Source organism: Talpa occidentalis, unplaced genomic scaffold, assembly GCF_014898055.3.
Source record: "Talpa occidentalis isolate TD23 unplaced genomic scaffold, MPIMG_talOcc4v2.1 talOcc4.16, whole genome shotgun sequence".
Taxonomy (NCBI): domain Eukaryota; kingdom Metazoa; phylum Chordata; class Mammalia; order Eulipotyphla; family Talpidae; genus Talpa; species Talpa occidentalis.
Window position 1 is genome coordinate 47,118,506 of NW_023601653.1, and position 71,644 is coordinate 47,190,149.

General features: G+C 47.4%; 3 long non-coding RNA genes across 12 annotated transcripts; 1 reads left to right on the forward strand and 2 right to left on the reverse strand.

The window, feature by feature from the left end:
* Positions 1-5,025: 5,025 nt before the first annotated feature.
* Positions 5,026-29,419, reverse strand: LOC129145968 (uncharacterized). Of its 10 annotated transcripts, none has more exons than XR_008552222.1 (8): positions 29,342-29,419; positions 28,890-28,977; positions 22,773-22,869; positions 18,807-19,087; positions 15,058-15,180; positions 11,929-12,734; positions 10,280-10,350; positions 5,026-9,732 (listed from the first exon to the last, which is right to left on the reverse strand). It is a non-coding gene; the product is annotated as an uncharacterized LOC129145968 (long non-coding RNA). The 10 variants fall into 10 exon arrangements; XR_008552225.1 differs by lacking the exons at positions 5,026-9,732; positions 10,280-10,350 and adding an exon at positions 10,357-11,747 and having other exon boundaries at positions 11,929-12,030; positions 12,653-12,734; XR_008552219.1 differs by lacking the exons at positions 5,026-9,732; positions 10,280-10,350 and adding exons at positions 10,357-11,747; positions 28,253-28,309.
* A 16,988-nt stretch (positions 29,420-46,407) lies between these two features.
* LOC119247587 (uncharacterized) lies at positions 46,408-62,500 on the reverse strand. Its single transcript, XR_008552228.1, has 6 exons — positions 62,482-62,500; positions 49,472-49,604; positions 48,558-48,728; positions 47,636-47,718; positions 47,373-47,547; positions 46,408-46,869 (listed from the first exon to the last, which is right to left on the reverse strand). It is a non-coding gene; the product is annotated as an uncharacterized LOC119247587 (long non-coding RNA).
* A 5,891-nt stretch (positions 62,501-68,391) lies between these two features.
* LOC129145970 (uncharacterized) lies at positions 68,392-69,831 on the forward strand. The gene is made up of 3 exons (XR_008552230.1): positions 68,392-68,645; positions 68,944-69,097; positions 69,345-69,831. It is a non-coding gene; the product is annotated as an uncharacterized LOC129145970 (long non-coding RNA).
* Positions 69,832-71,644: the final 1,813 nt, after the last annotated feature.

A 71,644-nucleotide genomic window follows, 5' to 3' on the forward strand; every position in this document is an offset into this window, starting at 1 on the left:
GTCTTCATCCTCAGTACAACTCAGTAAAAGACTGAAAATAGTGTTGTGCCCAATGTCGACCAGTGCAGCCCCCAAGGACACACAGACAGCCGATGCAAGAACACAAAGGAGTTTATTATGGGCTTGAGGCTGGGCTCTTGACATGCACCGATGTAACGGCAGAGGTCGGGAGCCCTGAACAAAGGGAATGGGGATCTTATATAGGGGTACAAATAGATTTCTAAAAAATTAAATCATGTTGGCAATCATTTATTAGTTACACAGGTGCATCATTCATTGGTTACACAGGTGCATTTCCTAACAACGATGGGTACACAGTTATTTTATGGCTAGTTTGACCCCATTAGTGGCCCACATTGCTCGGTCCTATTTTATGGCCAGTTAGACCCATTACTCGGCTCCGCTGTGGCTGGCCATCTGAGATAAGACCAGAGTGGGGTGGGGGTCACAAACCCTCTTTGGAATGCAGGCTATTTAGTCTTGAGTAAGCAAAACTTGAAATACTAAGATGGTGGTTATACACAAGATGGAGGAATAGTGGCTAAGTCTCACATTCCCCCCCCCTTTTTTTTTTTGCATAATAGCAAAAGCATAAAGCCTACACTAACAGCATTAGCATGACTACAACTAAACTTAACTAAAGTAACATTAGTCGTTATAAACATATCTGGTACACACATTCCTGCACTTTATTGTCTCTTTCTTTTTTCTTTCTTTTCCCTCCCTCCCTCCCTCCCTCCCTCCCTCCTCCCTCCCTCCTCCTTCCTTTTCCTTCCTTCCTTTCCTTCCTTTCTCTCTCTCTCTCCCTTCCTTCCTTCCTTCCTTCCTTCCTTCCTTCCTTCCTTCCTTCCTTCCTTCCTTCCTCCCTTCCTCCCTCCCTCCCTCCCTCCCTCCCTCCCCTCTCTTCCTTCCCTCTCTTCCTTCCCTCTCTCTCTCTCTCTCTCTCTCTCTCTCTCTCTCTCTCTCTTTCTCTCTTTCTTTCTTTCTTTCCCCCTCCTGTAAATGGAGCCTTTACCTGTACTTAGGGAAAAAGGGGCATCACTCTGATCAGTAACAGCTTCCTGCTGAAAGTGGCCGCATAGGGAGACATATGGGGCTCCATAGCAGAGGGTGTTTACTACAGGGATTGGGGGGGTGAATTATCGTGGTCTAGGGGGACGAATTGGGAGCGAAGGACCATTAGCTGGATGGCTTGTAAATGCTGCTTTATAAAGCGGACTAACTGATTTAAAATGCAAGGGCCAAAAGTTAAAGCTAAGAGAAGCAATATTAACGGTCCAGCTATTGCTGTAAGTAGGATAGTCAGCCAAGGGGTGTTGCTGAACCAGTACTCAAACCAGTTTTGACGTGATTCACATTCACGTCTTCACTTTTCCAGTCCCTCCTGGACCACAGCCATGGACTCTCTAACTACTCCAGTATGGTCAGCATAAAAACAACACTCTTCCCCCAGGGTTGCACACAGTCCACCCTGCTGTAAAAATAGGAGGTCCAGGCCGCAGCGGTTCTGGAGGACTACTACTGACAAAGAGGTTAAGGATTTTTCTAAGTGAGATATGGACTCCTCCAGTCGCCCAATATCTTCATCTATGACTGCCCTAAAATCCGCTAATCCCTTATGCTGGTAGTTTAGGGCCGTAGAACCGGTAGCCACTCCTGCCACTCCCAGGCCAAAAAGGGTGGCGACTGTAAGGGCAGTAACGGGCTCCCTCTTTGCTCGGTGCGCAGGATTCCTTTCAAAAAAATCAAATATCTCTGAGCCAGAGTGATAGTAGATCTTAGGGAAGATTCTAACTTGCACACAAAATTCTCCATTTCGTTTTACGACCTCACCATGTACACACGGGGTGAGGCCGGACTGCGAGCAAACCCAACATCCCACTGAGTAGAACCATCTAGTGGAATTAGTGGCATCAAGGGTTAAAGTTCTGTTGCAGAGCCCCACGGCCGCAGTTGCTGTCTGCCCCAAACAAGTGCCCATGCCTCGAATCCCCTGAATGGTGAGCCTTTGCTTAGGACCAACCAGATTTAATTTCTAAGGACAAGAGGAGTATCTGATAGTGGAATTAATAGGCACTATTAAAGCGGTAGCTTCATAAAAGGGGGAGGCTCCCGCATAACACAGCCAACAATGTTGGGTAGCATTGGGATTAGTAATATTAAGTACTCTAAAGGAAGTCAGTAGCAGGTCCCATAACACATCCCAAGCTGGTTGCGGGTATCTCGGGTCAGAGAGTGATTGCTTGGGGGATGTTAGATTCGCCTGGCGTTGAACCATGGGGGTGGCGGTGGCAGCTGGGTTGGCTGTGGACTGTGGGGCCGAGGCCGGGGCATGTTGGATGGCCATGTTCGGTCCCAGCAAGACCACCTGTAAGGATTAGACCTGTAAGATCACCTGCATTAACGTGCGGCACCAAGGCTTTTGATAGTACATCAAACCCCATGTCAACCCGCTAGTCCACTGGGAGTCCTGGCGACCCTTTTCAGTGAAGGTTAGTTTTAATACATTGGCCTGTGGGTGCAAACTAAGTCGGCTATAAGGATGAACAAATTGAAGAGTTATTAAGTCTGGGGAGGTTTTCCATTTCCATTCCCCATCGTTGGTGTCCACACAGCTCTAAGAGGCACAATAATAATCTAGCGCAGTACCACAAGTACGTCTCCACTTGCCAGTTCTATAACCGGGACAAGTAAAGAACCCATGAGACCACATTGTCTGTCTTTCCTGCACCTGTGAGTCAATTAAATCAAGATAGCCACGCCACATCCGGTGTAAGCCCAGATGTTCAGACCATTCCTTTGTGTATTTTAAATTAAAATATAGGTCAGGAAACCAGGTACCCGGAGGTTTGCTAGTCTCAGTCTGATTCCAGACCTCATAGCTTTCGCCACTTTGAATAACCCAGATGAGTCTTTTAGGCTCATGGGGATTGGGGCAGCTCACCATTAGAAGAACAGATAGGCACAATAGGTTGCGGATCATTATCACCTGGTGCCTGACACGCTCCAATGGTCAGTTTTAATGAGTTAATTGGGTGTTTCCGAATTTGCCACTTCTGTGAAGATTCAGGCACCGGAGCAGCCTTCACGTGGGAATGGTGTACCCAAGCAGCGATTCCCTCCACCTTGAGTGCAGTGGGAGTGGTCAGGATAACAATGTATGGGCCTTTCCAATGGGGTTGAAGGCCGCGACTGTCAGGTTTATGTCTGCAAACAAGGACGCTATATCCAGGCTGGAACTTGTGTGCCGACTGGGAGGGTCCTCCCTTTTCGTAGAGTGCCCTGAGGCTGGGCCAAACTTCCTGGTGAGCCTGCTGTGCAGCCCAAATAGAAAGGAAAAGTTCACAATCAGTAGGTAAAACACTAGGCAATGGAGAGCCATGGGGGGTGGTCAGTGGGGCAGTTCCATAGATAATTTCAAATGGGGACAACCCCAACCTGTAAGGGGCGTTATGAGCTCGAAAAAGGGCATAGGGAAGGAGAGTCACCCAGTCCCCGCCAGACTCCAAAGTTAATTTAGTTAAAATTTCCTTTAAAGTCCTGTTTATCCTCTCCACCTGTCCTGAACTCTGGGGCTGATAGGCACAATGGAGCTTCCATTCTGCTCCCAGGGCAGAAGCCACAGATTTTGATACCTGAGAGACAAAGGCTGGTCCATTGTCTGACCCTATAGTCACTGGAAACCCAAACCTAGGAAAAATGTCTTCCAATAAAATTTTGGCTACTACTCGAGCCGACTCACCTCTTGTTGGGAACGCCTCCAGCCATCCGGAAAACGTGTCTACCAGGACCAGTAGGTATCAATAGCCAAATTTACCTGGTCTTACCTCAGTGAAGTCTATTTCCCAGTGGACCCCCGGGCATCCCTGATTCACCGGTTGCTTTGGTGGCGTGTACCATGGCACACGGCTTGCAGGATGCCACTATTTGTCACACAGTGCAGGTTGCGTCCCGAACATGGAGGTTCCATTGCCTGATTAAATCCAGAATTTTTCTCTCTCCCAAATGTGTGGTTCGGTGTAAGCACTGAATGAGGTCAGTGGCCAAGTGTGCTGGCAAGATAGCCTTAGTTTCTTTGGTGTACCACCAGTCTCCCAAGGGAAATGCACCCTGTAGAGACTGTATGTAGTCAAAGTCCATAGTGCTATACTCCGGGTCTATTGGCAGCTGCGGGTCCCCTGGGTCTGGGAGTTTTACCGGCAGGGCATCTGTTGGCATCAGGGCAGCTTGTCGAGCTGCCTCATCCGCCCGCTTATTACCTTGAATTGGAATCGAGGAGTCCTTTTGGTGACCAGAATGATGCACTATAGCCAGCTTACGCTGTAGCCACAACGCTGCCAAGAGATCCAGAATTTCCTGAGTGGTGGTTAAGAGCCCACACTCTCGATATATGGCCCTGTGTACGTGGGCTGTGGCAAATGCGTATCTACTGTCGGTATACACAGTTAAATCTTTGCCTGAAGCCAAGGTGAGAGCTTTAGTTAGGGCGATTAGCTCAGCCTTTTGAGCACATGTCCCAGATGGTAAAGGCTCAGCCCATATGACTTCCTGCATAGACACTACTGCCGCTCCTGCCACTCTCTGCCCTTCGTGAATAAAACTGCTCCCATCTGTGAACCAAACTAGTCCTCCGGCAGAGGATCATCTCGCAGGTTAGGGAGTAGCTATTGGGCCAAGATATCAACACAGTCTAGGTGGGCCTCCAGGTTGGGGGCAGGCAGGAGGGTGGCTGGGTTCAACCCCATAGGTGGCAAAAAATTAACCCTCTCTGGGTTGAGCTCTGGTAATGCGTAATTTGGGCATTACTCATCCACCTCTCCGGCGGCTGCCTGAGGACCCCTTCCACCACATGGGAGGTGGTTATGGAAGTAACTTGTCCCAGAGCTAGCTTTTGGGAGTCCTTGAAAAGTAGGGCAGCCGCTGCCACCATGCGTAAGCACGGTGGCCAACTGGATGCCACCAGGTCTAACTTCTTAGACAGATAAGCCACAGGGCGCCTCCAGGGGCCCAAAGACTGGGTGAGCACCCCTTTAGCTATGCCCTTTGCCTCGTCTATGAACAGATGGAAAGGTTTTGTAATGTCTGGAAGATCCAAGGCTGGTGCGGACAGTAAAGCCCTTTTTAAGGACTCAAAGGACTGCTGCATCTGGGGAGTTCACTGAAAAGTCACTTTTTCCCAAGTAGCCTCTTATAAGGGTTGAGCTAAGTCTGCGAACCCAGGTATCCATAGCTGGCAAAACCAGGCGGATCCCAGGAACTCACGTACCGCTCTTTTGGTGGCGGGTGTCGGCAACTGTAACACAGTAGCTTTTCTGGCTTCTGTCAGCCACCCGTGGCCTTCTTTGAGGCGATAGCCCAGGTATGTTACCTCAGACAAGCAGATTTACGCCTTTTTTGCAGAAACGCGGTATCCCATCCAGCCCAATTCCGTCAGTAGTTTGGCTGTTCCTGTCCGGCAGGCATGCTCACTCTCTGCCGTAACAGATCATCAACATACTGTAGCAAAATTAATTCAGGAAACCAGCTGCGAAATCCTTGCAAATCCTCATGAAGGGCCTCATCAAAAAGGGTGGGAGAGTTTTTAAACCCTTGAGGTAATCGTGTCCAAGTTAATTGTCCACTGATAGATACCACGTTCTGCATCCTGCCATTCAAAGGCAAACATTTCCTGGCTTTGGGGTGCAAGTGGTAGGCATCTTTTAAGTCCAACACCGTGTACCACACATGAGTAGGTGGCAGGGCACACAGCAATGTATAAGGGTTTGGGACTGTGGGGTGGATGTCTACGACCCTTTTATTTACTTCGCTGAGGTCTTGTACTGGCCAGAAGTCTTGCGAATGTGGTTTTCGCACCGGCAGTAAAGGGGTGTTCCATTGAGAATGACATGTTTTAAGGATACCACTGTCCAGAAGCCTCCGAATATGAGGCGTTATTCCTACCTGGCTTCTGCAGACATAGGGTATTGCTTTACCCGAATGGGTTCAGCCCCTGCCTTTAGCTGGACTATAATGGGTGGTCGGTGGGATGCCAGGCCAATCCCTGCGGTTTCTGCCCAAACATTTGAGAAGGACTTTATCCACCACTCGGAAAGGGGTGGGTGGTCTGGTGTCAGCAACAGGCGGTATTCATCTTGAAGAGAAACGGTGAGGACATGCAGGGGAGAACCTTTAGAGTCTCTAATTTCAACTCTTTCCTGTCCAAATGAGATTTGTGCTCCTACTTTGGTTGAAAGATCCCTTCCAATTAACGGGTACGGGCATTCAGGGATCACAACGAAGGTGTGCAAAACCTGACCTTTATCCAAGTCCACGGACCTTTTAGTGGTCCAAGGATACTGCTTGCATCCTGTAGCCCCTTGTGCCCATGCTGTTGTCGGACAGCTTGCCCAAAGGTTCGGTGAGAACTGAATGCTGTGCTCCTGTGTCCACAAGGAAATTAACGGGTCTTCCCTCCACTTTTAAGGTTAACCTGGGCTCGGGGAGGGTCGAGTCCTGACGGCCCTAGTCACTGTCATCCCTCATGCCCCCGAGCACCAGGAGTGTCAGAAACAGCAGTGTTGTTTGAGGTCATCCCCTGCTTCTTTGGGCATTCTCTGGCCCAGTGTCCTTTCTGAGTACAGTATGCACACTGATCACGCTGTAGAGTCCTGCGTGTGGAGCTGGGGTGGTGGAATGGGGGTAGCTTACCCGGGTCATTCTTTCAAGTGACGGCAAATGGTATTCTGGCCATATCCCGAGCATGGCGTGCATTTTCAGCCTCCCTTACCTTCCGTTCTTCCTGGCGGATAAGCTCAGGAGTTTCGCGTAGATTGTACACCTTTTCCGCCACCTCAATAAGATCTCAAATAGATTTTTCTCCTAGCCTATCTATTCTCTGTAATTTCTGTTTAATGTCAGGAGCTGCCTTGTTAACAAAGGCCATTACCCACGGCCTTGTTTTCCTCTGCCTCCGGATCCATAGGAGTATATTGCCGAAAAGCTTCCATGAGGTGCTCAAGAAAAGCCACAGGGGTCTCCTCCCTTCCCTGCCGCACATCCCCTACCTTGGCCAAATTGGTGGGTTTGCAGGCTGCCGCGCGCAACCCTGCCATTAGAGTCTGGTGGTACACCTGGAGTCTCTCCTGTTAGGAGTTGGCGCCTCAACTCCGTCCGGGGTTCCCAAAGACCACATGGAGCCAGAGATGCAAAAGCAAAAAGGCTTTATTGCTAGCTTAAGCTAGGGTCTGACTCTGCCTGGTGTACTGACACAGCAGTCTCATCAGGTTAAGAGAGGGACCCCCTCCCAGAGCAACCCAGCTGTTTTTGTACTTTGTTCACAGGATGCGGGGACTTTTCACACCAGGGACCAAGTTCGGCCTGATTGGTTATCTCTCCTTGGCACTAGCTAAGTTTCATTTACACTTGTCTTGTGGTTTTTACCCGTCTGGTGGTTTTTGCCCTGAAATGAAACTAGGGCATAGCTGTGCCCTTTAAAATGTCTGTTTTCCTTAAAATGGCTGCTGTCTTGCTATGCCTAATTCTTTAATATCTTACAATCCCCCCTTTTTCTTGTAACTGTGAGAGGAGGCTAATCCTAGCCTCACAGTTGGACTTCTTCTACTTGCAGGTATTGGCTGCATAAGACCAGCATCTGTACTGTGTTAACTCGTTCGCAGATGAAAGCAAGCAAGTGATTGAGTATACAAGGGCCAAATGTTAGCATTAGCATGAGCAAAATTAAAGGTCCCGCAATGGCTGACAATAGGGTCGTTAGCCATGGGGAGGCATTAAACCAAGATTCAAACCACCTCTGCTGAGCCTCTTGCTCTTTTTTTCATTTAGCTAAACCTTCCCTTACTTTAGCAAGGGATTCCTTAACAATCCCTGAATGGTTAACATAAAAGCAGCATTCTTCCCCTAGAGCTGCACATAGCCCACCTTGCTGTAAGAGAATAAGGTCCAGTCCTCGGTGGTTTTGTAACACCACCTCAGCTAAAGAGGATAGGGAATCCTGCAAGTGGGAAATGGAGACTTCCAGTCTTTCAATGTCTATGTCAACAGCCACCCGTAGGCGGGAATACTGGTGATTTTGGGAGATCAAGGAAGCAGTTCCAGTACCGGCCCCTACTAGACTGGCACCCAAAATTACACTGAGAGTGAGGGCAGTAATTGGTTTCCTCTTAGCCCGCTTGGATGTGGGCCCAGTGGTTTTCTCCAGAGAATCAAGGAGGCTATCATATGGATGGTAAACCATTTTGGGAACTAATTGCACAAGGATGCAAAAGTCACGGGTCTGATTTAGGACTGTCCCATGAATACAAGGGGTCAGGCCCGTGGAACACGCCCACCAAGCGTCTAAGGGAGGGAGTATATATGAGTGGAACATGTTAGGGCTAAGGGTCACATACTGAGTGCATAGTTGTTCATGGGACTGGGGCACAGCTCCAACGCATAGACCTTGCCTGGATACTTGTTGCCGGGTTAATTTGGCCTTTTGCTGCCATCGACAGCCACTGTCCTTTATAGAGGTGGAGAGATTTCCAAAGACAGCGATTCCTTCATAGAAGGGAGGGGCTGAGTCATAACACAGCCAGCACGAAGAAGTCAAGACAGGCCGAGAAGCATTAAACACCTGAAACACATGCCCAAGCATTCCAAGGAAAGGGTCAGTCTCAGGCGATTAAGCAGCCTGTACTATTTGTGTGACTGGGCGTTGGAAGTTGCTCGGGGTAGGTGCTGACCTCAAGGAGGGAGAGAAGGCAGTGGTTGCCAGAGTGACGAGCTCTGGGGGATGGGATGGACCTAGGGTCTTACCTGGTCCTAAGATTTTACCTAGGACTTTATTAGGTCCCACTGGCAGGATGGGTGGCAAGGGTTCTTGACGTGAATGAACATAAACCCTCAGAGTAAACAAGACACCCGGATCTATGCCAGGTGCATAGAGTCTTGAGTCCTCAGGTCATTCCTTTAGTCCATTGTGGGAGCAGCTTGGGGTATCTACCTAACTGGGTAAATTTAAGGACAGAGGTGCAATCCCTCGTCAAACAAGGCCCACCTGCCCCCCACTCCCCCCAATGAAAGCCATAACCCAGTGTTTCTGATCCTGGGGTCTTGCCAACCTGAATAAAATCCCCTGTTTTTGGCGCTGTCCAGGAAATATAACCGGTGGAGACACAGCTCCAAGATGCACAGTAGTAATCTCTTGGGTCTCCACAGATGCGGGTGGCCCGCCCCTTGTGTCCCGGGCAAAGGTAAAAGTAACTTTTTCTAATCTGGCTCCGCCCATTGGCACTGTTGCAGGCCCAGACTAGTCAGGATGGGTCCTGAACAGACTTACCCCATTTTCCATCTCCTAGGCCGCAGAGGTCAAAAATTATATCCAGATACCAAGACCCCAGGGAGCTAGGTGCGTGATTCGGACAGCTGTTTTTCCAGTATTTGTATTGCTAAGAGTCCATGTGACGTTCCACGGGGTATGTGGGTTCACCTGAGAGGGTGAGTGGGGAGAGGCACATACAATTTGAAGGGTCAGCAGGAGCAGGAACAGTCTGGTCATTGTGCCGGCTTACTCGGTGGAAGGCTTGTTCGGATCAGTCACTGGGAATTGGTCCGGGTGCTGGCGGAGTTTGAGTCTGACGCGTAGCAGGTTGGAAGGGTCTGCCTTAACCTCCCACTGTTCCAGCTGGTGTTGACTTCTGCTCCCGTTACAGCCCGCGCATGGGTGTAATGAATCCAAGCCGAGATCCCGTCAACCTTTAACGCAAGAGGGGTGATAAAGATAAGTAGGGTCCTTTCCACCGTGCCTCCAGGGTCTTGGGTGCATGTCTGCACACCCACACCCAATCTCCTGGCTGGAACTGGTGGCCCGGAGGCTTATTGGGGTCAGATTCAGTGGAGCCATATAGGCCCCGCAGTTTGGGCCAGGTGTCTGTCCAGACGTGCTGTAGAGCCAGCAGCTGTAATGTGAATGACCCTCCCACATGGAATCCTGAACTCATGCCTAGCCCATGTGGTACCACAGTGGGTAGGTGGCCATACATAATTTCAAATGGCATTAGTCCTAGGGACTATGGGGAGTTCCAGACACGGAACGACGAGTAGGGAAGGAGAAGCACCCAATCCCCGCCAGTCTTTAGGCATAATTTGGTTAAAGTCTCCTTAAGAGTTTGATTCATTCTTTCTACCTGTCCAGAGTTCTGGGGATGGTAAGCACAATGTAATTTCCAATCTGTCCTTAGTGCCTGGGCTAGACCCTGGACTACCCTGGCTACAAAGGAAGGACCACTGTCAGAGCCTATACCTTGTGGAACTCCATACTGGGGTATTATGTCTTCTAGTAGAGCCTTACAGACGACTTTGGCAGTTTTCTTCCTGAAAAGGTATTTATAAAAACTAGTAGATATTTACACCCATATTTATCCGGCTTTACGTCTGTGAAGTCCACTTCCCAAATTTCTGCAGGAAAAGATCCCTGTTTTCTACTACCTGAGATCTTTGCTCTGGGCTGGGGCTTCATGGTCTGACAAGCTGTGCAGTCTGCCAGCAACTCCTGGCACAGTTTATTTTTATGCTGAAAGGCAACTCTGGCTGTTCTAAGAAGTTGCTGCACCTTGTGGCTTCTGAGGTGTGTGGTGGAGTTCAGTCAGTTTAGGAGCAGGCAGCCCATCTGTGTGGGGAGTAGCAAAACTTCCCCAGCCATCCGCCACCCCTTTACTTCTTTAGCCGAGGGAAAGTTTTTGTGGATACAATTACGATCCTCAGTGGAATAGGTTGGGTTCCCTTTTGGCAGAGGGCCCATTCATGGTGGTGGTAGGTTGAGGACCTGGAGGAGCACTGGCTCATCTCCTTCTTGGGCCACTCGCCGTGCCTCTGCATCTGCCCTTTGGTTTCCCTGGGCTTCAGGGGTTTGGCTGGTCTGGTGTCCTCAGCAGTGCACTATGGCCAGCCTCTTGGGCAGCAGGACAGCCTGGAGAAGATCCTGAATATGCTCACCATGTTTGATGGGTTTACCCTCAGAAGTAAGGAGCCCCCTTTTGGCATATATAGCCCCGTGTATGTGAGCAGTAGCAAAGGCGTATCTACTGTCTGTGTACACAGTTAAACTTTGTTCCTCTGCCAGCTGTAGGGCCTTAGTCAGAGTCACCAATTATGCTTTTTGTGCCGAGGTGTCATTTGGAAGGCGCTGGGACCAGATTACTGAGTCCAAACTAACCACTGCTGCCCCAGCCCGCTGGCGCCTCTCCAGAATAAAGCTGCTGCCATCAGTGAACAAAACAAGGTCAGCTGCAGACAGGGGTGTGTCTCGCAGGTCAGGGCGGACCCCTGCCGCCTGGGCCAGAACTTTCTGAAAAGGGTGGATCTCCGTCTCCATATCCAGGTCTGGCAGTAGGGTGGCAGGGTTGAGACCTGAGGAAGCCTTGAGCAGAACCCGGGGAGCATCTAAGTGCAAGCTGTGGCAATGAAGTAACCGGGCATTACTAATCCACTTACCCGGAGGATTACGCAACACCCCTTCCAAGGCATGGGAGATAGCCACCATCACCTGTTGTCCCAGGGTAAGTTTATCGGCGTCCTTCAAGTTGACTGCTGCTGCAGTGATGATACGCAGGCACGGTGGCCAGCCAGCTGCGACTGGGTCCAACTTTTTTGAAAGGTAAGCTACTGGCCTCACCAAGGTCCTAAGGTTTGGGTCAATACTGCCTTAGCGATGCCATTTTTTTCATGCACAAAGAGATTGAAGGCCTTCTCCGGGTCCGGCAAGGCCAGGGCTGGTGTGGTCAGAAAGGTGAATTTAAAAGAGTTAAAGGCCTGTTGATGAGCCTCTCCCCAGGAGAAGGAGTCCTTTGGGGAACTGCCTTCTTTGGTGAGTTCATATAATGGTCCCGCAGTTTCTGCAAACCCAGGGATCCAGAGTCTGCAATAACCCCCAGAGCCAAGGAATTCCCGTACCTTATGCCTGCTCATGGGCGGAGGAGTGTCCAAAATGGTGCATATCATGGCTTCAGTGAGCCACCGTTTTCCTTCCTTGAGTCGGTACCCCAAATAGGTGACCTGTTGACAGCAGATTTGAGCCTTTTTTGCACTGGCCTGATAACCTAGCGTCTACAAGGTGGTGAGAAGTTTTTCTGTGCCACTGACGCATAGCTCCTGGCTGGAGGCAGCTAGAAAGACATCATCTACATATTGAAGAAGTGTTAGGTGGGGGTGACTGCTCTGAAAAGGCATCAAGTCTTGAGCCAAAGCTTCATTAAACAAGGTGGGTGAATTTTTGGGGCCTCACTGGTGGCAAAGCGATTGAGCGCTGGGTTGTGAAGCTGCCCGCAGCCTTTGCAGCGCCAGTTCGATCCCCGGCTGCTCCCCGGCCACCAGAGGAGGGTCCCACATCGTGCACAGACCTCTCCTGCCACCCACTGCTCCCCTCAGCAGTCTATATCACCAGTCTGCCTGTTCCGTTCCCTGCTCTGTCTCTGGTGGATCCTCTCACCCTCCCGTGCATCTGGCCTGTACCCCGGTTCTTGTAAATGAATAAATCTTAAAAAAAAAAAAAACCACATCTGGGGGCCTCCCTGGTGGCGCAAGGGTTAAAGACAGCACTATCAAGCTATGGCTAGCCACTGCAGTAAGAGTTCGATACCTGACCCCCACAGAAGACATCAGACCTCTCCTGCCTCACCATCTGCTCCCCTCAGTAGTGTATTTCAGCACATCTGCCTGTTCTGCTCTCCACTCTGTCTCTGGTGAATCTTCTCACACCCCTGTGTGCATAAATAAATCTTTAAAAAAAATCATCTTACTGTATAAATGGTTACCTTAAAAAGCAGTAGATTAACTGTTATCCTGTATGACACCTACATTATACACTGTGTCACAGAAGTTAGGGAAAATGAAATATCAGTAAAGTGATGAGGAAAATAGGCTGACAGCACTGTGTTCTATTTATCAACCCCATAAACCTACATGGGCTCTTTACCAGCTGAACCATAAGTTAGAACCACATTAATCATTCTCTCATGTGGACAAAACATTGCATTTAGCAGGAAGTGCAAGGGTTTTTGAACATCCTGTCATAGTAACAGTCACAGCTTCACAATATTTTTCTTTACCTTAGTCTTTAAGCAAGAATCCTTTAGAGCAAAGAATATGTAAAGGAATAAGGACAGTCTCTCCAGTAAATGGTGCTGGGAAAACTGGACAGCTACATGCAAAAGAATGAAACTAGAATACTACCTCACACCATACACAAAAACCAACTCAAAATGGATAACTGAAACCATAAAACACAGAGGAAAAAACAGGCAAAAAACGCAAAAAACTCAGAACGGTCACCTCAGAAACATCTGTGAGGACTCATATCACATCCAAAGAAAGTGAAGGAGAAGATAAACAGCTGGGACTACATCAAACTAAAAATCATCTGTAGAGCAAGAGAGACAATAACAAAAACAAAGTGACACCCTATGGGTTGGGAGTGGATATCTGCACTCCCTAGAACTGATGAGGGACTCATTTCAAAGATATACAAACAGCTCACCAGACTCCACAAACACAAAGCTAAGAACCCAGTCAAAAAATGGAAGAACAAAAAAGCCATTTCTCAAAGGGAAATGCAAATGGCCAGCAGGTATTCATAAAATGCTGAACTTCACTTACAAACAGGAAAATGCAAATCAAAACCACAATGAGACACCACCTCACACCAGTGAGAATGGTTCCTATTTAAAAAACAGGCTACAAATGCTATGGATGATGTGGAGAAAAAGGAGACTCTTACACTGCTGGAGGGAATGCAAACTGGTCCAAGCACTAAGGAAAGCTGCATGGAAGATCCTCAAATTACTAAAAATGGAGCGACCACCTGACTCAGCAATTCCACTCCTCAGAATCTACTTAAACACAAAAACATGAATTCAAAAGGAAACCTGCATTCTTATGTTTATTGCAGTACTATTTACAATAGCTAAGATATGGAAACAAACACAAATACCCAAAAATAAATGACTGGATGAAAAAGATTTGCTATATATACAAATGGACTATTACTCAGCAGTCAAAAAAGAAAAAAATCATGACATTTGCAGAAACATGGATGGTTGGATGGGATTATGTTCTGAAAGAAGATAGAAGGAAAAAGATAAATATAGGATTGCTCACTTCTAGGAGGAATATAGGGAAACTGAAAAAAGGGTCAGAGGGGAAAAAAAGACAAAACTAGTAGGCAAATTACAGATCTGAGACACCCAGCAGGGGAATGGGAGGGAGAGGAACAAACAAGGGGAGGGAAGAGCACAAGGGACCGTGGTGATGGATCACAGGTGAGGTGATGATGAAAAATTTAGACAGAATTTACACGAGGGCAACAATCAAATATTGTACAAAGATGAACAACAATGTAATAAAAAAAATTTCAGGGGCCTCCCTGGTGACACAGTGGTTAAGTCTCAGCACTATGAAGCTATTCTCTGCCACTGCAGCAAGAGTTCAATTCCTGGCCAGGGAGCTGACCCACATGGCACAGCAGACCTGTCCTGTCTCCCTGCTGCTCCCCTCAGCAGTGGATTTCAGTAGAGCCACCTGTTCTGCTCTCCACTGGTGAATCCTCTCACTCCCAAACCTTTGGCTTGCACCCGAGTTTTTATATACATAATCTTCAAAAAATTCCTTTCTTTTGTAGAACTGGGTGTAGGCCAGAGGTGCAGGGGATGAGGGGATTCACCACATACAGAGTGTGGAGAGGAATAGACAGAGCCACTCAAATACACTAGCGGGAGCAGTAGGTGAGACAGGAGAGGCCTATGTGGGTTGGCTCCCTAGTCGGGGATCAAACTCTGGCCATAGTGGCGATAGTGCTGAGACTTAACCCCTAGGTCACCAGGGAGGCCCCAAGATTTTCATCTTGAAAGGTGGGTAAGGACAGTTGCAGACCCCAATCTATAGTAGATATCACACAGTTCCACTTTTCCTTCTAATGGAATGGCATTCCGGTGTTGAGCAATTCCAGCATTAGGGTGGCTCCATGGAGGCTTAGAGTACTGGACAGAATGTGATGACACAGTTAGAAAACCCAGAGAGATCACTTACCAATGCAAAATGCCATGTACCATGTAGACAGACAGCTACCTTGGATACGAACAGCATCACCCAGGAACCAAGAGGACACGAGAACCAACAGCAACAGGAACAGCTACATAATCACTACATGAACTTGGAGAATAGAGTGAACAAGAAAACTTCATGCAATTATAATTTAAACTGAATGTTTGCTCACATAGCGCTCAACTGAATGACGTGGTTTGTGTTCATATATTCGAATATTTTAAATATTTCATAATATAAAAAATATTCAAAGAAAAATGTTCCTCATCTGTGCTGACATACTCCTGGACTGAGTTCAGGTATAGGATAATTAGGCAGGGAAATGCATGGTGTCTGCCCAACAAAATAAAAATGCAGTGTAGATATGTGCATAGTTTCTACCAGACAGTGTTGCACTGCTCTGTAACTTTTCTAGGATTGCTGAAGGTTGAATTCCATAATTTCCCTACACACATTACCCCTGTAGGATTTCTCTCCTGACCTATACCCCCATGCAGTGAGAGTTCCTTCTGGCAGAAAGCCACCCCACAGCACTGACAGTCACAGGGTTTCTCTCCTTCAAGTTCTCCACTAACCAGTGGTATCTGATTTGTAGTGAAAAGCTTTACTACCTTCTGGATACTCACATACACGAAGGTCAGTTATCAGTTATCTATGGAGTCAAACTAAGGGCTAACCTCCAGGGGAAAGTTTCCCTACTCTCCAGAAATTAATAAATTATCCTGTGTGAATGCTGATGTACACTCATAATTGACTTCTGAGCTACAAGGTTGTCAGAAAAATCATGACCCATACTTGCAAGAGACATAGAGAAAAGTAGGTCATGACTTTCCTGACAACCCAGTAGTTCTCCTACACATTCATGGGGTTTCTCTCATGTGAGAATTCTCTGATGTACAGTAATGCCTAATTTCCAGGACAAAGTTTTCCTATCTCCTTGACATTCATAGAGTGTCTGTGCAGTGGAACATCTGGAGTGTATATAAAGGTCTGATTTCCAGGAGAAAGTTTTACGACAGTCTTGTCATTCACAGAGTTTCTCTCCAGTGTGCATTCTGCATTGGTTACTGAGGGCTGACTTACTGAAGAAAGCCTTCCTATACCCTCGACATTCATAGGGTTTCTCTCCAGTGCAACTTCTCTGATGTTTATTGAGGGATTTCTAGTAAACAGTTTTCCTACACTGTTGACATGCATAGGGCTTCACTCTCTCTGAGTTTCCTGACATTCCTAGGGATTGTCTCTAGTGACTTCTCTGATGTCTAGTGAGAGCGTGTTTACTGGAAAAAGTTTTCCCATACTCTTGACATTCATAAGGCTTCGCTCCAGTGACTTCTCTGACAGTGACTGAGGGATAATTTCCAGTAGAAAGCCTTCCCACATTCTTGACACTCACAGGGTTTCTCTGCAGTGTGCATCCTCTGATGTAGAACAAGAACTGACTTCTCGGAGAACACCTTCTGACACTCTTGCCATTCATAGGGCTTCTCTCCAGTGTGACTTCTCTGATTTTGACTGAGGGATGATTTCCAGTGGAAAGTCTTTCCACACTTTTGACACTCAAAGTTTCTCTCCAGTATGAATTCTCTGATATAAACTGAGAGTGTGCTTACTGAAAAAAGTTTTCCCACACTCCTGATATTCATAGGGCTTCTCTCCAGTGTGACTTCTCTGATGTACAATTAGGTCATGCTTACTGGAAAAAGTTCTCCCACACTCTTGACATTCATAGGGTTTCTCCCCAGTATGACATCTCTGATGTGCAATGAGGGTATGCTTACAGGAAAAAGTCTCCCCACACTCTTGACATTCATAAAGCTTCTCTCCAGTGTGACTTTTCTGATGTTGACTGAGTGAAGATTTCCAGTGGAAAGTCTTCCGACACTTTTGACATTCATAAGGTTTCTCCCTAGTGTGAACTCTCTAATGTCCAATGAGGTCTGACTTACTGGAAAAAGTTTTCCCACACTCTTCACATTCGTAGGATTTTTCTCCAGTGTGAGTCCTCTGATGTAGAACAAGAACTGACTTAGGGGAGAACACTTTCCTACATGCTTGACATTCACAGGGCTTCTCTTCAGTGTGACTTCTCTTAAGTACAATGACGGTGGATTTACTGAAAAAAGTTTTCTTGACATTTTTAAGTTTTCCCTGAAGTAGCAAGATGACTGATTTCCAGGAAAACATTGTCATACGCTTTTCATATTCATAGAGTTTCTCTCTAGTGTGTATTCGGTGATGGTAAGAGAGGGCTGATTTTTTGGAGAAAACGTTTCTACACTTTTAACATTCACAGACCTTCTTTTCTTTGTCTTTTTTTTTTTTAAGATTTATTTATTTATACAAGCACTGGGTACAGTCAGAAGCGCAGGAGGGTGAGAAAATTCACCAGAGCCAGAGCAGGAGCAGAACACACCGACCGTCAAAATATAATGCTGAGGGGAGCAGCGGGCGTGGCAGGAGAGGTCTGCGTGCCATGTGGGACCCTCTCCGCCTGCAGCCGGGGATCAAACAAGTACTGAGGAGGCTGTGGGCAGCTTCGCAGTGCGGCGCTCAACCGCTGCACCACCACGGGAGGCCCTCTTTGTGAGTCTTCTGATGTTTATCTGGTCTCACTTGTGGTAGAAAGTCTTTGTACAATTTCGACATTCATATGGTTTTTCTCCTGTTGTTTGAGTCCTCTGATGTTTATAGAGGGCTGGTTTACGGGAGAAAGTTTTCCTATACTCGTGACATTCATAGGGTTTATCCCTTGTATGAGTTCTCTGATATACACTACAAGCTGACTTCTGCCTGAAAGTTTTCTTACGTAACTGACACTTATAATGCTTCACTTCTGCTTCAGATTGTGGATGTAAAGCGAGGGCAGTCTTCCATGAGAAAGTTTTCACATAATCTTTAGAGCCAAACAATTTCTCTGTAGTGAGATTTCTCTGGTATCTACTCTGTAAGGAAATCTCAGAGGTGTCCCAACATTTATAAGATTGATCAACTGCTTTTGTTTTCTGATGTTTAGTCAGAACAGAGATTTTAGGGAATGTTTCACCATATGCACTGTATTCAAAAGTATTCTGTCCTGAGTACTCTCATGCTGATGGGTGGAAAATATGCTTTTGAGATTGGCCCTACTTTCTTAACATTTCTGCTGCTCATCTTCAACATATCTAGGAAGATTCAAATGTACTGGATTCACCTCCGCAGGTCTCCCCCTTTCATTACATGGACAGGGAGTCGGTCCTTCTTGGGTTCCGTCTAGGACAATGAAAGGTAGCTTATCGCAGGTGTCCCTATACTTGCTGTATTTAAGGGCAGTCCCTTCTGCAAAGGCTTCTCCCTGTGTAAATATTGTGTCTTGTTCAAGGTGTTCCCCTGCTCACAAAATTCAAAAGGCAGTTGAAAAATTTGAATTGCCTGAAGACTAAGGTGCTCAGGATACTTGATAAATTCCCTAATTGTATTAAAGACCTCCTTGTTCTCTCCAGTATGCTCTTCATGAGGCCCACCAGGGGTAAATATTTCCTATATATAGTAGAGTTGTCAGCCATCATTTTTTAAAATAGATTATGTAATGATTTTTTTTTAAAGATTTATTTATTTACTTATACAAGGACTGGGTACAGTTGGAAGCGCGGGAGGGAGAGAGAATTCACCAGAGTCAGAGCGGAGAGCAGAACAAGCAGAATGAGGGGAGCAGCAGGCGGCAGGAGAGGCTGCCCGCCATGTGGGACCCTTACCTGGTGGCCGGGGATTGAACCGGCACTGCAGAGACTGCGGGCAGCTTTGCAACCCAGCGCTCAACCGTTGCACCACCGGGGAGGCCCATGTCAGCCATCATTGCTGAAATGTTTCCATTTTTGATATTGTGGTTCAAACGATGAATTGAGTCCAAATTGCCTTTTTTCCCTAAGTCAGATGTCTCATTGGTTGATAATTTGCGGTTGGCGGTAAGAACTTGCCACAAATGTCTGCCCTGATTTGGCGGGTTGTCTTGAGTCAGGTAATCCAGTGTGGACATCTAAAAGGAGATAAAAATGACCCTGTCTATAAATAACTTACATTTTGACTGAATGCTACTAAGAGGCACAAAAGCTTCTATACTACAGCACAACTTACAGGTACTGATTTTTTGATTCATGCTTTTTTGCCCCTAACAAATTATGGGAAAAATAGACTATTTTGTCTCTTTATTTTTATTTTGGCATAGAAGAGCTGGGGTGTAGGCCAGAGGTACAGGAGTGGGGGGTACTGTGAGGGAGTGAGGAGACAGACTGGGGAACAGACAGGCAGATGGACTGAAATACACTGCTGATGGGAGCAGCAGGTGAGACAGAAGAGGTCTGCTGCACCAACATGGGTAAACTCCTTGTCCATGGATCAAACTCAGGCCATAGCAGTGAGAGCTTAGAGACTGACCTCTAGGACTTCAGGGAGGCCCCAATTAACAGATTTTCTAATGCCAAACCAGTATGACAAGGAAGCAGTAAAACTTATTTCATGTTGTTTTTATAAAATCATAAATATTTGGTAAAAAGACTCACTTCACTATAGATGTTGATTTCAACCAGGAGCATTTACTCTAACATACAGCCTATATACTTTCCTTCTTAGAATGACCCTGTGCAACTCTTGCTGGTACTTTCTGAATAATCAAGCCCTGTAGATGTCATGGTTTCTCTGGAGAACCTATTGATTCACAGTGATACAGGGTCATATTCCGATCACTTTAAGAAAGAGCACTGCTAAGACTCAAGGATTCTGCATATACATTTCCTTAGTTTTCATTTCTCCTTTGGCACTGGCTATATATAGTAGAGTTGTCAGCCATCATTGCTGAGATGTTTCCATTTTTGATATTGTGGTTCAAACGATGAATTGAGTCCAAATTGTCTTTTTTCCCTAAGTCAGTGTTGCAGAGGTTCTCAAAGACAAGTACTTCCCTCCATGGCAGAAAGAGATCTTTTTGTCAATTCTTATTTGAATATTATATCACATGCTGCTCAGAATCCTAATACATGCAGCAAACTCCGCCTCATCATTGTATCCAACTTTCCCCTGCATATCGACAGGAAAAAAGCTCTGCAATCCAGCCTGTGGCCATCATCATTAAAGGCTTTTTCCACATCCTTCTGAGATGAACATTCTTGGTATTCTCACCACAATCAATGGTACTTGTGTTTCTACTTCATTCATAGCATCTCAAGTTTTGATGTAATATGTTAGTCTTAGCTATATCACACTTTCATTGATACCTTTACTTTCTTCCCAATGATCCCCACGAGAAGGTGGAGTTGCACAGGCCAAACTTCTCCCCAAGGTATAATATGAGCCCCCAACCTGAATCTCTTGGTTCCATGACTTTAGATACCACAACCTCAGGCTTCCCCTCCCATGTCACAGAACATCCCTTCCCACACTGAACAATTTCTGGTTCCTCCTCAGCCTCACAATTTATTATGTGGGCGGTCGCAAGGCTTGCCTCTGAAACACTACTCATGCTCTAAATAGCTCTCCAGTCAACCCCCCCTATCAATTTTGAATTAGGCACCTGCTAAGTGACATCTCCAATAGCAATACACAGCCCCTAGCCCAGACTGCATTGGGAACTATACATACGACATGTCAGTGCAAAGCATTCATCTCACCTAAGCTCTAAAAGAAAAGAATTAATCTCTATAATGATGCCTTTGGAACACAAATACAAAAATAACATCCCCCACTTTATCTCACTCATCCTGGTCAAGCATCCTCTGTGGCTTTACTTCTCTACTTCATATATGTATTTATTATATTTTCCTTTTTCACCGAATGTGACTTCAGAAAGCAAAGGCCATTTCTGAGATTATTGTTGCTCTCCCCTCTCAAAGAAAATTGACCACTGGATAAACTTTCCATGAACACACTGAAAGAATAAAAAAATGGCTGAACAAGTACCTAAAGACAACGGTCTGTGGGGCCTCCCTGGTGGTGCAGGGGTTAAGATGTAACCTCTGAAGCTGTCCTCAGCCACTGCAGCACGAGTTCGCTCCCCAGGCTGGAGCTGCCCACATGGCACAGCAAACCTCTCCTGTCTCCCCACTGCTCCCATCAGCAGTGTATTCCATTCACTCTGCCTGTTCTGTTCCCTGCTCTGTCTCTGGTGAATCCTCTCACCCCCTCCCATACATCTGGCCTGTACCCCGGTTCTTGTATAAATAAATAAAACTTAAAAAAAAAAAAAAAGAAAAGGCTTTGCCACATTCTTCACATTTATAAGGTTTCCCCCCAGTATGAATTCTCTGTTGTTGACTAAGCTATGATGGCCACATTCTTCACATCCATAAGGTTTCTCCCCAGTATGGGGAGCAGAACAGGCAGACTGACGAAATACACTGCTGAGGGGAGCAGTGGGTGCAGCAGGAGAGGTCTGTCATGCCATGTGGGACCCTCGCTGGTAGGGATTGAACCGGCGCTGCAGAGGCTGCGGGCAGCTTCGCAGCCCAGTGCTCAACCGCTGCGCCACCAAGGGAGGCCCTCCCCAGTATGAATTCTACGATGTTGAGTAACTTTTGAATTATTATTAAAGGCTTTGCCACAGACTTCACATTTGTAAGCTCTCTCACCAGTACGAATTCTGTGATGTTGACTAAAATGTGACTTGAGCTTAAAGGCTTTCTTACATTCTTCACATCTGTACGGTTTCTCACCATTATTAACTCTCTGATGTTGGGAAAGGCGACACAAGCCTAGAAAGGTTTTACCACAGTCTGGACACATGTAAGGCTTTTCTTTAGTAGGACTTCTTACATGGTTAGTCAGTTGTGGATGCCAATTCAAGGCTTTACCACAATCTTGACATTTGTGCAGTTTCTCTCTCTAATACTACTGAGCCATTAAAAAGGATACCTCTGACCATTTGCAATAACAAGGATGGAATGTTGGGGGTGGATTATGCTCAGTAAAATGAATCAGAAGGAGAAAGACTTACTGGATGAATACACTCCTATATGGAAGAAAAAAAGCAAAGAAACTGACAATACAAACCAAAATCAACTTTAGAAATAGGACTGCAGAATTGAGAGTACTGAAGTGGTAGGGACAGTGGGTGTGGGTACAACAGTGGGAGGGGGCTCAAAAATCTATAGAGAGACCCATGAGTGCACTGGTGGTGGGTGTGGTGGTGACAGCCATCTGAGAAGATGAGATTCTATTCCTTAAATCACAGAGAGCAAGGGAAACCAACGTTTCCTTGATCCCCCCAAAAACTAAGAAATACTGTGAAAACACTGAAATGAAGCAAATTCCCTAAAACATGTGGTATTTGGAAAACAACAATAAGGTATAAATTTAAAGCATTAAACAATTACACTAGCCACGAGAGAGATCTCAGCTGAGCTATATAACTTCACATCCCGAGGAATTAGAAAACAACCATTTAAGCTCCATATTGGCAGAAAGGACATTTAAAAATTAATAGGAAATACATAAATGTAACATCATGGCCAAAAGGTAGGAGTTTCTTATTAAAAGAAGTCTGGATTTTGAAAGATCAACAAAACTGACAAAACCTTAGTGCAATTCAGTAAGAAGGAAAGGCAGAGGACTCAAATGTCAGAGAGGAGATGCCCCCAGGGAAAGCAAGACTTCCCAAACATTGTTAGGATGCTTTCCTGTTGCCCACTGCACCTCTCAGCTGTGTCTTGTGCTGAATTCATTCCACTTACCTGGGAGGATGACGGGATTTGCACTTCTCTTCATATCCCAGCACTCCCATGTTTTGCTCCAACAAGACGACCAGGGTGGGCGTAGACACAGCAAGACCTGTTTATTAGGACAGGTAATGTGAGAGGTCCTGGAGATTCTCAAATTCTCAATGCAGTATTGTGTTCAATAGAGAGGACAATATAGAAGGTTCTAGAAAAAGATCACTGCTAATACTTTTCTGACCACACCTTTACTAGAAATCATTTAAATTTTCATATCCTGAGAACCATTTCTAAACCAGAGTCCTAGGAATGTGGTAGAAGCTTGGTTTTTAGCTTGTAGCAGTAACGCTTTAGGCACTGATTTTCTTGAATGAGCCCTAATAAAGAGAGCAGGTTGCAGATCACCTTAAGAAAGGAGACGTTTAAGTCATGATGAAACAGCATGAGACTTTCTTTCCAACAAACCCACACTGTTTTTCTTTAAAGCAGGGATCGAAAAGTATCCTACAAATTGGGACATCCCTGGAGCAAACCCACACACAGCATAGGAAAAGGTGAGGCAGATTAGGACATCTAGAGGGATATTCTTCTCACCCAAGGACACCAGGTTCTTGTAGGTCTCTAACATCACATCCCTGTACAATTCCCAGGGTCATGATCGAATACTAACAAAGCAACAACAATCATATTTGAACATTTAGTGTCCTAGACGCCATTCCCACAGCTTTTATTAGATTCTTGTATAAACCAGATATTATTCTCTGAGTTTAGTAATACACTTGATCTTTTATGTGAACATTTCCTCAAACATCCAGAAAATTAGAAATCTGGGTTGTCCCTATTGATCTGAGCTAAAATGGATCAGAGAGGACCCTAAAGGAATGTGCACAGCCAGATCCAGGCAGTCCTGTTTCTCCTCAGAAGATTCTATGGCCACATCTCTGAAGGTCAAGGGTTCCTGAAATCAAAATACACAGTTACTATGGGGCCACTAGCAGAGCTCTAAATGGGACACGAGATGAAGAGAAAGTTAAAAGGGGCCCCCACGGTGACACAAGGGGTTTAGTCTATGAAGCTATGGCAACCACAGCACCATGAGTTCCACACCCGGACAGGCAGCTGACCCACATGGTGCAGCAGACTTCTCCTTTCTCACCTGCTGCTCCCCTCAGCAGTGGATTTCAGTAGATCTACACATTCTGCTCCCCACTCTGTCGCTGGTGATTCCTCTCAGCCCCCTGACTCCCTCAACTCTGGCCTATACACCAGCTCTTGTATGTGTAAATAAATAAAATAAATCTTAAAAAAAGGAAAGAGAGAGACATGGTTCTGAGGGGAGAAGAATGCCCTATGTACTAAGATCTGTGTTTACACACTAATAGTCTAATGCACCCACTGAGCATAGATGATCACATACATCCATGAAAATACCATGGACGCTATAATTTCAGTGATGTCAAATCTGACCCAAGGGCACATATTTGTATAGCAAAGAGGCAGGACAATGGGGAAAATTCGTAGTAGAAACTGAGCTGAAAGACTTGAAGGAAATTGTAGGTCATGATCGAATACTAACAAAGCAACAACAATCATATTTGAACATTTAGTGTCCTAGACACCATTCCCACAGCTTTTATTAGATTCTTGTATAAACCAGATATTATTCTCTGAGCTTAGTAATACACTTGATCTTTTATGTGAACATTTCCTCAAACATCCAGAAAATTAGAAATCTGGGTTGTCCCTATTGATCTGAGCTAAAATGGATCAGAGAGGACCCTAAAGGATTGTGCACAGCAGGTTTTGTAGCCGACAAGAATGGACACTAGTAAAAAAGGGAAAGACACAGAAGACAGTATATAATGTGACCTTTTCAAGTAATAAAAATGGGGGCCACATACACATGAAATTGATGAATATAGCCATGTCAACAAATTCAGGATTATATCAAAGAGTATGAAGGAAACCAAGCTCTGGGTGATACTTTTTGCATATTTCATATCCATGTTGTAGACCTACAACATGGAATCCATTATAATAAGAACTACCATTTTGAGTGTAATTTCTCAAAAAAAGTTACATAACATGTTGAACTTATAATTTCATGACAGTTGCATATGGTAAAATTTTTGTTTCTTTTTCTGGAAGTAGAAACAAGTTATGAAGAGAAAGTATGTGAAATGACTGGCATTTCCATTGACATTCAAACCAAAAAGAATGAAATAACTTCAATTATTAAAGTTAAAGAAGGTGAAGGACGTGAACACCGAAAATTACAAAAATCTATTAAAGGAAATAAAAGACACAAAGAAAAAGAAAGATAGCTGTGTTCCTGGGTAGGAAGAATTAACATCATTAAATGGCCTTACTGCCCAAAGCAATTTACAAATTTAATGCAATACCTATCCAAATAACAAGGACTTCCTTTTGTCAGGAAATAGAATTATTACCACATTTATATGAACCCACAGAAGGTCCCAAATAGCTAAAAGATCTTGAGAGAAAAGAAGAAACTGTAAGTATCACACTTTCTGACTTCACAATATATTAAACGCCAATAGTAATCAAAAACCAGTATTGTACCGGAACAAAACCAGAAGACAACTGAAAACCCAGAGAGCAAATCATGCAAATAAAGAGTTCATCTTTGACAAAGTAAAGTCATACAACGGAAACAACACAGCCTCTTAAATAATTGGCGCTGGGATGGAGCCTCCCTTGTAACCAAGGGGTTAAGATTCGGCACTATCAGGGCTACCCCAGGGCAGGGAGCAGATCCCTATGTGGCACAGATGACCTCTCCTGTCTCCCCCACTTCTCCTCTCGGCAGTGTATTTCAGTAGCTCGGCCAGTTCTTCTCCCCACTGTCTCTGGTGAATCCTCAGAGCCCCTTCATGTCTGGTCAACAGCCCAGTTCTTCTATGCATATGTAAATAAATATATCTTCAAAAAAATAAATGGTGCTGGGAAACATGTACAGCTACTCGCAAAAGTAAGAACCAAGACCCATACCAAACTCGATACACAAAATGAATTCCAGATGGATTCAACGTTTGGACAAAAGAGCCCCAACCATGAAGTACTGAAAGAAAATAAGGAGTACACTACCAGACAGCTGCTACAAACTATATTAGGGAACAAAACCCCAACACCAAGGGAAGCAAAAGCAAAAATCAGCAAGTGGGACAAAACCAAACCTAAAAGCTTTTGTACCTCAAAAGAAACCAGCACAAAAGCAGAGAGGCATCCTACAGAAGAGAAAAAAAAATCTGCAGGCCAACATCTCACAAGGGGTTCATTTCAAAATTTATAATGTTCCCAAACAATTTGAGAAACTAACAATCAGCTCAATTAAAAATGGGCAAAGGAACTACATAAACAGTTCCCTAAAGAGGAAATGCCCATGTCCTACAGACACAGGAATGCCGATGTCCTACAGACACATAGTCATCTTAACTCACTGTAAGAGAAACGTAAATTAAAACCACACTGAGATGCCACCTCTCTCCTGTAGAATGGCCCAAATAAAAAAGAATGGAATTCACAACACTGGAGAGGTTGCAGAGAAAAAGGAGCTCTCACCCATGGCTGGTGGCCATGACAGTTGGTACGGTCTCTGTGGATAACGGTGCAGAGATTTCTTAAGGATATAAAAACGGAAATTCCATATGATCAGCAATACCTCCGTAAGTTGTTTATCCAAACGTGAAAATTCATATACAAAAAGATTTATCTACACCTATGAGCAGGACAGCACTGTTCCCAACTTGCCAATCATGGCCCAACCTACATCCCTTCAACAGAGGCAGGGACAGGAAGGATGGAGCACACGCAGTGGAGGACTGCAGGGCTGTGAGGAAAGAGCAAGGGGTGGCACTCAGGACAAAATGGGTGGGCCAGGAGGTGATTATCTTGAGTGAAATAAGTCAAAAAGTAAACACACATATCAGATGGCTTCACTCATCTCTGGAATATTAAATACCCAAAATAGGGCCTCCCTGGTGGCACAAGGGATTAATACGCAACCTATGAAGCTCGAGTTCGAACTACCGAAAGGGCGCAACGCAGCAGGACTCTCCGGACTTGCCCGCTGCTCCCCTCAGCAGTAGACTCAGTCAATCTGCCTGTTCCGTTGCCCTCTCTGTCTCTGGTGAATCCTCTCTCCACCCACACGTCTGACCTGTACCCCAGCCCTTGTATGCATAAATAAATAAATCTTTAAAAAATAAATACCCAAAATACATTTACAGGCAAAAATACCATAGGAATAAAACCTGAACGAGGCAAAAAGAAGATAAAGGTTACCACCAGGGAACAAGGAAAGGGTGGAGAAGTTAGAGAGGGGGCAATTGGGGTATGGGCCAGGGTGGTTTGGTAGCGGGGAAAAAAGGTAGGACAAAACCTATTAGGAATGTAAGAGAAAACTGACAACTATTTCAGCAGAAGGCTTTTAGTGCCACACAGGTCAAGACAGACTGAGGAGGCCAAAAATAAGTAAAAGAAGTAAACATGCAAACAAGTATAGGAAGATTTAAAACAATTGGGGAAAAAACCCCGAAATTTCCCCAAGGTCACACACAGTATTGTCAAATCAATATGGCAGGAAATTTGGGGAAGGCAAAGGCTAGAGAAATATAACTGGACTTGAGAACATCTTAGGGTGTAGTGAGCCTCACGAGCAATGTATTAAGCCTACACCAAGGTGAAACGTAAAGTGCCAGAAAATATGACTTAACAGCCTATTGGGCACCTTGGGTTTCTAGACCACCTGAGGCATGGGGAGGTATTTAAGGACCCCCACTGGACTCAATGTCACACATGCCAAGACTGATTCCTGCATGAAAGAGCCTCCAAGAGTTGTCTGGGACACACCATATCATTTTTTTGTTTAAAAGATACTTATTTATGCATACAAGAACTGGGGTACAGGCCAGAGTGAGGATTCACCAGCGATAGAGTGGGAAAAAGAACAGGCAGACTGACTGAAATCCACTGCTGAGGGGAGCAGTGGGCAAGTCAGGAGAGGTCTGCTGCACCATGTGGGTAGCTCCATGGCTGGGGATGGAGCTCGTGCTGCAGTGGCTGGAGACAGCTTCATAGGTTATGTCTTAACTAACCCCTTGCGCCACCAAGGAGACCCACACTGTATTATTTTAGCAACTTCAGAGAAACCTTAAAAATTAAGTTGACCTTTTTAAATGACATGTGTCTTCTTCACCCCCATTCTGCACTCAGGTCCTCAGACCCCACTCCTCTTCCTTCTCCTTCACCCCACACCTGACCAGTGCAGAACTCGGGAAGTGTTTATTTCCAGATGGGTGAAAAGCCACAGTCCATCATCGAGGTCAACCAGACATAGTTTCAGACTCTGCTCTGCATGAGCATCAGGGCAGAGCCCAATCTCCACGCATGTGATTTCCTGGATCTACAGGACACCTTTGCCTGATAAAGTGTACAGAGTCAATGTACCACAAGCTAAAGAAAACCAAATCACTCACCAGAGATGTATTCATTATCTGCTGCTCTCCCAGATGCCTGAGGACTGTGGGAAGGAGCTGGAGAGGTGGATGGAGTCCAGCGGGAGAGGACTGAGGCAGTTGTTTACACTTCACCACGGTATATAATTCCTTCCTCCCTCCCACACGCCTCCCCTCCCTCCCCTGTCTTACCTGCCTCCTGTGTCAAAACACACGTGATTATCCAAGAAATTCTAAGTTCAGACACTTAAAATTTTTTTTCGAAGATGCTTAGTCACATACAAAACTGCTGACCACAATTTCATAGGGAAAGATGCAACTGATGTACCATTTCGCTAGGACACTCCCAGAAATGGTTCCAGGCACTTCCCTCCACCACACCCATGGACACCCCCTGACCATGAAGTGGATCTGCCCCGGGGTGCTGCCCAAAGGGAGTCAGTGCGGTGTGCTCATGAGGAAATGTGCTTTCCCAGGGTCCTGCCTTCCAGGACTGCCTTTCAGTCAGTTCTCCCTGGGAGACACCCAGGTCAGCCATCAGGGGACACGGCTGGGCGACGGCGGACCCAGCAGAAAGGCGGGAAATTCTCACCCACCGGCCTCAGTCAGGGCCGCGGGTCAGCTCAGCCTCCCGCGACACCCCGGCCCCACCGCGCACCTGAAGGGAAAGGCCCAAATGCAGAACCACGAACGTCCAGGAACACACCGGCCGCGCGTCTCCTGAAAGGCAGCAAATCTGGCGGGACCTTTACAGAGAAAACGCGCAGGGACTTGCAGCCCAACCCCGCGCTTCTAACGATCCCCGCGGCGAGAAATTCTAAAATCCCACGACACACACACCTGCCTACATCACACTCAGAACTCCGGAGAGCACGACGGGGCGTCCGTGGAGAGGCTCCGCCGTGTCCGGAGGGGTCCCCAACAACCCCCCTTCCCCTCGCCTCACCCGCCGCTCTGACCCCCGCGCTGGTCTAGCGCCCCGGGCTCCTCCCCCGCGCCCGCCCTCAGGCGTCGCCCGACACTCCTCCACCGTGCGCGCCCCGGCCCCCAGCTCCCCACACCGGGCGCCCGGGACCCCTGCTTCCCACACCGCGCGCCGCCACAGCGCACCCTGAGTCCGGCCTCCCACACGACGCCCGCGCACAACTCGCGCCGCCACTGCCCGCGTGGAGGCTCCGGACGCCCTGACAGGGCGAGGGGCGGGGCCGCGCCTGCGCAGAACCAGGAAGCCTCGCCCCAGAGCCCTTGGCGGGAACTGCGTGAGCGCAGGAGACTACATTTCCCACAATTCTGTGCGCCACCCGGCGCGGGCGTCTAGGCGTGACTTTGGGTTGGGTTTGCAGCCCAGAGGTGGGATGAACAGAGCTTGAGGTAGAATGGGCAGGTGGGCAGGGCCCCTGAAAACTGCCAGGCGGTGGCGAACTAGGTCAGGGTTGTGATGAAAAGCTGCTGAACAGGGCCGCCCTGGGGGTGACAGGGTTAATTCTCAGTGCTCTCACCCTCTCACCAGCTGCTGAAGTCTGAGTTCCCTCCTGGGCCAGGGAGCTGACTCCCAGGGCTCAGCTGACCTCTCCAGTCTCCCCTCTGCTCCCCTCAGCAGTGGATTCAAGTCCTTCTTCTCTCCACTCTGTCTCTGGTGACTTCTCTCACTCACACCCACCCCCCACCTTGGGCCTAGACCCCCGTTCTTGCATATGCAAATAAATGAAATAAATCTTTTCTTAAAAATTAGCTTTAGGGCCTCCCTGGTGGCGCAAGGGGTTAAGCACTGCACTGTGAGGTGGTCAGCGGCCTCTGCAGCAATAGTTGGATCCCCAGCAGGCCAGGGAGCAACCCGCATGGCACAGCAGAACTCTCCTGGCTCACCGGCTGCTCCCCTCGGCAGTGTACATCGGTCAGTCTGCCTGTTCCTTTCCCCACTCTGTCTCTGCTGAGTCCTCTCGTCCCTCACATCTCTGGCCTGTACCCCAGCTCTTGTATGCATAAATAAATAAATCTTAAAAAAATCAGCTTTATTAAAATATATTAAGTTCACATATCGTCTAAATATTCAGATACCAGTGGATGCTCTTTGGTCAAAATCAAGATGCAGGCATTGAACAAGCGTTCTTGTTCTGATTCCAGGATCCAGAGTTGGTGGTCAACACAGAGACTCATTAGTTAGCTAATGTGCACACACAGAATTCCATGCCCTGTTAAGGGAAAGTCACCTTTTCTCTTGTCATGTGCCGGTGAATATTTCTTTTGGAAATAACGTCAAGTAATAGTCAGGATCTCTATTACTACCTTGAAGATATATCAGGATTTTAATCAGTTGTCAGTGTATTTACTTAAGGAGAAACTGATGAAATGATTTGAACTCCAGCATGTTCCCCTGTCTGAATTTTATGTCATAGATGAAGCCCATGACTCTTCTTGGTAATTTAATTTAGATCAATGTTTTGAGTCAACCAGAAGCAGCATATCCATTTAGATTTTCTTGATACATGGCACATTACTGTCCTAAATTTACCCTGCAAGTTAGATATGAGCAAATCCATCTACTAGGAGGGTCTCTCTGATGTTTGAGGTAGCAAAAAAGCAAACACATGACTCCACATACACAAGGGGAGAAAGCCAGAGAATGAAGTGAACTAGAGCTGAATTACTGTCATCACCTCTTCATAATATATCAAGTTTGATTGATAAAAAAGTACATAGAAAATAATTATACCTGTCCCCAAACCATCATATTGAACATTTAAATCATACTAATACATACTTAGTGCTTTAATGTTGGTTTTTGCTTCATAAAAATATTCTGAAAGTCATATCTGAGAAGTTACAGACCTATTGCTTTACTGTAATTTTTATTTAAAAATTATTTTATTTTATTTTTTAAAAAGATTTATTTATTTATTTGTTTGTTTATTTGTTTGTTTGTTTGTTTGTTTATTCAAGAACCGGGGTACAGGCCAGATGTGCGAGAGGGTGAGCGGATTCACCAGAGACAGAGTGGGGAACAGAACAGAGAGACTGATGAAATACACTGCTTAGGGGAGCAGCGGGTGAGATAGGAGAGGTCTGCCACACCATGTGGTACCCTCGCCTGCCGGCCGGAATCAAATCAATGCTACAGAGGCTGCAGACATATTCACAGTGCTGCGCTCAACCGCCTGCGCCACCAGGGGAGGCCCTACTGTAATTTTTAAATGTGTACTTAGATGTGATTATAAATTACTTTCTCATCTTTACTTCTTCAGATTCATTCTACCATGAAAATATGGTGGTTTCAAAATATCTATTCTATTTCTACAAACCACTCATCACTCATCACCTTACATTTGTAGATGTCTCCCCAGTGCACATTCTCTGATATATAGAGTGATTTGACTTCTGCTTAAAAACATTGCCACTTTCTTCACATTTTTAATGTTTTACTCCAATGTGAATTCTCTGATGTTGAGTAAATTTTCTTGTTAAAGGCTTTGCCACATCACATTTGTAAGTGTTCTCCCCATTATGAATTCTGTGATGTTCAGAAATATGTGACTTCCTGTTAAAGGCTTTGCCACATTCTTCACATTGATAACGTTTCTCCCTGGGATGAATTCTGCGATGTCAAGTAAGATTATTCTGCTGGTAAAAGGTATTCCCTATTCTTCATATCTGTAAGGTTTCTCACCATTGTGAACTCTCCTATGTCAAGAAAGGCTGCACAAGTATAGAAAGGCTCTCTCACAGTCTGTAAACTTTGTAAGCTTTTTCTCCACTATGACTCCTTAGATGTAGAGTCAGCTGTGACTGCCATTAAAGGCTTTACCACACTCTTCACATTTGTGCAGTTTCTCTCTCTGATATTGAGTGAGTCTTGAGCACCATTTGTTTACCTTGCCATATCCATTACAGTTGTAGGGTTTCTCATGAAATGTCTGATGTCTGAGGTTTGAGGACTCCTCAATATGATCCCGTATAGCTTTTTTGTCTTCCCATTCATATCTGATGTTGAGAACTATTTGTCTTAAAGTATAAACCTGTCCCATATTGACAATGTATTGAATGATTATTTGCATGATGGGCTGGGGGATCCCCATATGATCCAATTGCCCTCTCAGAGAATATGTATTGTTAACAATTTCATATGGATCTCTGCTTACAGAAACATACTGATCTATGCATGGAACAGACATAAAATGGGGTTTGACCCAACATGTTTCACACACTTGATCTCTTCATGCAGGAAGAATTGTATTATGGGTCATTGTTCCAGCTTGGCTATTTTCATTGCAACAACTTTTCTGCCCTTCAATTGCTCCTTGATATGTCTGGGCTTTCATTAATTGTAAATTGTCAAATGCATAGATTCCATCTCCTCCCAGTCCCACATTTGGAAGCAGATCTTCTGTGCCTGACTGTAGCATGAAGACCTGGAGGTCATGAGAATGTAACAGGGTGGTGCCCAGGAAAAGTGGAAGTTCCAGTTTCCTTGCCGCACCCAAAGGAGGGTGGAGCTATAGAGAAGAGAAGAAGCAGCAGAGGAGACTGGGGAAGGAAGGAAGCAGGATGGAGAGCTAGAAGGAGACCTAGAAGAGGCACATGGAGCCGAGAGACATGTGAAGAAACTACGCTTGCCTTTTGTTTGTGGACTAGGTGAAACAGATGTGGGTGAGAGACCCGTGGGGAGGTGACAATGGTAGTATTTGTCTTGATTTTGATTTTGCTCTTTTCCTCCCAGACTTGTGTGCTTGTTTCTGATCCTTTTCTGTGGTTCCCCACTGGAAGATGCTTTAGACCTGTGGCAGGCTTTTGGGCCTTGCTCTGAGCCAATCCTGCTTGGATGGACTTTTACCCATGAGGGGATGTGTAACTTTGAGTTTCTTTGCCTTTCCTGTATTGTTTACTAATTCTATTAAAGTTCCTTTTTTGTTAAAGTCTCATATGTTTTGTGTTGATGCGGCAGATGGCAGAACCTATTTAGAGCAGGCAGGTTCGGGGGCTCTATGGTGTCCCTCTCCCTGCCCTATAACAAGAAGAGATGGCTGGAAGACAGCAAATGACTGTTTACCACACTTAGAGCACTCAAGACAAAATACATTAAATGTTTACTATGTAAAATTAATACCAAATAAAGGACATCAGCATGATGTTAGAATAGGTAACATGACTTTTCTCCTCCCATAAAAACTAACTATTCTAGACAGTAAAGGTCTAGTAATTTCTCCAGGATGAGTTAGGATGGGGGCTACTTATGACAAGCCACAGAGAAATGAGGTTTTAGTAGTGGTGATAGGGTATTGCTTTTAACTTCTATTACATCATTGCTGTTTTGTCTTTCAGTTTTGTTTCCCACTTTTTCTATTTGGGTATTTATCTTTTTTAAAACCAGTTTTAATTTCTGACATGAAGAAGCTTGGGAGTCATCCCTCTACCTTAGAAACTACAGAGTTGAACAGACTGAAAATTCAACAACTAAAGAAAACTCTTAAGGAGTTTTTGTTTTTTAAGATTTATTTATTTATGCATACAATAGCTGGGGTGCGGGCCAGAGATGCAGGGACTGAAGGGATTCACCAGAGTCAGAGAGGGAGAACAGGCAGATCTACCGAAATACACTGCGGAGGGGAGCAACGGGCAGTCAGGAGAGGTTTGCTGCGCCATGTGGGTCACCTTCCTGGCTGGGGATCAAACTCGTGTGCAGTTGCTGTGGACAGCTTCATAGTGCTGCGTCTTAATCCCTTGTGCTATCATGGAGGCCCCCCCTTTAGGGGTTTTAAAGATATTTTCTTAAACAGAAGTGCGGTCATGGGGCAAACTGCAGCACCCAACACTGGAGAGACAGGCAGACAGAGAATCACCACTGACTGATGCAGAAATTCATGAGAAGAAGCCCACACGGACTAGCACTGGGTTAGGAAGACCTGAGGTGTGATGGTCACAGGGCTGGAGGTTCAGGGTGGACACCCTGAGAGATGAAAAGTCTTAGAGCATCAGAGACTCAGTCACATAGGTAGTCCCACACTTTTGTGAGTTTATCTCCAGGAGATAAGCCTGGTTCTCAAGGTAAACATGGAGAAAATTCTCCTGGTGCTGCTGACAGGGAGATGGGAGATGGCAAAAGGAAACACTTTGAAATACACCCCAGCACAGTGTGCTTCACTCTTTCTACCCTCAGAAGAAACTTTGTAACCAGAGCCTCACCTGCTGGGGTTTACCGGTTTACCAGAGTCTACCTGACCTGAAAATAGGTATCTCCTTCCTGTCTGTCCTCCTATTCCACCTAAGGGGGAGGAGAGCAGAAAAGCTCCACTGTGTTTAAGGTTCTGGACAAAGGTTCATGGAAAGGCAGAGGCTTCATCACAGGAGAAAGAAAGCTGTATATATATATATATACACAAATATATATATGTATAGCTGTATATATATATATATATATATGTATATAGTGCAGAGCTGAACAGACTGAAAATTCAACAACTAAAGAAAGCACTTTAGGAATTATATGTATATATATATATATAACAGATATATGTAATATATATTAAATTACATATATATGTATATTATAAAAAATACTTGAGGTGAGGGTAGATGAAGAGAGCTTTTTCAGGCAGAGAACTGGGAAGGACACCCTAGAATCAGGGGGTAGGTACAACTGCTGGATCGGGGACAGGACTTCTAAACTTACCTGGTTTCTGCTCTTCTGTGTTCTGCTCAAACCGTCTATCTCTGAGCCAACTGCCACCTGTTTCATATGTTCTGATGTCTGGCTGGAAAAATCTCCTATTTACTTCCGTGGCAGTTTTGGACTTGATCTATGCAAATAACACACTCTTATTCAAATAAAATTAATTCAGGTACAACACCATCACAGGTATAATAAAGTAAGTAATAAGTTAAAGATTAACACTTTCTCCTTGGAAGCTCAAAAATTTCAGTGTTGTATAACTTGCAAGACAGTGGAATCACTATACGTAATTATTATAGATGAATCAGTAAAATTTTACAAATTAAAGCAGATTTTACAAAATTAAAGCAAATTTTACAAATTACAAAAAATTACAAAAAATTAAAAAATTACAAATAAAGCAAATTTTAATTTAATTTATTTTTTAGAAGATTTATTTATTTATTTTATACAAGAACCGGGGTACAGGTCACATGTGTGGGAGGGTGAGAGGATTCACCAGAGACAGAATGGGGAACAGAACAGGCAGACTGACGAAATACACTGCTGAGGGGAGCAGCAGGCGCAATAGGAGAGGTCTGCTGCGCCATGTGGGACCCTCGCCAGCGGGCTGGGATCGAACCAGCGCTGTAGAGGCTGTGGACAGGTTCACAGCGCGGCGCTCAACTGCCTACGCCACCAGCAGAGGCCCAAATTTTAATTTTAGAGATTAAACCACACTCACAGCCACTGCCCTACAGGCTCTTATTCACCCTTGGGGCCTCTGGCTCTGGCTTGAATCCCTAGGGCCAGACACCAGACATCCAAGAGAGTCCCTGCACTCAGGGCCTGCTGAAATTATGCCTGTTTACCCCAGTTCCTTCCAATCAGCAGACCACACAGTGTCTCCCCACCTCCATACCCACACCCTGAGCCCTGTGTCAGAGCAGGTCTCACCAGGGGCCCTGGAAAGTGCTGCGAGTACCAGGGGACTGAACACCAGAAAAGGCACCTGTCTCTCTGGTGTTTCTCCTGATCTCACCTGGGCACTAGGTCTCATCAAGGCCATAGACTTAAGCACAAAGAGACACAGCACATTTCTCTTGGTCAACAAGTATAGGATAAAAGAATTAGCCAGGGGCCTTCCCGGTGGCTCAGCGGTTGAGCGCTGGGTTGCGAAGCTGCCAGCAGCTTCTGCAGCACCTGTTCGATCCCCGGCTGCTCCCCGGCCACCGGAGGAGGGTCCCACACGGTGCGAAGACCTCTCATGCCACCAGCTGCTCCCCTCAACAGTGTACTTCGGTCCTTCTGCCTGCTCTGCTCCCCACTCTGGCTCTGGTGAATTCGCTCACCCTCCCGCGCTTCTGGACTGTACCCAGTGCTTGTATAAATAAATAAATAAATCTTTAAAAAAAAATTAGCCAGACTTTTTTTTTTGTTTGTTTTATAATATTTCATTTCTTTTTTTATTATAAATTTTATTTTTATATTCCCCATACAATTGTGACCCCCTTATTTTGACCCCAATTCCTCCCCTCCCACCCCCACCCCCATAGAGTGTCTCTGGTTCATAGTTGTTTGTTGATTTTGATTTTACTTTCTTATAGTTATTCTTTTTCCTGGTCCCTTATTTAAGTTTTCTAGATTCCTGCTATGAGTGAGACCATCTGGTATTTTTCTTTTTCTTTCTTAGCCAGACTTTTTAAACCACTAGCCTCTGGGTCTGTTACTGCAGCCTTCATCACAAAACACAGAAGGAGCTTGGGACCATGAGTGCAGGACACATGGGCCTGATTGTGGTCACCTGGAGCTGCGTATGCATGTATGTAAGTGTGCACACCTGAACCCAGAGGCAGGGATAAAAGCAGAGGCAGCAGCAGGAAGAGGAAGAGCGCTGTGACTCCAGAAGAGGTGAGACCCTGGGACTATGTGAGAAAGAACAGCCGAAAGAGCCCAGAGGAAGAAAGATTCTTGAGGCACGGGAGACTTGGTTGCCTACCTGTCTGCCTCAGTCCTCCAGCTCCCCTACCTGGACCATGGCCTACCTCCTCCCATGACAGCTTCCCTGCCTGCTGGGCCTGTGTACCTGGTTCCCTAAGAGCCTGAGAACCTGAAAACTCCACCAGGGCTCCTGGACTCTCCTTTATCGATTTGCCCAAATCGATAGTGAACCGGCCCTGTGTGTGCTGCACTAGAGCAGTAATACTGAGACCAAGAGCCTGTGTTGCTAAGCAGTAGAAGTGTGGGGTGTAATGAAGTATAATAAACGCCCCTGCCACTAATCCCCTGCTGCATGGCTCCCTGAGTTACCTTGTAGCTACCTCTGTTTGCACATCCAGGGCACCAAGACTGACTATAGACACGGGCAAACTCTGGAAGACAAAAGCTGCCCCCAACAAGGACAGCATCAATGGCTGTGCTCAACAAGGCTGTGCTCAACAGGCTATAAAGAGCACTGGGTCCCAGCCAACACAATGATGTCTCTGTATTTTGCACATACGTTTCCAAGGTCTTTGGTTCTTCTCTATGTGCTCCCAAGGGAACCTTTTTTGTTTGCTCTACTGGCATCTATAGATGTCTAATTCCATCTGCTGTGAGTATGTTTCCTCACCTTGCTCATATCTGACTTCAACTTCCTGTCAGGCGACCAAGCCACCCAGCTCTCGTACACTGGCCCTGGAGTGTCCCCCTGACCATCTCACTGTTTGTGGCCCTTGGTGTTTCTTCCGGGATAGGCTTGTGGTCAGCAGGCCTCAGGGTGCAGTGGTGATGGGAGCCAAGTAGGGATAGGTCATTTTAAACCATTAGCCAAAGGAGAGCCATACAGTTTAGTAAACATGTTTGCTCCACTATTGTATTATGCCAACCACAGCTGTCTCCCTTATATCCCGTTACTATGGACCCCTGAATCAGGTCTCCCTTCAGGATGACTATGATGACTATAGGGAAAATGGAGTTACTGAGGCTCTGTTCCACCACCCTCACCAGGCTCTATGGCTGGGACCTGTGGTCTTGCTTCCTCCCGTGTTTCATTGCCCACACATGATAGCTTGTTGGTGCAAAAAGTGCCTGCTAGGGGCCTTGCTGGTGGCACAGAGGCCGGCCATGGAGATTCCCCCACGGCACCACAGACCTCTCCAGTTGTGCCCGCTGCTCCCCTCAGCAGTGCTTTCAGTCTGTCTGCCTGTTCTGGTCCGCACTCTGTCTCTGGTGAATCCTCTCACCCTCTTGCGCCTCTGGCAGGAGGAGGAGGGGGAGGAGAGGGAGGAGGGGGAGGAGGGGGGGAGGAGGAGGAGGAGGAGGGCTGAGGAGTGTAAGCATGAGGCACTTGTGCTTGTGCTTGGGCACAGCCAGGCCAAGAAGCCAGAGAGCATGGGGCACATGCCTGTAAGAAGAAGATGACAGGATGCAAGACTGAGTGCAAGGTAAGTGGAAGTGATCAGGTTTTTCCACCCTCCGCCATTAGCGGCATCTTTATTCTTATATGATCGGCATCTGTATTCTTATATGCATGCCTGATGGTGGACACCTGGAGTGAGGTGTGAGCTTGTGTAAGTGGGCACACCTGAGCTGAGAGACTGAGCATATAAGGGGGCAGCAGAGGCCAGTGAGGCGGTGCAGGGTGGGGGTGGGGGGCACAGGATCTGGTGGCAGAATGCAGTGGAGATTGGTAGAGACCAGCGGAATGACCATGAGAGAAATCTCCAGAGAGCCCAGAAATTATAAAGATTCGCTGGGAGCTAGGCTTGCCAGCCTCCTCGTCCCCCAATCGCCCCCCCCCCACTGCCTGCTCTGGACCTGGTTGTCTCACTACAAATGGTATAGATAGATCATTAGAAGCCTGAAAAGGCCACTGATGGCTCCAGTATTCTCCTTTATCCATCTGCGTGAATCAACAGAGAAGTTGCCTTGTGCCTGCTAGCACTTCACTGAGCAAGAGGAAACAAAGGAAGGAGACCGAGAGAGAAGGTCAGAGACAGAGAAAGAGGGGTTGGAGGTCGCAGGGTTGGGGAGAGGGACTGGGAGGATCCATTGCTGGCAGCCTCACCACCCGCAGCCTGAAGTTCCCTGCTTCAGCTTTAAAGGCCTATCAAATTCATCGAGGGCTCCAAGATTCCTTTAACCATCTGCCCAAATCAACAGTGAGCCTGCCCAGCCTGGGATGGTCGTTCGGGCCTTCCCCCTGCTAGTCTGCTCGCCCGATAACCCCACAGGTATACACAGAAGGTCCTCTCACCCATGGGGTAGCCCTTGGTAAGTCAGGTTCACACTCCTCCACCTGGAAGTCCCTGATGTTCTTTGGGGCTTTGATATTCATTCAAGTCTGCTATTAGCTCAACACACTAAAATGCATTTTCTAAAAATTCCCTGTTTGCACATACCGATGCTTTACCACGTTATATTTACTCAAAGCTCACACCTCCCTTTGTCTACTTACGAAGTCCTACCCTCCCCCTCCAAAAACCAGCTCTTCTGCCAGCTTGCTCCCCAGTCTCCAGCCTGTGAAGTACAGATGAGTTAATTCTGCGATGAAATAGTCATTGAACTAGACTCATTTTATGTCTTAACATATACTTCTGTCACCATGCACAACTCTTCCTGCTCTTCTCCCTGTTTTTGAGGGACAAACCTCTCACAATTTGAGTGGGGGCATCAAACCCAATGAGCACTCCTGTGACCACCCCCCCACCCCACGCACCTGGAGAGATGTGAGCCTGGGCGTCTTCTGACCTGTAACTTACTCAAATCTATGTGCCCAGCCTAGAGCAATGGGGGTCATTAAATGATAATGACATGTTCTCTCTCATGTGCTTGTTATTTTGGTAAAGAGACAGGTGACAGGACTCACCATACATAATTGCAAAAGAAAACTCCATTTCATTTGTGTGTTAGTAAATATAAGATGCTCTGCATGCTATCCATATGACTCCAAAATTTCCACTGATGACTTTTTTTTAGGTTCCTATCCAATTCCTTGCCACATTGCTTCTTGGGCTTATGTTCCATCAACACAACATTCCTGTGCTGTGTCATGTGAGGATTAACCTGGTTGGGCACCTTACTCTGGTCTTGGGTCTCATGGAGGTGACTCCTTGGGCTGGAAGACTCTTTCACTCTTTCTACCTCCCTTCATTTCCCTGAAGCGTCGTGGCCCACTCATATTTGGCTTCTAGTCCAACAGTTTTCCATCCACAATCTAAAACTCCACCCTTAATATTTAGAGAGAGCACTGCAGACTCCTGGAGCTGAAAGAAAGCTGGTGTGGCTGGAGTGTTGAGAGAATGGGAGTGTTTTTTTGTTTTTTTTCAAAGATTTGTTTATACAAGCACTGGGTATAGTCAGAAGCGTGGGAGGGTGAGAGAATTCACCAGAGCCAGAGCGGAGAACAGAACAGGCAGACTGACAAAATACACTGCTGAGGGGAGCAGCGGGCATGGCAGGAGAGGTCTGTGTGCCATGTGGGACCCTCGCCAGCGGCCGGGGATCGAACCAGTATTGCAGAGGCACAGCCCAGTGCTCAACCACTGCGCCACCGGGGGAAGCCGGAATGGAAGTGTTTTTATAAAATGAGGCTGGAGAGTCACAAAGCTCAGAAAAAACAGGTCCTGGGGGCCAGTCGTGAGCTGGCCTTTAATCTATGAAAACAGGTGTGAGGAGCTCAGGTGTATTGGTGATGTGGGTGGTCTCCTGCCTACATATTAACAACCAACAAAGTAGCAATGAAGCACTTCCACCTACAACAGCCCCTTGCCCACGAAAAGCCACAGAAAGCCCCAAATAGCCACGGGCATTCCCCCAGGAATCGGCATCAGGGGTGAAGCAGATCTGCACAGCTGTGGCCGGGGTTAGTTTCAGTGTCCAGGGAGCACCCAACACAATGTCCTGTAGTTTTGTGGACTTTGGTGCACAGCAGGGGGCCCTGCACCCTGAAGCGAGATATGGCAGGTCCTCGGACACCTGGTCTGCTGGATGCCGGTCTCTTAGAGACACACCCAAGCCCTTGACCCCGAAGCAACCCAGGCCCCCACAATAGCCCAAAAATGTGGGAAGGGGGGATGTACCACTTTCACTTTGGCAGCTGAAGATTGCACTGTACTGGGGGAGAGGGCCCCTTCTACCAGAATATCCATGAGTTGGGGTGGGTTGTGGCCCTAGTGGCCTGGAGGCTGAGGCTGCCACAGGCCTGCTGAACAGGTGCACGCTGTGCACATGATCTGGAAGGTCAAGGGTCCGGAGAGGCCCCCTCACCGCCAGGGCTCCCAAGGCATCGAACTGAAAGCTTCTAGCCTACCCCATGGCAACTGTTCCCCAAAGCCAAACGAAAAGTCTAATCCAGAGTCAAATCCAAAAGAACTCACAAGCTTGATTGTGTGGGGACCGCAGGAAGGGGGCCATTCTCCTTCTGTGAAACACACCTCGGGGACCTGGGCCACACAGGTCCAGTGCTCATGTCTAGGGGTGAGAGTAACACCCTAGTGTTCGGGTCCCTGGTAGCACTCTGGAGTGGGAAAAGATGAGTCAGCCCCATAGAGGGGAAGCCCCGGGCCAGGAACCAGACCATGGTAGTGAGCACTTGGGACAAGCCAGCAGTGGCTGGCATCAAGCCACACCTTCCTCCTGAAGCCAGAGGTGGTGGAAAGGCTGGTGGAGACACGTCACGGAGCAGACCCTGGACACTGCGCGCCGTGAGGCTGGGTCCCCCTCTGAATCTCTGGAGTGGCAAGCTGCTAGGGAAGGGGCAGTCCTACCCACAGAATAGCCAGGTTGGTAGGCGAGGCGCTGGCCCCACCAGAGGCAGTGGAACTGGGGTACTGAACTAGGCATGTGCAGGTTTTGGGGTATAGAGGCTCAGGATACTGCCTCATTCTAAACCTCAAGCTATGCTGTGGAGCCTATTCCCCCTGGAGGCCAGGGTGAGGCTGGGTGGAAGGGGCTCTGGCTTTTAGCCAGGATGAGGGAGGGAATGGTGTGGGCAGGCCCAGGAATCCCTCAAGGGGACACAACTGAGAGCACATTCTTGGCGCTCTCTGAAGCGGGGAGCCAGTTGGGGCTTGCAGTAAGAGCGACTGTGCAGCATCTGCCCAGCTGGCAGTTACGTGGATGGTTTGTGTCGCCTGCTCCTAGAGGAAACCAGACACCTGCCTGTGTCCAAGCCAGCGGGACTCAGACTGCCCCCCAACCTGAAGCCAGTAAGGTGGGGTCTCTGAAGCCTTGGCTGCTGGGACTGGGGCGCCTGGAATTGAGACACCTGGGGGCCTGGTTCCTGGAGAGCTCCAAATCCGAGACATATGACTGCTCAGGAGCTGAACTTGCTGCTTTGCCACTGGACATTTCATCGTACTGAAGGGGTCCTTCTCCTCCAACCAGGAGACCACTGGGCCAGCTCCACTGGGCTCCAGCCGCCCTCGCCTGCAGGAGGGGAATGTACGGCACATGAGCGAGCATAGAGGCCAGGACACCAGGGACCTGGAGCCATTCAAGGAGAGCAGGCTGGATTCCCAGACCTGGGTCTTGCGGAGGATGCGAGGAGGCTCATTCCCACCCCTAACTCACCACTGACATGAACTCCCCTAAAGGCAGATCTGAGGGTGACTCAAGCCCTGGCGGGCAGTGCACCAAACTGGCCAAGGTATCTTGCAAGGGCAAGGAAGACCCAGGCTGCTGAGAGGCTGCACTGCTGGGTCCCCAGGACTTCTCTGGAGCAGGAGACTAGGAGCCAGATCTGGAGAGGCCGGTGGTAATTAGAAGAAAACACACATCTGCCAGCCCATAAGCCGACGAAAATCAAGGCATGGCTGGTGGGCCTTGGTGGCCAAAAGCACTGCCTGGCACTTCCAGGGCCACAGCTCTGGCAATGGCCAGAGTAGAGGAAGGGGTAGGCATGAGAAGAGCCGAAGATTGGCTGACGGAAGAGCCCTTGCCAAGTTCTCTGCAGCCAGGCAGACGAGATGTGCGAGAAAGCCAGCTTAGATAAGGCAAAAGCTGGTGCTGAGATTGGGAAGCCCTGAGCAGCTGTTAAGCAGCCTAAGTATGTTAAAGAAGTCCAGTGAGTCTCTAAAATCACCTCTGGGTGATGCCCTCTTTGTTGTTGAGGGTTAGGAGCTGAGGAACCCATCCTTGGGGGATGGGTGGGAAACGAGACTTGTGGTGTGGCCCAAGACCAAGAGGGGACCCAAGAGAGGCCACAGGTGGAGCTTGTAACCACGGATCCCTGACCCATGCGCAAGTGCAAAGGGTTGGCCTGAGTGCAGGGGTCTGAGTGTCGCATTGGTGGCTGTGAAAGGCTAGTGTTGGGATGACCGCAGACAGGACCCTGAGGGTTGGCAGATTACCCCCCAAGAGTACAGAATCGCCAATCCAAGAGTTAGTGCATCCTGGGGGTGGATGTGGTGTAGGGGCTGTGGCTGAGACCACAGCAAGAGAAGGCCAGGAAGCCTGATGGCTCCTGGGGTGTGACAGCAGATGCCCGAGTGCCCCTGTCTACCCGCATGAGCAGCGCCTTCGGCAGCAGGCATAGTGGATCATCTGCTGTTGCAATTATCTTGTCTTTAGCCCCTAGGTAGGTGCCCTGCCTGGACTTATTTGATTTCTGTTGTATTCTGTTGCATTGATGTATTCAGTTGGTTTGTTTACTTTTGTGCATCATGGCTGCAGTGTTCCTAATTTTCCAAGGGAAACTTGTATATCGATTGTATGGCAGAAAACCCTGAGGGGGTGGATTGTAGGGTAAGTGAAAAATTATCAAGCTTTTCTGCCCTCCCGCCATCAGCGTTGATGATGGATCCCTGCGGTCCTACATGCATGCTTGATGGTGGGCACCTGGAGCAGGGTGTGGGCCTGCATAGGTGGGCACACCTGGCCTGAGACGGGGCTTACAAGGGTGGCGTCACAGGGATGCCAGCAGAGAACAAGAACAGCAGAGCAGCAAAGGAGAATCAGAGACCATGAGAGAACACCAGAAAGAGTGAAGACTTGCTGGGGGCTGGGAGGCCTTCCAGTCCCCTGTACCCCCAGTCCCCCTGTCTTGTAAAAAGCTCAATAAAAGCTGGAAAAAGCTACCGAGGGCTCCAGGACCCTCCTTCACCCATCTGCCCAGATCATAGAGAACCTGCTCTGTGCCTGCTGGCGTTATGACTCAGCCTCGGGTTCAGGCTGGCCAGTGAGCGGGAACATTCTGGTGCTAGATTTTGTTGCATTCCTTGAAGTGGTTGTTGGGGCAGGATAGGGACACTGAGCAGGTTTTCTATGATCCAGCAGACCAGGTAAAAGAGAAGTTAGAGTCCTCAGTGGCATTTACAGGTCTTTTATTTAGATTTACCAGGCATATGGCAAGCAGGGGTGCTAGGGGGCCGGGAGGCTGGCAGTCCTCCCAGCCCCCAGCAAATCCTCATTCTCTCTGGGCTCTCTGGCATTCTCTCTGCTTTTCTTCTTCTCTCGGCTTCTGTCCGTTTTTGGCTTCTTTCTCGGCTTCTGCTGGCGTCCCCATGACACCTCCCTTAAAAGCGGGTAGACAGGGGCACTCGGGCATCTGCTGTCACACCCCAGGAGCCATCAGGCTTCCTGGCCTTCTCTTGCTGTGGTCTCAGCCACAGCCCCTACACCACATCCACCCCCAGGATGCACTAACTCTTGGATTGGCGATTCTGTACTCTTGGGGGGTAATCTGCCAACCCTCAGGGTCCTGTCTGCGGTCATCCCAACACTAGCCTTTCACAGCCACCAATGCGACACTCAGACCCCTGCACTCAGGCCAACCCTTTGCACTTGCGCATGGGTCAGGGATCCGTGGTTACAAGCTCCACCTGTGGCCTCTCTTGGGTCCCCTCTTGGTCTTGGGCCACACCACAAGTCTCGTTTCCCACCCATCTCCCAAGGATGGGTTCCTCAGCTCCTAACCCTCAACAACAAAGAGGGCATCACCCAGAGGTGATTTTAGAGACTCACTGGACTTCTTTAACATACTTAGGCTGCTTAACAGCTGCTCAGGGCTTCCCAATCTCAGCACCAGCTTTTGCCTTATCTAAGCTGGCTTTCTCGCACATCTCGTCTGCCTGGCTGCAGAGAACTTGGCAAGGGCTCTTCCGTCAGCCAATCTTCAGCTCTTCTCATGCCTACCCCTTCCTCTACTCTGGCCATTGCCAGAGCTGTGGCCCTGGAAGTGCCAGGCAGTGCTTTTGGCCACCAAGGCCCACCAGCCATGCCTTGATTTTCGTCGGCTTATGGGCTGGCAGATGTGTGTTTTCTTCCAATTACCACCGGCCTCTCCAGATCTGGCTCCTAGTCTCCTGCTCCAGAGAAGTCCTGGGGACCCAGCAGTGCAGCCTCTCAGCAGCCTGGGTCTTCCTTGCCCACACCCTACTCCAGGTGCCCGCCATCAGGCATGCATTCAGGACCGCAAGGATCCATCATCTGTCCTAATGGCGGGAGGGCAGAAAAGCCTGACATTTTTCCTTACCCTACAGTGGTGTTTTGCAACCATCCCAGGCCAGGTAGGTTCAAGGTCAGTTCTCGCAAACGAAAAGATAATTTGGAGACCGATAGATTTTTGTGGGCATTTAAAGCTGAATCGGGACAGACCAGGCTTCTCTCCCAGTATTTCTCAGGCTGTCTCCTCCCTGTATCTGAGTATCGGTGCCCTTTAAGCCCTCACCCCAGCACAGGTGTTCCCAATTATCTCTGCGCATGCCCCGCATCCCCCGTGCAGTCTGGGCCCAGGTGCCCACACTCAAAGGTGCCTGTGCCCCGAGCCCACACTCCCAAGCACATTTGCGTAGGGCGCAGGTGGCAGCTGGAGACTTCGCGGTGGGAAAGTGGGGAAAGTCTGAGCACTCAGCGCCCTACAAGTGGCAGTGTGATTTTTTTCTGGGCTGCAGGTGTTACTTAAAAGCAGTTCCATCTTCTCAAGATTTACTTTGTGAAGATAGATGAGATCAGACTTTGGTTTATGCCCAGCATGGCTTCACTATTAAAACTGTTCCCCGCTCACAGGACTCTACTCAGTGTCCCACAGGGCAGGACATTTCGGCTTCAGCTCCGGGAAACACTCACACTTCCAGCCCTGAGCTAGGGGGCTTGTTTCTTCTAGTGCAGTCGGTAGCGCATGCTCTCTCTCCTCTCTCCTCCCTCTCTCCCTCCTCTCCATCTTCTCTCTCTCTCTCTCTGTCTCTCTCTCTCTCTCCCCCTTTCTCATCCCTCCCCCCCCAGCCCTTGATGATTTGGGTGCATGTGAGGATCCTCTCAGACTCTACCCAGCTCCCCAGGAGTCCCTCATATTCTAGGAACCCCCTCTCTGCTGTGTCCTCCTGGGTCTTTCCCTGCACAGAGTCGAGCCACCTTGGCTTCTCAAAACTGTTTTCTGTCTCAGCCTAGGGAGACCACTGGACTCTGACCTCCTCTTCCCACCGCAGCCTGGAGCCCGTTGTTACCTTAGCCTGTGTGGAGAGTGTTGGGAGTGTTGGGCTTGGAAAGTGGGGTCCTTGGGTTAACTCTGGAAAAAGTTTCCCCAGAGCTCCCCTTTCAGCAGCACCAGTGAGTTTCTCGAGACAGAAGTTTTAGTTGGATCCAGAAGGGCAAGTTTATTATAAAGGGAGCGAGAACAAGGACACCGCACAGACACAGCAGGCAGAAAGGGCTGCCCCCAAAGGGACTGGTTTGCTGAGAGGGGCCTGTGTGGCCCCAGCAGCCGCCTCGGGAGGAGCTGCTCTGCTGCTTGCAAAGTGGCAGGTTGGCAGTGAGAAGCCCCCGATGGGCCCAGGAGGGCAGGAGGCAGCTGCCCCTGAAGGGACAGAGATTGCCCTGCAGGAGTCTTCTCTGTGGGAAGGCTCATCCCATTGTGGAGTTGTTGACTTTTGTTAACCTGCTCACTTCTAGGATGTGACTAGGTTGGTTTGTGAGGACCAGTGATTCTCCACCAAGGCCCAGCTCCACACCCCTCCTCTGGTCTGTGCCCCGGGTACTTCCCAGAGTGTCTGACACTTGCTATAGCAGTTGGCACCTGTGCAGAAATAAATAATAATAAAACAAAGTGAATACAAAAGAAGAAAAGAAAACCTACACCTTCCAAATTTCAAACTTCCTTCAGAGATCTTATATGCATTCCCTTAACTTTGATAAGGAATGAGAACCATGACAAGTCTCTAAAGCATCAAAAAAAAAAAAAAAAAAAAAAAGGAGACCAGACCTGAAGTCCTCCTGACTTGGGTCACTTCTTTGCATGACAATCGTCAGTGAATTACTTACTGTTATACTTTTGTTTCTTTATCTAAAAATAGGGAAAATTATTTTCTTTTTCTCAAAAGAAGATTCAAACGAGAAAAGTTATATGAAACCTTTAACAAATAAACCTTTAACAAATAAAAGGTCTTTGTGGATCTTATTTTTCTTTACACAAGTTACCTCCTTGAGAATCAAGTGGAAAGCTGTACATTTTCATTGTTTGAGTCCCCTAAACTGAAACTAAAAACAAAATTGTTTCTTAGTGAATAGGAAAATACTCACTCAATGTATAAAACAAGCATTTTCAGGATAGAAACAGGAAATCATATATAAGTGCACTTCTCAATTATGCCACTGGATGGCAGCATTCTCCCAGAAATTGTCCACCTGTGCTTCAGTCGTTTAATGCCGATGAGGTTCTGTAGCTCCAGTGAACTAGCTTCAGGACATGCCTGCACTTAGGATCATGGATGAAATATCATTATTATGTAACTGGATTACAATAATATAACTAATTTTTAAATAAGTGGCTCAACCATTCTTACCTTTTCCTAAGACAGGATGAGGAGGTCCTCCCACCTATACCTTTTTGTGATCATTCACTTTTTTAACCCTGTGGACATAGCATCTGTTCCAAAAATAAATAAATACAAGTTGAACTTCTATTTTGATTTTATTCTTACATTTCATTTTTTAAATTTTTAAAAAAGATTTATTTATTTATTTATTTATACAAGCACTGGGTACAGTCAGAAGCGCGGGAGGATGACAGAATTCACCAGAGCCAGAGCGGGGAACAGAACAAGCAGACTTGACAAAATACACTGCTGAGGGGAGCAGTGGGCGTGGCAGGAGAGGTCTGCTCACCATGGGGGACCCTCGCCAGCGGCGGGTAATCCAACCAGCGCAACAGAGGCTGCGGGGCAGCTTTACAGCCCAGTGCTCATGCGCTATGCCACCGGGGAGGCCCTATTCTTACATTTTATAAACCAGGAAAAGAAATCACTGTGAAGTGTCCGGAGAATTCTGTTGCCCTCCCCTTTTGTCCCCTATCCCTTGCCTTCTCCCTTTTAGCCTCAAGCCATCTTGGTGTTAAATGTGCATTCATTTTTTTAAAAGATTTATTTATATGTGCATACAAGAACCCGGGTACATGCCAGAGTGGTGGGGTGGGGGGTGAGAGGATTCATCAGAGACAGAGTGGGGAACAGAACAGGCAGACTGACTGAAATACACTGCTGACGGGAGCAGCGGGAGAGTCAGGAGAGGTCTGCTGTGCATGTGGGTAGCTCCCTGACTGGGGATCGAATTCATGCTGCAGAGGTTACGAATAGCTTCATAGGTTACGTCTTAACCCCTTGCACCACCAAGGAGGCACCTAATGTCCACTCCTTTTGGAACTGTTTTACATTATTGAATTGTCTACTTTGTAATTGTCCAATATTCATTTTTATCATTCAGACTTACCTCGCTGCATGTAATTGTCTCCATTTTGTTAGAAATGCTGCATTTCACCTTTCTTCCGACTCTTTGACACTCCTTGGTGTGGAAATACAGTCTTCCTGACCCTATCATGTATTTATTGACGTTTAAGCTGCTTCTGTGTCCACGCTATTATAAATAATGCTGCTGTGAACCCTGGAACATAAGGGGTTTCTTGTTCTGTGGATATCTGCCCAAGAATGGAATTACTGGGCTGTAGTGTATTTCAATTTTTCATTTTTAAAAGTAAATCCAGATTGCTTTCCATAATGCGTTCAACTCATATTCCCCTTGTTTTATGCCACAAAGCAACTTAGAGATATACAGTAATTTCACACAGTTATGGGAAAGAGATCATGAAAAGCTGGACATGAATGAGCTGTCCAACGCACTAGAGAGAATCAACTGCCAGCTTCTAGCAAGTCCTTTTTTTTTTTTTAAGATTTATCACTTATGCATACAAGAACTGTGGTACAAGCCAGATGTGTGGGGGATGAGAGGATTCACCAGAGACAGAGTGGGGAGCAGAACACGTAGATCCACTGAAATCCACTGCTGAGGGGAGCAGCAGGCAAGACAGGAGAGGTCTGCTGCGCCCATCGGTAAGCTCCCTGGCCAGGGACCGAACTCATGCTGCAGTGGCTGCAGACAGCTTTATAGTGCTGAGACTTAACCCTTTCTACCACCCGGGAGGACCTTTAGCACGTTCTTGATCGTGCCTTTATACGTGTTGTTCTCGGCCTGGAATTTCTCAAAAATCCAGGAGTCAGTTGCTCTGCCAAACCTATACCCTGCCCTTCAACCTAAGGCCTGGGACAGCGCTTGTGGCTTCCCCTGCAGTTCTGCTCTCCCTGCGCAGGACTCAGCACCACTCATTGTCCAGGCGTTGCTTTACTTACCTGTCTCCACCTTGTCGTGAACTTCTGAGCACAGGAGTTAGAGTCCGGCAAGGTCCACAGCTGATCAAATCACAAGTGATCAAATCACATGGTCTTCTGGGCCTTCTCCACACCTTCCTGGGTCTGGCTACTGCTGCAGAAATTCAGGTGCTGTCATCAAAGACATCTTTACAGACACATCACCCAAAGCAGTGATAGGGAAGGCAAAGATAAACAGCTGGGACTACATCAAATTAAAGAGCTTCTGCACAGCAAAAGAGACAATAACCAAAACAAAGAGAAACCCCACCAACCAGGAGAACATTTTTGCACACAACACTAATGATAAAAGACTGATCACAAATATCTACAAAGAGCTGATGAGACTCAACAAAAACAAATAAAATAATCCAATCAAAAAATGGGCAGAAGAGCTAAAAAGAAACTTCTCTGAAGAGGAAATGCAAATGGCCAATAAGCATATGAAAAAATGTTCAACATCACTTGTAATCAGGGAAATGCAAATCAAAACTACCATGAGATACAATCTTACACCAGTGAGAATGGCACATATTAAAAAAACTAGCAACGACAAATGTTGGCGAGGTTGTGAAGAAAAAGGAACTCTCCTGCACTGTTGGTGGGAGTGCAAACTGGTCCAACCACTATGGAGAGCTGTGTGGAGATTTCTGGACCTACTAAACATAAGGCTTCCATATGATCCAGCTATTCCACTCCTAGGTATTTACCCAAAGGACACAGAAACATCAATTCCAAGGAGCACCTGCACCCCTATGTTTATAGCAGCACTGTTTACAATAGCTAAGCTTTGGAAACAACCCAAAAGCCCAAAAATAGATGACTGGATCAAGAAGATGTGGTACATATATACCATGGAATATTACTCAGCATTCAAAAAAGATAAACACATGCAATTTGCAGCAACATGGATGGCGCTAGAAGGGATCATGCTCAGCGAAATAAGCCAGAAAGAAAAAGAAAAATACCGGATGGTCTCACTCATAGCAGGAATCTAGAAAACTTAATAACGGACCAGGAAAAAGAATAACTGTAAGAAAGAAAATATCAAAATCAACAAACAACTATGAACCAGAGACACTCTATGGGGGGTGGGGAGCGGGGAAAGGAGGGATTGGGGTCAAAATACGGGGTTGTAATTGTATGGGGAATATAAAAATAAAATTTAAATAAAATGTAAAAAAAAATACAAGGTGAGGAGAAGAAAGAGCGATTGGGGAAAAAAAAAAAAAAAGAAATTCAGGTGCTGGAAAAGACCCAGCTACAGAGTATTCACCTTCCTGAGTCTCTTATGCTTTTTGTGAATGTGAAAAACCTCTTTAGTTTAAAATCATTAGTTTAGATTAGAGATTATTAAAAGTTTGGGAACTGAAATCAGATAAAATGAAATTTTAATAACTGCTTAACCATTTTCCAGTAGTGTGACTATTATTAATAATGACATTAATCTTGTTTAAGGGAAAACTTTAAATTCAGCAATTGACAGATTAAGAAAATTATATAAGGAAGAGAAATGTAAAATAATACAAAAATAATGTTCTTTGTTAAATATAGAAGTAGCTTTAGTAGCAACAAAATAATCCTATCTTAGCTTAAATGAATCTTTGGCCAAAGTTTATATGAAATTAGCTGCTGTGACCACACTGTGGCACTCCTTACTTAGCCAAGGCATTTCATTTCAAATTTTCTCAGTAATTTACACTTATAAAATACAATGCCAAAATAAATAAATGAATCAAATGCAATACCATGTTGTTCCTGAGCATTCATTGTGTTTTCTGACATATTGCTAAGTATCTTAATAATTTACTGCAAAGTTTCATAAAGATTAACATTGTCACTCCAAGCCACTAAAAAGTGAAAATTTAGCATCATAACCTAATTCAGAAACCCTAGCTTGCACAGTGTGCTATGGACATGTATGCAGAGGTGGCGCAAGGGGTTAAGACACAATCTATGAAGCTATCTGTAGCCCCTGTAACATGAGTATGAAACCTGGCCAGGGAGCTACCCACATGGCCCAGCAGACCTCTCCTGACTCACCAGCTGCTCCCCTCAGCAGTGTATGTCAGTAGATCTGCCTGTTCTGTTTCCCACTCTCTATGGCAAATCCACTCAACACACCCCCTCACCTCTGGCTAACAGCCCAGGTTTTTATGCACAAATAAGTAAATCTTTAAAAAAAAAATGTTAACCAGCCCCTTGTTCATTTTAACAGATGTTTGGAAACACTGTAAATGAAAATCCTAGGGGATGGTTCAACAATGACTGTCTATCCATTTCATGAAGTGTAGCAATAAGAGGGTAGATCATGAATGAAGGACAGAGGAAGGGTGGAGGGTCCAGGGAACTTAAAGGGTCTTGGGTCACAAGCACAGGGAAATGGCACAGCGCGCCACCTGGTGGTGATGACGGCGAAGGTCACAGTGGGGAATAATGAGGGCAGAGCCCAGGGGAAGGGACAGGCTGGGAGGGCACAGTGCAGAGGAGAGAGGGAGGAGGAGCAGGCCAAGGAGCTGAATGGCAGGATCAAGACAGACAGGGAGGGTCCAGCCCAAATGAAACACAGAGAAGTGACTGAAGATCAGGGAGCACAGAAAGAGGAGGGAAGGACGAGCCTCTAGGAAGGAAGGGCAGAGACAGGAGGGGTGCATTGCGTGGGGAGAAGGGAGGCTCAAATGACAAAAGCCCACAAAGATGACACAGATGTGGGGCAAGACTGAGACCCTGGAGGAGGAGGGGCTGCAGGGCAAAGTAAAGGAGATGAGGGTGGAGGCTGCTGCCTCCTGGCCAGGAGGGGAGAAGAGGAAAAGCTGAGAAGCAGGAGTGAAGGGGGAGGAGGAGCAGTGAGCTATTAAATCCAAGTAGACAAGTTTTGGCATTTTAAGGCTTCATGAGGTTTTAGTTGACCTTAATTTTGGAGAAGACATGGGCTATTTGCCTCCATTTCACTTGAATGTTTAAATTGTCACGCTGTGGCAGGAGTCCAGGGAGGGAGCCCAGGTGTGTCCAGTCTTGTTCACCTGCACCTGCCCAGCACCTACCCCTGCTCCCCTGGCCATACATGTGCGCTCCACCCAGCAGCCTCGCTCACCTGGCGTCGCTGCTTCTTGGGGTCTCTGAGTGAAGTTCCTGCTGGTGGGAATCTGGTCATTCAGGACATGGTGCCAGGTGGCATCTGTGATCTGGTGTGGGGCCCTGGCTGCACCCCAAGAGGTGGAGGTGAGCCCGAGGGAGGGAAAATTGAGGAACATGTTCCTGGGGGTGGCTGATGGCTGAGGGGATCCAGTCAGAGGACCCAGGGGAGGGAGGGCTGGGTGTGGAGAACTGGGGAAACATGGGGGTACATTTTTTTGGCATGAAGTTACCAGGGGTTCAGTTTCATTCCTGAGCAGGAACCCCACATTCCGGCTCCACTGATGGAAGCAAGTTCCCCGTGTTTGCTCCTGCCTCCTCTTAGTTGCTGAGAATGTTTCTGGGGAAGCGGTTTCTGGGCTCTCCTTTCTGTTCCAAGGTCTGTGTGTTTTTTATTCCTGGAGACTTACAATGTAGTTTGGGAGCATATTGTAAAATTTTCTGGGACTGAAACCCCCATTTCCCGCCCAGGTATGGGAGGCAGGAGGATGGAGCCAGGTCCCAGACCCTCAGTCTGAGCAGCTCCAGGTCGGGTTGTCCAGATACCCACCCCTGAAGGGGAGCCCCTCTCCTCTCCTTGGAGACCATGAAGGACAGTCAACAAGGTTTAATTGTGGGGTTCTTCCTTTCTATCCCTTACACACCATTTGGGGAGTCTGTCTTGTGTCTTCTTGTGGACTCATTGATTTCTCTGTATCCATTATTTCATTCTATTATTTTTGATTCCTCACTCTGTTTTCATTCAGGACCCTTATATTTTAAAGTCAACAATGCAAAATTTCACAATGTTCTCCTTTCCGGTGGTGGAGAGACAGGACGGGAGGCCTAGTCTCTGACAGATGTCTTTGGCTTCTCTCGCTCCTGGGAAATTGGCTGCTGGATGCTTCATTTCTTCTTTCTTGTTTCAAAGTCAGCTTCTGGTCTTTCATCTTTCTTTTTTCCTGGGAGGCCAGAAATGGACTGCCCTTCAATTCTTCAAAAGCCTCTTTGGCCTGGCCAATATCTTGTCTCAGGGTGCCCCACCCACAAGTCTGATTGGACCTTTTTTTATATTTTTATTTTTTATAGGTTCATTTATTTATGCATACAAGGGCTGGATAACAAGCCAGAGATGAGGGAGGTGAGAGGATTCACCAGAGACAGAGGAACAGAACAGGTAGACTGACTGAAATACACTGCTGAGGGGAGCAGTGGGAGAGACAGGAGAGGTCTCTTACACCATGTGAGTTGTTTCCTGGCTGCTGCAGAGGCTGCCGACCACCTCAGAGGCTGTATCCTAATCCTCTGTGCCACCAGGGAGGCCAGCTGCTGGGATGTGATGAGCAACTGCCTGAACCTGCTTGTGGTGGAGTAGCAGGGTGCGAGACCAGCGCTGGTGCTGCCAGCTCCCGCCCCTGCTGCAGCTTGGTTCTGGTGTCACCTGGGCTACAGCGGGGCCTCCAGGGATTGCTGAGGTGAGTGTAGACCTGGGACAGATGAATGGGTGGACTGGCCAGGGTCCAGCTCTGGAGAGGTGGGCCTCAAGAAAGGCAGCACTCCTGGTGCTCCCCACTGGGCTCCCCAGGGCACAGCATGGGCACAGGCCCCACAGAGTGGACTCTCTGTCCCTGTCGTCCTTGCACAGACACTGACTGGGGAGAGGCCTTGGGAGTCTCTGAGGGTCTGAATCTGGGCTGTCCCAAAAAGAGACCCTCCCTCGAATCTGCAGGACCTGCTGGGGCTCAGTTTCCACACTGGTCCAGGAGCTGGCATACTCAGACTGAAGACCTTCCAGGTGCTGCTGACCTGCCTTCTCCATCATGGCCCAAATGCTTCCCCACCAGGGCGGTGCCTCTGGGGAAACTGGGTTTCCTCCTGGGCTGCCTTGGCCTACAGTGCACCCTTAACACTAGTGCCCTGGAAAAGTATGGACGTGCCGGGTGTTTGTGGACCCCAGGACATAAGTATTAGCCTGACAGGGTTTGAGGACTGCATTTTTGTGTGGTTCCATCTCTGCATTGGCCACCTCCTTCTTATTTAGGCTGTGGCCACAGGACAGGAGGTGTGAACCTTTATGTCCTGCTCTGGTGTCCCTTAAGGCTGTGGTCACCATTGGAAATGTGTGCACATCCTCACCGCAGAGACTCGATTTTTGTGTCCTTTTGAACCATCTGGGTTTACCTTTCCCAGAAAAGTCAGTCAGCGGACCCTGAAGTCACCTTTGTGGGTGAGGAAGGGAGCCAGCATGCAGATGGCATGCAGGGCCTGGCCCGGGCCAGTGAGACCTGGGGTGCAGGGTTTCTCTTGCAGAGCTGCAGTATCTGCAAGTGGATAATGGGGAGGAAGTCTCTTTTTGAATGCTCTTATAGCCCAAGGAGTGTGCAATTTAATCAAAGCATATAAATATTATAATTTAGTAATCTAATATATATTAACACTAAAATATATATGAAACCATAACAAACATAAAACCAAAATTTAAAAACAAAGAATATTAAAACAAATCAATAGACAGCAATGGGAGTTCTGGAACAAGGCCAGAAGGTAAGGATTAGGGTGCCTGTATTCCAGAGTGTGGGTGAAGCACCCACCCAGGGGCTGGGTGCCCAGCTGCTGAGGAGCTTAGACTGACAGGACACTTGCCTGGATCTGCTCCAGAAACCTCAGGGTTTTTCTGTCGGTTCCTGGCCTGGTTCTACTGCCAACAGACAGATGGAATTAGTGCAGAAGTCTCCATTCCAATTACTGTGTCCTGGCCCAGGTCTTCCTTACAAGGGTGAAAAGTCTTCTAGCAAGGGTGAAATTAGCTCGCAAACTGCACTTTTTGTTGTGGTTTCCTGGCCTGGTTCTACCTCCTGCAGCCAGGGTCAAATAAGTTTCAAGAACCTCAGCAGCCATTGCTGGGACTTGTCATGGTTCTACCTCCCTTTGTTAGGGTGTTGTTAGCAAAGGGCCTGGTATAGTTCTCCCCTGATTTCTGTTCTTGTTCTGCATTCCCTCCCCCAGGGAGGGTAGATCAGGGAGTTCTGTTATCTTTACCGGGTCCTGTCCCAGTTCTATCTCCCACAGCCTGGGTGGGGTTAACTCAGGAACCTCAGTTGCCATTTCTGGGTCCTGTCAGGGTTCTACCTCCCCTTGTTGAGGTGCTGTTAGCAAAGGAACCTCAGATATTTTAAGGATGCCTGCCCCTGTTCTATGTCCTACCACCAAGGTAGAATTAGCTCAGAAACCTCAATTTCTTTTGTGGCCTGGTTTCTCCTCCCCCAACCAGGGTAGAATTTGCTCAGGGACCTCTGTTGCAATGACTGAGTCCTAGCTTGGTTCTTGCTCCCACAGCCAGGGGTGGATTTTAGCCTAGAAACCTCAGTGGCTATGGTGTGGGCCTGGCCCTGTTCTACCTCTTCCATTCGTAGTGGAGTTAGTTCAGGAAGCTCAGTTGCCATTTCCAGGGCCTGGCCTGGCTCAGCCTCCCACAGCCAGTGTGAAATTAGCTCAGGAATCTCAGTTGGCATGACTGGAAACTGCCCAGTTTGCCATCCCCAGCTGGGATAGAGTTAGCTCAGGAATCTCAGTTGCCATTACAGGATCCATGCCCAGTTCCACTTCCCACAGCAGTTGTGGAATTAGCTCATAAACCTCAGTTGCCTTTAATGGGTCTCAGCTCAGTTCTCCCTCCTGCAGCCGGGGTGGAGTCAGGTCAGGAGCTTCAGTTGCCATGACATGGTCCAGGTGCAGTTCTACCTCCCAGAGCCAGGATATATATAGCACAGAAATCACAGTTGCCACATTGGGATCCTGCCCTCCAGCTGGGTTACCCAGCTGGGGTGGTGGTATCCCAGCATATTCAGGTTTCCCTGAAGTATCCAGTGTGTTGTCTGGCTATTCCAGCAGGCCTGCCGAGATCCCAGGTTCCACTGGAACAGTTGCACTTGGAGAAGCCTCACCCCAAACCTAAAGTCCCAAGGGGAATAATGACCTGTGTTGTGTCCAGGTCCTGATTAGGCAGGTTCACCTGCCTGTTGGCCTGCGGCAGCAGATTCAGGTAATCCTGGCCCTCCTGTCTGAGAGGGAGCAAAACACAAAATTGCTGGGCATTGGGCCTTGGAAAGTTGACGGAAATGTTCTTGAATCCTCATAAAAAGAATCCAGAGTGGGCCTCCCTGGTGGTGCAGCGGTTGAACGCTGGGTTACGAAGCTGCCCACAGCCTCTACAGTGCCGGTTCGATTCCTGGCCACCGGGCGAGGGTCCCACATGGCACACAGACCTCTCCTGCAGTGGGTACTTCATCAGTCTGCATGCTCTGCTCTCCCCTCCAGCTCTGGTGAATTCTCTCACCCTCCCGCACTTCTGACAGTACCCAGTGCATTAATAAATAAATAAATAAATAAATCTTTAATTTTTTTTTTTTAAAGAATCCAGAGTGTTTTCTCTTAGACAGAAACTTATTGTTGCTTGTATGGTGTCTCATTATTTTCAAACTTTCAGTAGAAGCCATTTTTACCTCCTGTTTTCTTTCACGGTGTTTGGTCATTTTAAATTGGGGAAATCCACTTGGTTCTTTCTGCTTTTAGTCCTTTGCTACATGGGTCCAATCTCCAGTCATCTCTGCTATGGCGTCAGGTAGAAACTGTAACCAGGGCTGACAGGAGAGTCCATAGCCAAGGTGTAATAGGTGGTTCCCCCAGGAGGGTTCCAAGTTAAGGATGAATAGCTCCAGGGATATATGACCAGGTTAAAAAAAAAAGTCTGAGTTTGCAACTCTGATAGTGAAATAAGGGTCTCAAGGAGCAGCCCCCAGGATCACCCGGTGCAGAGTCAGCCATTCCTGCCCCCACCACACAGATCTTCCCAGAAGGATGTCAGGGGCCTCATGAGTATGTGGAAAGGATTCTAGCAGCCAACCTCAAAGGAGAAAAGTGGAGAGGCTTTGCATGTAGCTGGGCAACTAAAACTGCCTCCTGCTTTGTTGCTATTACAGCCCAGAAGGGAAGACAAAGGCCTGGAGGTGGACACCCCACTGAGCTCTGTGCGTGTTAGCCATTTATCTGGCCATTTGACTTATGCAGCTGCTGTTTCCAGAGTTGCTTGACTGTACCGGGCTGCCACATCTCCACATCTCTGGTGAGCATCTCCTGTCATGTACTCTGCTGGCCCTGTGAGTTGGATCCCGGCCTCCTATCTGGTGCCACATGCTCCATGCCCTCAGTGGCAGGAAGACATAGTTCTAGCCCTTCTGTTGGGAATACATGTTCCAGTTCTTCATGGAGGGAAGAGGCCACTTATAGAATGTGGCATTTTTTTCTGGATACTTGTTCCATGTTCCTTAGTGGGAATGTGCATCTTAGTTGCCTTTGTTTAGGTCATCAAAACACTGGATACTAACTGGGGTGAGGTAACTGGCCACTCACACCCTCAGTGGTTCCTTTTTTTTTAACCTTGCTTTTTTTTTTTCTTTTAAGATTTATCTATGCACACAAGAGCCGGGACACAGGTCAGAGATGAAGGGGGTGAGAGGATCCACCAGAATGGGGAACAGAACAGGCAGACCAACCGAAACACACTGCTGGGGGGAGCAGCAGGCTTGACAGGAGAGGTCTGCCTTGCCATGTGGGTTGCTCCCTGGCTGGCCAGAGATCGAGCTCGTATTGCAGAGGCTGCAGATTGCTCCACAGTGCGGTGTTCAACCCCTTGTGCCACCAGGGACACCCTTACCTTTCTTTTAAACAGATCCCACTATTATATTTTTCTGAAACTGAGGGGTCTTGCAATTGTGTACACAGGTGAAGAACTCAGTCAGTGACTACTAAACTATTTGGGCACTGTCCTTGGCCAGAGCTAATGCCCTTTGTTCCCCGCTATTAGTTGCCGAGAAATCCAGGAAGGGGCACCTGTGGCTGACCAGCCTTAGTGTCCTCTCTTGCGTTAGTCACCTTAAAGCCCAGAGCAAATGCAAGAAGCTTGGCAAAACTGATTTGGAGGGCGCAAGGGGTTAAGCACTGCACCACAAAGCAATCTGCAGGCTCTGCAGCACGAGTTTGATCCCCGGCCGGCCAGGGAGCAACCCACATGGCGAGGCAGACCTCTCCTGTACTGCCCACTGCTCCCCTCAGCAGTGTATTTCAGTCAGTCTGCCTGTTCTGTACCCCACTTTGTCTCTGGTGGATCCTCTCACCCCCTGCATCTCTGGCCTATAACCCAGCTCTTGTATGCATAAATAAATCTTAAAAAAACTGATTTGGAAAAACAAAATTTAAATACTAGTTATAAGTTCACCTGTCACTTTGGATGGTTCTGTTTCTCCTTCACCCCCTGCTACTTCTACTTTGTCAATCATAAGTTTTGAGTTCACATGTTTTATTGCTGCACCTCCCCCTGCAGTGACCCTCAGGGCTAATGGCTGTTGCCATGGTCCCTGAGGTCCGGTGTGGGCAAGGAACCATGCGCGCAGGGGGAGAACAGCAAACTCCCTAAGATGCAGAGAAGCTGAATGCCTGCCAAGAGATAACGACCACCAGAAGCTGCCACAAAGATGATTAAAAGAAATGCTGACCACCTGGAACCTTATCTCGCTTTCTCAAGGCCCACAAACTTTATTCTGCTACAACTGTCTCTCTAAAATCTTTCCTTTTTCTGGTCATTGATTGCTAATTAAAAAACATACGTAATTTAATAATTAGGCTAATGCAAATGAAACATTACTAAACACTGTGTTATAATAGAATTGTTAGTTTAATAATCTTTCTATTATGTGCTTAACTTTAGTACCTTTGATATTAACTGCATTATAATATAAATTCACCCATGACAATTAATTATGAGTAAACGTAAGTAGGTAGTAGTAGTAGTAATTAGTACAAGAATATAGAAAGAGTTAATAGCCTGTCTACTTAGGAATGCAGCTAGGTCCAGATGTATTTTGGACATAAATCACTGCCCTGTCAATGATAAGCTAAACCTATGAGCAAGCTGATTTCTTTGATGTTCACTGATCCTATGCCTTTAGAAAAAACATATATATACTGACCACTGACTAAAATAAAGTGCACTCAGATTTACGCTTTCATGAAGTGTGTCTGTTTGTCATTTCTTTAACCGAATCCCTGACTACCCTGCGCAGTCTCTCAACCCTGAGAGGGCCTCATCGTCTACTGCTGTGCTGGTCCGCGGCATTTTATAAAATGTGATAATGACAAATTAGTGTCTTTGTTGCTGGGGATTGTATGGGCATAGAGTGGAAATCTGTCCATACACACTGGATTTATGTTTATGGGAGTCCTCATGTTTATGTTGGGTGCGGTTCTGTGAGTGTTCATGTGGGAAAGCTCAGGAGGCGCACAGTTGCCAGAATTTGAGTTTGTGGATTCTAGTAACAGTCCAGCCATCCCAGAGTCCTGGGTAAGGCCCCTGTGCTTCTGCTCTATCATAGTCCATCCATGGGCAATGATGGGGTTTTTGGAAAAGTGGCCGTTATCTAGGGGGCTGGATTTGAATGTTGGCCAGTAGATCCATGGTCACATGGAGGGAGATCTACATAGACACTGCCAGGTGGACACATGGCTGCAGTGCCACAGGGCACACACCATGAGACACCCTTTCACCCAGCTGAGACATAGGAGCAGGCTGCAAAGACATCCTGCTAGAAGGACTTGAGAAATCTAGAACTCCAGATTAACACATGGTCATGGAGTGTTCCCAGCAGCCACTTTCTCATGCTGCCAGTCATGTGCTGGGTAGGAACATGGCTGACCCACCAGGTTTTCACCAATGTCATCCTGTGCCTTCCCTCCAAAATTTCCCTGAAACTTTACCTTCTCCCACACACACACACACACACACACACACACACACACACTATGAGGGAAAAGGAGTGCGGGGTGCTCAGGAGGGATCACAGGTGTATTCTTAACACCTGGGAAACCAGAGAGAATGGCAATGAGGACTGAGCCAGCAATGGGAACCATCAACAAGACTTATGCTCTGGGTTGTCATGAATCTAGAGCTTCTAAGTTTCAGGTGCCAACAGCAGAACATCTTCTGCTGACTGTGTCCAGTCAACTGAGCTGGTCCAGTACTGTAACTAGGATGTAGTTGCCTGGTTCAAAGAGTTCTAAGTTCTATGGTGTCCATCACCAGGAAGTGAGGTCACTTGTTCAAGGATCCATTACCTGTTGGCTTCCTTCAATCTGAGCTCCACAAAGTTCAGTCTATGCTATTGTTGTAGAAATAAATTCTAGCCTTTTACCTGGTCAGAGGAAGAACAGGAATGGTGAGGTCAGGAGAAACTTTATTACTCATGCATGGGGTCCCAGACCTGGGTAGTCCCAAAGGTCTGAGCACCTGTTTAAAGACCAAGGGTTCCTTTCACACACAACTGTGTCCATATCTGTAACATTGATAACATCGTTTTTCAGCAGGCACAACCAATTGCAGCAAATTCCCCAGACAAGGGGGGCAAGGCAAGGGGGGAAAGATGCAGGCATTCGGGGATGGCCTTGAAGAGAGAGACCAGCTTGGTTGGCTGCCCGACCTTGTAGATAAGAGTGCTGAGTCCCTGGTCATGAATCTTGAAAGGGAAGGCGCTGTAAGTAAGCAAACTTGTTGATTATGCCTGCACTGGAATGTTCATTGCCCCTGGGCTGGAAGTTCTGCTGTAATCTTTATTACATTCATTTGCTCAATAATATATTTTCTCATCACTATTGACCTTATTCCCCCAAGAAATCCTTAATGTACACACTGATCCAAAACACGCCTCATTGTAGGTATCCTGGAAGTGAAGATGGTCCTGAGATGAGGGTCTGGTCTGAATTCAGGCCTCCTTTCCTTAGGCTCTGTGTCCTTGAAATATACTGTTTCTCTCAGGCACCCCCTGTTTCCAAGCACAGTGGGGTCCATCAGAATCACCTTCTGGGTACAGCATCTGTTTTGTTTGATATTATCTCAACACTTGTGGTCCGGCAGACACAGGTGCAGGAACAGGTAGGGGAGCACTGCTGAGACAGGAGTGGGCACCAGCCTGGGCATATTGTAACTTTCACTTCCCAGTGTCTGGGAAGTGACACTGGTTGCAGTGTCTGTTCCCCAAGGGAGTTGAAATTAATGTGAATTCAGATATTGCCAATTTCTGGCATAAAGAATAGAAATGTTTCCTATTCAAATGGGAATGAGACTCAAAGACTTCATCCTTACCCCAAATGAGGATGGAATCCACAGTGGCTCCCACGATCCCCATCCAGAACATACACATGCCATGCTCACCACAAAGTGGTCAGCGCCTGGATACTGACTAACAGAATACAACTAAATGGGGTGGATTCTGTGGCTATATTTAAACATCAAAATATATCTCCCTTCAATATAAATCCACCACCTTCCTTCCCGAGCTCCTTCTTTTCTTCACCAGATGCCATTCTCTTGCATATTCCCACATCCCTGAACCTAGGAAGATGAGCACAGATGTGATCTGCCCTATGCAGAGACCACATAGGAGAGCTTCCAGGCAGTGCTCAGGACACCACACAGGGTAGAACTCAGGCACTTTGTCCAAACTTCAACTTAAATCCTGGGGGTGAATTTGGGTCTAAATCCTTGGCCTCTGAGACAGCTGAGGCTGCAGAACAAATCCCACCATATCCAGACAGTTGGCTCACACACAGTATGAGATAGTCACTAAGGTTAAGGTACAAGTATTGGGGCAGTGCTGTTGAAAGGAACAGAAGCCAAACAGTCTCTCAGGCCCCAGGTGTAGGCCCTGTCCTCCCCCCATCCTATGACCCTCTCCCTCGGGCCTTCCTCCTTCCTCCCTCCTGTGCCCTGTCTCCCCCCATGTCCCCTGCAGTGATGCTGTCTGACTCTAACTGCCTCTGAAGAAACTCACTTCTGCAGTAGTGGTGTTTCTCCCTGATATGCTGTCCCACCCTGTGGAGGGCTGGCTCCCTGCTGTCATCAGCGAGGACACAGACACCCCTCCCATGAGAACCCAGACCTCCCTCTTTGCACACACTGTGATTCCAGAAGGGCACGAGCTCGTGTCATTCACATCTTCATTTTCATGCTCTGACATGTCCCTTTCACACCTTCAGCTCCAGAATGGCAGGGTCTGGTGAGGGTGATGTTAAGACACAGCTGGACCGTACAGGTTACCTGGCACAGGGACAGTGTTGGCCCCAAGTGAGAAGCTTTTGGAGACTCTTCTCTCTAGTCAGCTACATGGCACCGACTCATCCTGGTCACAGGAGGTCAAGGTGTATCTGAAGCAGGGGTCATCACAATGGGCTCTCAGTGACCATATGCCCCAGTAAAGCTCAGAAGACACCCCTGGCACAGGAGACCCGCTGGCCCCCTGTGGCCGGAACTAGCAGCCCCAGGCCTGGACACACCAAGGAACCTGGCATCTTTACTTGGCTGTCAAGGCCATGGGTTTCTGGAGCCTGGATGCAATTCAGCAGACTCATCAGCCTGTCAGGGAAGATCCCCCCTTACTTTGTTTAGCATCCCAGAAGTCCTATTTATTGAGGAGGAATTATCCTTAGCCAGGCCTACATTTGCCCCAACACCAATGGCGTTTCTGTTGAAACCACTGTTTCAACAGAAAAATTTAACCACTGTTAATTTAGCTCTGGTTACACCACGGTTTCTTTTCCCAGGGAGCCATAATGAGGAATTCAAAGTCTTTTCAGGTAAGTAAGAAGAGAGAGCAACCTTATTCAAGATAATAAGCAAGCCTTATTCAAGAAAATAAAGTTTATTTTGAGGAAAAAGAACAAGAGCAAGGACTCCAAGGCAGCGATGCCAGGGAGGGGCAAGAGACACCATTATGGGCCCATGTCTAGGGGATATTTAAGACCCCTTTTCTCTATTTTAAAACCTGCTCATCCTATTTTGTGATTGGCTCTTTCTCCTAGTGTCTATATGCCTGCAGGCTGAAGTGCCCATTTACTCAGCTCTTGTTTTAGAATTTCTCTTTTTATCCTCCCTGTCCAAGGGCTCTTAAAATGTACTGTCCCAATTAGCCTTAAATATTAACCTTAAAATTTACTGCCCTCATTAGCCCTCCTGAATTTCTCTACCCTCTTCTCAGAAGCCTCTTGAACTCTCCAAAGTCCCTGTCTGTGCTGTCCCTGAAGCTTCCCAATTAACCCTAACTTGCCCTGGCACTCATCCCCCTTTGCAGATGGAGCCCCTGACTGCTGTTAGGACAAAGGGCGTCGGTCTGCTCTGTAACTGCTTCCTGCTGGAAAAGGGCGACATGGGGAAGCAGTCAGGGCTCCACCGCAGGGCGACGTGCTCAGGGACCTCAGAGGAAGGACGATGGGGGCATCATACCGGGCTCCATCTGATGGACCATTTGGAGCCTGATGGCTTCCAGGTGAGAGAAGATGATTCTGACAAGGGCGCTGAGGACACAGGGTCCGCACAAGAGAATAATAAAGAAAATTAGTACGGGAATGAGCAAGGGGAGCAACCAGGACAAAAATTGATTTCCTGCCAGAGGGAAAAATTGATTGTAGCCAGCTAGGCCCTTGTCCTGCCTGTCTTTATATTTTGTCTGTAATACAGATGTTTTCTTTAATACCTCCAGGTTTCTTCTACCTCACTAGATGTTTAATCCAAAAATAACATGTTTCATTTATGAGGGCACAGCCTCATCCGACTTTAGCCATCAGCAGGTCTAGAGCTCTAAGATTCTGTATAACTACTGAGGCGCCGGGATTCAGAGAGTGTTGTTGAGCCTCTGTAGCATGTGCTGTGGCCGTCCGCCCTGGCTGTACCATAGCAGTCAGATTTAGCGCTGATTTTCCCAGACATAGAATTCCTTCAAACCAAAAGAAACCACAAGCAGTAGTATGGCCAAGGCCAGGATATTCTAAAAGAGGGTCCTCCACAGTCACAGTTGGAGAGATCTTAAAAAAGGGCATATTGATTTCCCTCTTACATCTGGAAGACAAGGATCATTCAAGAATCCTTGTTCAAAGATTGTTCAGGAATAGCCTCAACTGGAGATATTTCCTGAAGATGATGTTTGGGATGGGTTGATAAAAGTGACATAAGGCATGACAGCTACAATGGTATAGCACCCTTTCCAGTGTTGAGGGAGGATAATATATAAGTTTCAGCCAAAAAGAAAAAAAATGCCCTGCATTTTCTAATGAAATGTCAATAGTGGTTCCCTCTGGCCATGCCTTTGTAAATGAATTCCCGGAGAACTGGGGGACAGACAATTATTTGACAAAGTCTCTCCCTCTCTGAGATAGTTGGGGTAAAATCATTTGCACATGTGAGAGAGGAGTGTGATCTATTTAAGTTATGAATGTGCCAGGGGCTATTGCAGAGATAATTATGTACAATAAACTGGAGAACAGTGAGTTTAGGAAAGGGGAAATAAATGGGGTCAGCCTCCCTGATCTATTCCTCCATATCCCATATACTTCCAGTAAGATTCAGCAAGAGCCCCGTATCTGCCCCACCCCATCCAACATTCCTCTGGCCAGTGCTGGAACTGTTGAGAACCAGAAAGTGCTCTTTGTGAATGAGCTGGTAGCACTGAGGTGAGTGCTTCCCCAGAGAGTGAAATGTCACAGGGATAGTGCTCATGTGCTGTGTCTCCGTGTGTGCCCAACATGCTGTGCGCTTATAACACTGAGGCTGTGGTGGGAATAGTGACATATGAGTGTATATTTACAGAAGGTGAGGTAGAGCCACCCAAAATGTTGAGAAGTAGGTCCATGCAAAGCATTTTGAAAGCAAACATGAGTGTAACCTCTTACTATGTGTACTGAATTCACAGAGGGAGAAACAGTTTGGGGTCAGCTATCAGTAAGTGGTGAAGGAACTAATAGTGCCACTGGGAAGAAGTAGTCCCATTATGGAGATGTCCCTTTATCCCACACATGGAAGTTGAAAAATTACTTTGTTCCTCCAAAGAAGCTAATAGGGCCTGGAGGGGAATTACTGTACAGCAGGGTCCTCTCTAGGGCACATCTCACAGTCACTATAGTTCCCTGTCTTTCCCATAAGATTTAAGTCTGAGTTAGTGGCTGGTAATAAGACAGAGGAGAAACCTACAGAGTCATCCACAAGCAAGGAAAAATTGACAAGAATAGCTTAATTGCCATGACAGGCAAGAGAATCAAGTTCCTGTCAGAGAGTGCAGTGTCACTGCCTTAATCTGAAGACAGGCACCCAGGAGCCCTCAAAAGTGATGCCCCTGGGTCTGCTCAAGCACTAAGACTTGCACCATATGGCTAGAAGTTAACTGCGGAGCAAGCAGTTCACAATACTGCGTCCATGTGTCCATACCCATGTTCAGCATGTGAAAATAATGATTGCTCCAGCCTATATCCTCCCTAAACAATTGAGGCGGGTTCATCTTTAGTTAGTTCAGCCATTCTCACAATAGGGTCTGAGGGATACTGTACATATTAAAATGTGTGAATACATCTTCTTGAAACATTATTAGGTTTCCAGCCGCAGGACCTCTCAGTGAATTTAAATGGAAACATACACAGTAGTCCCTGATATATTATGGAAGATAGCATACAACATACATACTATTCTATGTCTCAGATGATTTGAATTCAGATAAATTTTCAATGAAAGTAGTGCAGTGATAACTCATAACCTTTCCATGAATATGAAATACCAGAAATTGCAATGCCGTTAGCTTCAGTTTTAGTATTTCCAGTAGCTGGGCAGCCTGTGTTAATCAGCCTCATTTAGGGCACAGCACGGTAAATGGATCATTGGAACATCAGGAAACACACTGTCATGCCAGAGCTAGGACAACAAATGTGCCATATTAAAATGCTCGGGTTTCTAGGAATAACACATCTAGACATCTCAGAACCTTTATATTGCCCATCGTTTTGAGAAAGACATTCTGATTTACACAACCACATTGAATACACACTCTCATTCACCTTGTTTCATTCATTCATTTAATCAACAAGCCTGAAACTGACAACATGCTCCCTGCAAGTGTGTGGGAATTGGTCAAGGAGATGAGTGTCCATGTGCTGAGTGTCCACTGTCCCATTTGAGGGGCAAGAGTATAATAAAAATAATAATCCAAGCAGTGGTCGCTGGTGTCAGAAAGACATGCAGACATTTACAAATCAAGGTCAAGTTACCGGATAATGAGAGAGCTTCAGCAGGGAGACCTACAAAGATGAAGCTTGCACGGCACTCGACCCTAAAAGAATGAATCACCAGGAGGAAGAGGAGAGCAGAGAAAGGAGACTAACACATCCAGAGATAGAGTAACCTGTGCTGAGATGTGGAAAGGAAAGAAGCACAGAATCTTAGGGGACAGAGTTGATAGCGTTGAACCAAGTTATGGAAACAACCCAAGTGTGCTGGGAAGAAGACATGGCCTATATACACAGTGAGATACTAATAAATATTCAGTAAAACCAGGTGGAATCTTGCCATTTGTGACAACATAAATGAGATTGAAGGGAATGATGTTCAGCAAAATAAGTCAGAAGGAGAAAGACAAATTCTGTATCATCTCAATTCCATGAGGACTATAAAGAAAGCAATAGAAGGAATGGACACACAAAATATACCAAACCCTAGAAATCTGATTGTAGAACTGAGGTCTCCAGGGGACTAGGGAGAATATGGGAAGCAAAGTGGAGAGGGAGCCCCACAGATTTTGGCAGAGGATCATGGGGGCCTGGCGTGGGGGGGAGGTGGTAGATGTATGAACCTGTACCCTTAAACCATATACAGTGTTGTCAAGCTGTATGAATGATCAACAAGGAAGACACAGGGACAGGGGCAACTGGGTGACTTATCACCCAGAATTTGCATGTATACTAGAGCTCAGAAGTAGTCAATGCATTCTTCAAGGACATTTTGATTGAACTCTATATATTCAAGTGATATATGATGCTATGCACAGTTACATGTCTTTTAACATTGTAACTGTCTGAAACTTCTCAGAGAAAGGCTGCTAAAAAGACTCTCTGCTCTACACAAACCTTAGAATGAACCCTTCCCATTCAAGCACTTCTACCTTGAATCTGTCCACCAAAGTATAGTATTGGCAATATGCTATGAGAATCCCCAAGCCTTTGGTTGCTCCCATTCAGCCTTCCTATTCAAAACAACCACTTTTTTAAAACAATGGGAGTAAATTTAACCAGAAGGAGAACATAGGATGCTTCTCTTGTGTCCACAGAGCACAGCACACCACAGACTCTCCATGGAGGTGGGGAGGATGTCTCAGCAAAAGGATACAGGGATGAATGAGGAGGAAGATCAACAGAGGGTAAGAAGGAGAAAGGAAGAGCAGAAAAGGAGAAGAATGGGGGGCAGACAGACTGCAGCCCTTCTTGTGTCTGGGCATGAGCCAACAGCAGAACAGCCTGCCCACAGGAATGCCAGGAACCATGTGTTCACCCCATGACAATCTTGGGGAGGGAGCTAGGCCACCTCTGATGCACAGGGGTGCAGGGACAGAGGGGCACAGGGCTGCTCCTCCTGGGAGGAGGTGGGGCTGGGTCAGCACCCAGCTACACTGGCCCCAGCTTTCCCAGGCCTCAAATGCAGGAGTCTGCAGGTCCCCAAGGCCTCAGATTCCTGAGAGCCCAGGGGTTTTAATCCCCAGCTCCCCAAGCCCAAAGCTCCCCAAAGCCACAGCTTCCTCAGCTCCTCGCTGGGCCCTGCCTGAAAACAGCTCCCCTGGGCCTTGTGTCTGATGTTGCTGTCACCGGCATGGACAGCCTTGAGCAGAAGGAACAGCTGAGTCCAGGGTTGTTGGGGAGTCTTGTTAGAGGGGGAAGTTCAGGGAACAGGACACAGGAAGTGACATCAAAACCCTCCATGAGCCACTCAGAACTCTGAACCTTGATCTCCAGGCAGCCAGAATCTGACACAAAGGTGGCTCTCTTGCCTGGAGGCCCTGGAGCAGACAACATGTTTTGTCGCCTGCCCAGGACCCCAGGGTGCAAGACCCGTAAACGATTCCAGGGCCTTTACAAAATCTTGCAAGGAAGAAACTGGCCTTGCTGGTCATTCGCTGGGAGGGCACCAGAGGTAAGAAGGCAGCCAATGGGCAACAGGCCAGCACACTGAGGTCTCAGGGCAACCCTGTCCGTCCTGGTGTGTATGTTTGCATGTGTGTGTGTGTGTGTGTGTGTGTGTGTATGTGCTTGTCAGTGTGTAGTCCGGGGAGTGGGGATCATGTGAATGTGTGTCCTACTGTGCAGAGTCCTACAGCCCCCAGGCGGGCAGGTCATGGTACCACACAGGACCAGGCTGGCTTGAGGGACCCAGGCCTTTGGTGGGCCTCCTTCCCCAGGTAGATTGCACTCCACATGTTCTCTCTTCCCAGGGGAGACAATCGAGGTGCCGGCTTGGGGAAGAAATTTAAGACTCACAAACAGTCCTACTCTTCAAGAACAGACCCCCGCTACCCTGCAGCACCGGGTGAAGGTGTGGCAGGTCCTGGGTACCGCACCTGGAGCCCCTGGAGGAGGAGAATAAAGGTGAGAGGCGGCATGTCCTCGTGCTTTGGGAGGGCAGGGGCAGAGCCCACAAAGAGGCTCCCAACATGTCTGGGTTGTACCCAAAGCCACTCTGACCTGGGAACCACATGTTTGATTCAGGGACAGACACCGGGGTGATCAGGACTGGGCTGCCCTGAGGGTGCTGGCTCGGACTAGGTCCTGAAGGCCACATGGAAGGGCGTGTGGTGACAGTCATGCACTTCTGTCTCAACTCCCTCTCAAACAGAAGATCTGACTGAGGTTATCACAGAGGGGAAGCCACCAGGAGGACAAGAGGCAACTTCAGGACATACTGGGGTTCCTGATGCCACTTGACCCCGACTCAGGGAAGGAGAAAGCTGTCTGGATCCCAGTGTGATATCTGGTTGTCCTGAGCACACCCCACCCTGGCTGTGGGAGGGAGAACCCAGCCAGAAGCCCTCCGTTACAGCTGAGGGACCTTAGTATACCCCATCATGCTTGGGGGAGGTTGAACACTACCCAGGCCCTGGCATGACCCCCATGGGTCCAGAGCCCACCCATCCCTGGCTGGTGGAAGGAGGACCTGGCCACTTCCCTGCCATAACCCCCATGGGTCCAGAGCCCTCCCCACCCTGGTTGAGGGAGGGAGAAATCAAGTAGGACCAAGTCAGGACACCCACGGATCCTGAGCCCACCCTAATCTCGCTGGGGTAGAGAGAACAATGCCAGGACTTATTTCCATTCCTCATTGACTTCCCTGTATTTATTTTGGTTTTGTTATCTTCTCTTTTTAGTGTTTTTGTTTTATTGATATTTGGGTTTATATGTTTTAAATAAATAGTTGACTTTATATGCTTCATTTGAATTATACTCTCTTTGGGCTATAAGAAGTTCACAGTGAGCTATCTTCCCCATTGTGCACTTTCAGACCATTCAGGTCACCAGTGGAACCCTCGCACTCCAGCTCTCACTGCCTCTGCCAGCCCTTGCACCCCATCTTTTTGCTGCCTCTGTTCCTCCTTCTATAAGTGGTACTTCACCGTCTGCCACATCTTTCTGAGGGACTGAGTTGTTTGGTGCACCCTGCTATGAATCATCACACTTTCTGGGAATTGGTAAGCCCAGGTGGATCGAGAGGAAACATAAAAATGATTCCTTGGCATTAAGCATGTGCACACTTTCCAGGCAGTGACTGCATCCTTGAGGGACAGAGAGAAGTCAGAGAAGACCAAACCTCCACCCCTATGGCCACAGCTGAATGGAAAGGATGTGAACCTTACAGAAAAGGACCCCAGACAGAATGCGATCCCCACACCCAACGACTGTGTCAGAGTTACTTCCTGGGGTTCACACCCCCCCCCAGAAGGTCCATGATTCCCCATGGACAGAGCACACCCAGACCACTACTTGGAGATTCAGTCCCCAAACTGAGGCCATTCTTGCAAGAGGCCTCTGCCCGTAGGAGCAGCATGGGGGCCACTTTGGGAACTGCATGTCATTGGTGAGGGGTGGGCATTGGGTGTGAGCACAAAAGACTCAGTGATCAGAGGGTATGTGGGACCCTGCCCCCGGTCTTGCACACCAGTGAAAAGGTCAGTCCTGGGGGTGACCTGGGTCAGACACTCAGAGTCTCTGGATCCCTCTCCTGGGCAGTGGCCCTGCTTGGAAGACAGGGACTGAGATGCTACAATGGGGATGCCTGTGTCCTGGGGGTGCCCAGTGTGGAGCACCTGGGGAGAGAACTGTCCTGAATCCCAACTCCCCACAGCTGGACTCTAGCAAGTTCACCCCATTTCTCCTTTCCTGATCTACACTCACCTCAGTCTTTCCTGAGGACCTGCTGGGGCCCATGTGCACTGGGATGTCTCACCCGTCAACATAAGGACCAACGATCTTTGTCCATGAACTGTGTTAAGGGCTGAAGTCGGAGGGGTTCTTCAAGGAGGGTCAACCAGAAGGGCACATAGAGGCAGGTTGGGCAGCCCTAGCTCTCTGGGTACAGGATACCTCCCATTCTGTGGGTCATCTTTGGGTAGCCCCTGAGCCTCAGCAGGAATGATGCTTCCCAGGGCCCTGGGGACTGGAGCCCCGAGGTGAGTCAAGACCTATCCCGCCACCAAGTCAGTGGACATCAGCCCCTCCTCCAGGGCTGTGGAGTATGTGGTATTCCCTCTAAAGCCCTAGCCAGAGGACTCTGAAGGCCGTAGAACAAGTGGGCGAGGACAGAAGCTTCCAGGGAACTGGCTGTGGATGGCAAAGTTTTGAGCCCGAATCCAACTTGGACCCCGAATTGACACCCGTGGTTCTTGAGTCCATGTCACACTGTTTGGGAAGGGAGAACACTACCAGGATCTATTCTCATCCCTCATTGACTTCCCTATAATTATTTTATTTTTGGTTTCTACTTTTATTTGTTTCTGATTTGTGGTTTTTGTTTATGTTTGTTTGTTTGTTTTGGTTTTAATACATGTTTGCAATCGAGAGTTTTCTTGTTATGCTTGGGTGTAACTGCACTCTCTTTGGTCTATAATAAGTTACAGCGAGATATCACCCCATTATGTACTT